Here is a 69,941-nt window from a genome sequence, read left to right as displayed (position 1 = left end):
TTATTTGGGAGTGTGTTGTTAGGCCTCCATGTGTTTGTGAGCCTTTTTGCTCTCTTTGTACAGTTTATTTCTAGTTTTATGCCTTTGTGGTCTGAAAAGTTGGTTGGTAGGATTTCAATCTTTTGGAATTTACTGAGGCTCTTTTTGTGGCCTAGTATGTGGTCTATTCTGGAGAATGTTCCATGTGCACTTGAGAAGAATGTATATCCCGCTGCTTTTGGATGTAGAGTTCTGTAGATGTCTATTAGGTCCATCTGCTCTAGTGTGTTGTTCAGTGCCTCTGTGTCCTTACTTATTTTCTGCCCAGTGGATCTATCCTTTGGGGTGAGTGGTGTGTTGAAGTCTCCTAGAATGAATGCATTGCAGTCTATATCCCCCTTTAGTTCTGTTAGTATTTGTTTCACATATATTGGTGCTCCTGTGTTGGGTGCATATATATTTAGAATGGTTATATCCTCTTGTTGGACTGAGCCCTTTATCATTATGTAGTGTCCTTCTTTATCTCTTGTTACTTTCTTTGTTTTGAAGTCTATTTTGTCTGATATTAGTACTGCAACCCCTACTTTCTTCTCGCTGTTGTTTGCCTGAAATATGTTTTTCCGTCTCTTGACTTTTCGTCTGTACATGTCTTTGGGTTTGAGGTAAGTTTCTTTTTTTTTTTTCTTTTTTTTCTTTTTTTTATTGAAGGGTAGTTGACACACAGTATTACATTACATTAGTTTCAGGTGTACAACACTGTGATTCAACATTTATATACATGATAATTCTAGGTACCAGCTATCACCATACCAAGTTGTTACAATATCTTGACTATATTCCTTATGCTATACATTACATTCCAGTTACTTATTTATTTTACAATTGGAAGTGTGTTTATATATATATATATATATTTTTTTTTTTTTTTGTGAGGGCATCTCTCATATTTATTGATCAAATAGTTGTTAACAACAATAAAATTCTGTATAGAGGGGTCAATACTCAATGCAGAATCATTAATCCACCCCAAGCCTAATTTTCGTCAGTCTCCAATCTTCTGTTGCATAATGAACAAGTTCTTACATGGAGAACAAATTCTTACATAATGAATAAGTTACATGGTGAACAATACAAGGGCAGTCATCACAGAAGCTTTTGGTTTTGTTCATGCATTATGAACTATAAACAGTCAGTTCAAATATGAATATTCATTTGATTTTTAAACTTGATTTATATGTGGATACCACATTTCTCTCTTTATTATTATTATTTTTAATAAAATGCTGAAGTGGTAGGTAGATACGAGATAAAGGTAGAAAACAGAGTTTAGTGTTGTAAGAGAGCAAATGTAGATGATCAGGTGTGTGCCTGTAGACTATGTGTTAATCCAAGCTAGACAAGGGCAATAAACATCCATGTATGCAGAAGATTTCTCTCAGAACAGGTGGGGGGGAGGTTCTAAGCCTCACCTCTGTTGATCCCCAGTTTCTCACCTGATGACCCCCCTGTGACTGTGCCTGTCTTAGGTTGTTCCTCCCTGGAGGAATCTTACCCGTCTCTGGCTAACCAGTCATCTTCCGGGGCCATACAGGGAAATGTAGAGTTGGTAAGTGAGAGAGAAGCCTTATTGTTTGAAATGGTTAGCTTTCTATTTCTTTGCATGGTTATGCCCTGTAGCTTCTATGCCCAGCATCTGTCTTGAGGTGTTTTTACCACTTGGAAGAATTATGATACTCGGTAAGTTCGACATGTGGCACGAGTTCTATTTAAAGGTTGTAATTAGGTAGGAAGAAGAAAAGCTATAGAAGTAGCAGGTGGAAGAAAACATGGGAAGATTGATTATTTCTTTGACATATCTTCTTGTAGAGTAACTTCAGCATGGATAGGTTTTAAACTACTAATTAAATTGTGCACACACATTAACATAATAGGAGTATAGTTACATAACCAAAGCATACCTGTAATTACCAGCCATCTCCAGTGAAACCAAGAAAACCAGTTAGGCACCTTAGGCATTTGTGAAAACTTATCTATGATATGGTGGATATTGTCCAACTGAACTTGAACAGTCTGAGAGAATTCAGATAAATTAGAACAACCCATTCCTGGGGACTGTTCACATCCCATATGTTCTTTTAACAGTAGATAGTCTGTAGTTGTAAGATTTTGGAGCGCTACAATCTGCACTTCTCCTAATTCTTGGTTGAGTTCCAACAGTATAGATCCAGTCAAATTTGTTGTTTTACTGTATGCACAGGCCAGCTTAGATATCTCCTTCCTCATTCCCATGGCAAGTCCAGGAGCTGGTGGGATGAGTGCATCTACAGCTGTAGCAGTGCGTGGATCTTTTTGGGGTTTTTTGATGATCATCTTCTGGCCTGAGTCTTCCAGAGAGTGCAGATGTTGGAAGTTCTTCTTCATATCGTATCTTAGTTCATTTTCAGGGTAGCCAAATTAGGCTTTGATCCTCTGTATAAACACAAACAGACCCTTTGCCTACACTTTTATATGCCCTTTATATCATTGTGTAGAACTCATTGGAGGTCACCACAGAGGAACTGCTTTTTTTTTTATCATTAATCTACACTTACATGACGAATACTTTGTTTACTAGGCTCTCCCCTATACCAGGTCCCCCCTATACACTCCTTTACAGTCACTGTCCATCAGCGTAGCAAAATGTTGTAGAATCACTACTTGTCTTCTCTGTGTTGTACAGCCCTCCCCTTTCTCCCACCCTGCTATGGATGCTAATCTTAATACCCCTCTTTTTCTCCCCCCCCTTATCCCTCCCTACCCTCCCATTCTCCCCAGTCCCTTTCCCTTTGGTACCTGTGGGTCCATTCTTGAGTTCTGTGATTCTGCTGCTGTTTTGTTCCTTCAGTTTTTCCTTTGTTCTTATATTCCACAGATGAGTGAAATCATTTGGTTTTTCTCTTTTTCTGCTTGGCCTGTTTCACTGAGAATAATACCCTCCAGCTCCATCCATGTTGCTGCAAATGATTGGATTTGCCCTTTTCTTATGGCTGAGTAGTATTCCATTGTGTATATGTACCACATCTTCTTTATCCATTCATCTATAGATGGACATTTAGGTTGCTTCCAATTCTTGGCTATTGTAAATAGTGCTGCGATAAACATAGGGGTACATTGGTTTTTCTCAAACTTGACTGCTGCATTCTTAGGGTAAATTCCTAGGAGTGCAATTCCTGGGTCAAATGGTATGTCTGTTTTGAGCATTTTGAGGAATCTCCATACTGCTTTCCATAGTGGTTGAACTAATTTACATTCCCACCAGCAGTGTAGGAGGGTTCCCCTTTCTCCACAGCCTCGCCAACATTTGTTGTTGTTTGTCTTTTGGATGGCAGCCATCCTTACTGGTGTGAGGTGATACCTCATTGTAGTTTTTTTTTTTTTTAAATAATTATTTTTTATTGAAGGGTAGTTGACGCACAGTATTACATTACATTAGTTTCAAGTGTACAACACAGTGGTAGAACATTTATATACATAATTCTAGGTTCCAGCTATCACCCTACCAAGCTGTTACAATATCTTGACTATATTCCTTATGCTATACATTACATCCCGGTTACTTATTTATTTTACCATTGGAAGTCTGTCCTTTTTTTTTTTTTTTTTTGTGAGGGCATCTCTCATATTTATTGATCAAATGGTTGTTAACGACAATAAAATTCTGTATAGGGGAGTCAGTGCTCAATGCACAATCATTAATCCACCCCAAGCCTAATTTTCGTCAGTCTCCAATCTTCTGAGGCATAACAAACAAGTTCTTACATGTAGAACAAATTCTTACATAATGAATAAGTTACATAGTGAACAGTACAAGGGCAGTCATCACAGAAACTTTCGGTTTTGCTCATGCATTATGAACTCTAAACAGTCAGTTCAAATATGAATACTCATTTGGTTTTTATACTTGATTTATATGTGGATACCACATTTCTCTCTTTATTATTATTATTTTTAATAAAATGCTGAAGTGGTAGGTAGATACAAGATAAAGGTAGAAAACATAGTTTAGTGTTGTAAGAGAGCAAATGTAGATGATCAGGTGTGTGCCTGTAGACTATGTGTTAATCCAAGCTAGACCAGGGCAATAAAACATCCACATATGCAGAAGATTTCTCTCAGAACAGGGGGGGTGAGGTTCTAAGCCTCACCTCTGTTGATCCCCAATTTCTCACCTGATGACCCCCCTGCGACTGTGCCTGTCTTAGGTTGTTCCTCCCTTGAGGAATCTTACCCGTCTCTGGCTAACCAGTCATCTTCCGGGGCCATACAGGGAAATGTGAAGTTGGTAAGTGAGAGGCAAGCCTTATTGTTTGAAAAGGTTAGCTTTTTACTTCTTTGCATATTTATGCCCTGTGGCTTCTATGCCCAGCATTTGTCTTGAGGTATCTTTACCACTTGGAGGAGTTATGATACTCTGTAAATTTGATATGAGGCACGAATTCTATTTAAGGGTTGTAATTAGGAAGGAAGAAGAAAAGCTATAGAAGTAGCAGGTGGAAGAAAACATGGGAAGATTGATTATTTCTTTGATAAATCTTCTTGTAGAGTAACTTCAGCATATATAGGTTTTAAGCTACTACTTAAATTGCGCACACACATTAACATAATAGGAGTATAGTTACATAACCAAAGCATATCTGTAATTACCAGCCATCTCCAGTGAAACCAAGAAAACCATTAAGGCACCTTAGGCATTTGTGAAAACTTATCTATGATATGGTGGATATTGTCCAACTGAACTTGAACAGTCTGAGAGAAATCAGACAAATTAAAACAACCCATTCCTGGGGACTGTTCACATGCCATATGTTCTTTTAACAGTAAATAGTCTGTAGTTGTAAGAGTTTGGAGCGCTACAATTTGCACTTCTCCAAATTCTTGGTTGAGTTCCAACAGTATAGATCCAGTCAAATTTGTTGTTTTACTGTATGCACAGGCCAGCATAGATACCTCCTTCCTCATTCCCATGGCAAGTCCAGGAGCTGGTGGGATGAGTGCATCTACAGCTGTAGCAGTGCGTGGATCTTTGTTGGGGTTTTTTGATGATCATCTTCTGGCATGAGTCTTCCAGAGAGTGCAGATGTTGGAAGTTCTTTTTCATATCGTATCTTAGTTCATTTTCGGGGTAGCCCAATTAGGCTTTGATCCTCTGTATAAACACAAACAGACCCTTTGCCTACACTTTTATATGCCCTTTATACCCTTGTGTAGAACTCGTTGGAGGTTACCACACAGGAACTGCCCTTTTTTTTTTTTTTGCTTTGTTTTTGGTATCACTAATCTACACTTACATGACGAATATTATGTTTACTAGGCTCTCACCTATACCAGGTCCCCCCTATAAACCCCTTTACAGTCACTGTCCATCAGCATAGCAAAATGTTGTAGAATCACTACTTGCCTTCTCTGTCTTGTACAGCCCTCCCTTTTCTCCTACCCCCCCATGCATGTTAATCTTAATACCCCCCTACTTCTCCCCCCCTTATCCCTCCCTACCCACCCATCCTCCCCAGTCCCTTTCCCTTTGGTACCTGTTAGTCCATTGTTGAGTTCTGTGATTCTGGTGCTGTTTTGTTCCTTCAGTTTTTCCTTTGTTCTTATATTCCACAGATAAGTGAAATCATTTGGTATTTCTCTTTCTCCGCTTGGCTTGTTTCACTGAGCATAATACCCTCCAGCTCCATCCATGTTGCTGCAAATGATTGGATTTGCCCTTTTCTTATGGCTGAGTAGTATTCCATTGTGTATATGTACCACATCTTCTTTATCCAGTCATCTATTGATGGACATTTAGGTTGCTTCCAATTCTTGGCTATTGTAAATAGTGCTGCAATAAACATAGGGGTGCATCTGTCTTTCTCAAACTTGATTGCTGCGTTCTTAGGGTAAATTCCTAGGAGTGGAATTCCTGGGTCAAATGGTAAGTCTGTTTTGAGCATTTTGATATACCTCCATACTGCTTTCCACAATGGTTGAACTAACCTACATTCCCACCAGCAGTGTAGGAGGGTTCCCCTTTCTCCACAGCCTCACCAACATTTGTTGTTGTTTGTCTTTTGGATGGCAGCCATCCTTACTGGTGTGAGGTGATACCTCATTGTAGTTTTAATTTGCATTTCTCTGATAATTAGCGATGTGGAGCATCTTTTCATGTGTCTGTTGGCCATCTGTATTTCTTTTTTGGAGAACTGTCTGTTCAGTTCCTCTGCCCATTTTTTAATTGGCTTATTTGTTTTTTGTTTGTTGAGGCGTGTGAGCTCCTTATATATTCTGGACGTCAAGCCTTTATCGGATGTGTCATTTTCAAATATATTCTCCCATACTGTAGGGATCCTTCTTGTTCTATTGATGGTGTCTTTTGCTGTACAGAAGCTTTTCAGCTTAATATAGTCCCACTTACTCATTTTTGCTGTTGTTTTCCTTGCCCGGGGAGATATGTTCAAGAAGAGGTCACTCATGTTTATGTCTAAGAGGTTTTTGCCTATGTTTTCTTCCAAGAGTTTAAAGGTTTCATGGCTTACATTCAGGTCTTTGATCCATTTTGAGTTTACTTTTGTATATGGGGTTAGACAATGGTCCAGTTTCATTCTCCTACATGTAGCTGTCCAGTTTTGCCAGCACCACCTGTTGAAGAAACTGTCATTTCGCCATTGTATGTCCATGGCTCCTTTATCAAATATTAATTGACCATATATGTCTGGGTTAATGTCTGGATTCTCTAGTCTGTTCCATTGGTCTGTGGCTCTGCTCTTGTGCCAGTACCAAATTGTCTTGATTACTATGGCTTTATAGTAGAGCTTGAAGTTGGGGAGTGAGATGCCCCCTACTTTATTCTTCTTTCTAAGGATTGCTTTGGCTATTCGGGGTCTTTGGTGTTTCCATATGAATTTTTGAATTATTTGTTCCAGTTCATTGAAGAATGTTGCTGGTAGTTTCATAGGGATTGCATCAAATCTGTATATTGCTTTGGGCAGGATGGCCATTTTGACGATATTAATTCTTCCTAGCCACGAGCATGGGATGAGTTTCCATCTGTTAGTGTCCCCTTTAATTTCTCTTAAGAGTGACTTGTAGTTTTCAGAGTATAAGTCTTTCACTTCTTTGGTTAGGTTTATTCCTAGGTATTTTATTTTTTTTGATGCAATTGTGAATGGAGTTGTTTTCCTGATTTCTCTTTCTGTTGGTTCATTGTTAGTATACAGGAAAGCCACAGATTTCTGTGTGTTGATTTTGTATCCTGCAACTTTGCTGTATTCCGATATCAGTTCTAGTAGTTTTGGGGTGGAGTCTTTAGGGTTTTTTATGTACAGTATCATGTCATCTGCAAATAGTGACAGTTTAACTTCTTCTTTACCAATCTGGATTCCTTGTATTTCTTTGTTTTGTCTGATTGCCGTGGCTAGGACCTCCAGTACTATGTTAAATAACAGTGGGGAGAGTGGGCATCCCTGTCTAGTTCCCGATCTCAGAGGAAATGCTTTCAGCTTCTCGCTGTTCAATATAATGTTGGCTGTGGGTTTATCATAGATGGCCTTTATTATGTTGAGGTACTTGCCCTCTATTCCCATTTTGCTGAGAGTTTTTATCATGAATGGATTTTGGACTTTGTCAAATGCTTTTTCAGCATCTATGGAGATGATCATGTGGCTTTTGTCTTTCTTTTTGTTGATGTGGTGGATGATGTTGATGGACTTTCGAATGTTGTGTCATCCTTGCATCCCTGGGATGAATCCCACTTGGTCATGGTGTATGATCCTTTTGATGTATTTTTGAATTCGGTTTGCTAATATTTTGTTGAGTATTTTTGCATCTACGTTCATCAGGGATATTGGTGTGTAGTTTTCTTTTTTGGTGGGGTCTTTGCCTGGTTTTGGTATTAGGGTGATGTTAGCTTCATAGAATGAGTGTGGGAGTATCCCCTCCTCCTCTATTTTTTGGAAAACTTTAAGGAGAATGGGTATTATGTCTTCCCTGTATGTCTGATAAAATTCCGAGGTAAATCCATCTGGCCCGGGGGTTTTGTTCTTTGGTAGTTTTTTGATTACTGATTCAATTTTGTTGCTGGTAATTGGTCTGTTTAGATTTTCTGTTTCTTTCTGGGTCAGTCTTGGAAGGTTGTATTTTTCTAGGAAGTTGTCCATTTCTCCTAGGTTTCCCAGCTTGTTAGCATATGGGTTTTCATAGTATTCTCTAATAATTCTTTGTATTTCTGTGGGGTCCGTCGTGATTTTTCCTTTCTCATTTCTGATACTGTTGATTTGTGTTGACTCTCTTTTCCTCTTAAGTCTGGCTAGAGGCTTATCTATTTTGTTTATTTTCTTGAAGAACCAGCTCTTGGTTTCATTGATTTTTGCTATTGTTTTATTCTTCTCAATTTTATTTATTTCTTCTCTGATCTTTATTATGTCCCTCCTTCTGCTGACCTTAGGCCTCATTTGTTCTTCTTTTTCCAATTTCGATAATTGTGACGTTAGACCATTCATTTGGGATTGTTCTTCCTTTTTTAAATACGCTTGGATTGCTATATACTTTCCTCTTAAGACTGCTTTTGCTGCGTCCCACAGAAGTTGGGGCTTAGTGTTGTTGTTGTCATTTGTTTCCATAAATTGCTGGATCTCCATTTTGATTTGGTCATTGATCCATTGATTATTTGGGAGTGTGTTGTTAGGCCTCCATGTGTTTGTGAGCCTTTTTGCTCTCTTTGTACAGTTTATTTCTAGTTTTATGCCTTTGTGTTCTGAAAAGTTGTTTGGTAGGATTTCAATCTTTTGGAATTTACTGAGGCTCTTTTTGTGGCCTAGTATGTGGTCTATTCTGGAGAATGTTCCATGTGCACTTGAGAAGAACGTATATGCTGTTGCTTTTGGATGTAGAGTTCTATAGATGTCTATTAGGTCCATCTTTTCTACTGTGTTGTTCAGTGCTTCCGTGTTCTTACTTATTTTCTGCCCGGTGGATCTATCCTTTGGGGTGAGTGGTGTGTTGAAGTCTCCTAGAATGAATGCATTGCAGTCTATTTCCCCCTTTAGTTCTGTTAGTATTTGTTTCACATATGCTGGTGCTCCTGTGTTGGGTGCGTATATATTTAGAATGGTTATATCCTCTTGTTGGACTGAGCCCTTTATCATTATGTAGTGTCCTTCTTTATCTCATGTTACTTTCTTTATTTTGAAGTCTATTTTGTCTGATATTAGTACTGTAACCCCTGCTTTCTTCTCGCTGTTGTTTGCATGAAATATGTTTCTCCATCCCTTGACTTTTAGTCTGTACATGTCTTTGGGTTTGAGGTGAGTTTCTTGTAATTTGTCTGATATTAGTACTGCAACCCCTGCTTTCTTCTCGCTGTTGTTTGCATGAAATATGTTTCTCCATCCCTTGACTTTTAGTCTGTACATGTCTTTGGGTTTGAGGTGAGTTTCTTGTAAGCAGCATATAGATGGGTCTTGCTTTTTTTCCATTCTATTACTCTGTGTCTTTTGATTGATGCATTCAGCCCATTTACATTTAGGGTGACTATTGAAAGATATGTACTTATTGCCATTGCAGGCTTTAAATTCATGGTTACCAAAGGTTCAAGGTCAGCCTCTTTCGTATCTTACTGCCTGACTTAGCTCGCTTATTGAGCTGTTATATACACTGTCTGGAGATTCTTTTCTTCTCTCCCTTCTTATTCCTCCTCCTCGATTCTTCATATGTTGGGTGTTTTGTGCTGTGCTCTTTCTTGGAGTGCTCCCATCTAGAGCAGTCCCTGTAAGATGTCCTGTAGAGGTGGTTTGTGGGAAGCAAATTACCTCAGCTTTTGTTTGTCTGGGAATTGTTTAATCCCACCATCATATTTGAAAGACAGTCGTGCTGTATACATTATCCTTGGTTCAAGGCCCTTCTGTTTCATTGCATTTAATATATCATGCCATTCTCTTCTGGCCTGTAGGGTTTCTGTTGAGAAATCTGACGTTAGCCTGATGGGTTTCCCTTTATAGGTGACCTTTTTCTCTCTAGCTGCCTTTAACACTCTTTCCTTGTCCTTGATCTTTGCCATTTTAATTATTATGTGTCTTGGTGTTGCCCTTCTTGGATCCTTTCTGTTGGGGGTTCTGTGTATTTCCGTGGTCTGTTCGATTACTTCCTCCCCCAGTGTGGGGAAGTTTTCAGCAATTATTTCTTCTAAGATACTTTCCATCTCTTTTCCTCTCTCTTCTTCTTCTGGGACCCCTATAATATGGATATTGTTCCTTTTGTATTGGTCACACAGTTCTCTTAATATTGTTTCATTCCTGGAGATCCTTTTGTCTCTCTCTATGTCAGCTTCCATGCGTTCCTGTTCTCTGGTTTCAATTCCATCAATGGCCTCTTGCATCCTATCCATTCTGCTTATAAACCCTTCCAGAGTTTGTTTCATTTCTGCGATCTCCTTTCTGGCATCTGTGATCTCCGTCCGGACTTCATCCCATTTCTCTTGCGTATTTCTCTGCATCTCTGTCAGCATGTTTATGATTCTTATTTTGAATTCTTTGTCAGGAAGACTGGTTAGGTCTGTCTCCTTCTCTGGTGTTGTCTCTGTGATCTTTGTCTGCCTGTAGCTTTGCCTTTTCATGGTGATAGGAATAGTCTGTAGAACTGGGACGAGTGACGGCTGGAAGGACTTCCCTTCTTGCTGGTTTGTGGCCCTCCTCTCCTGGGAGAACAGCGGCCTCTAGTGGCTTGTGCTGCGCAGCTGCGCGCAGACAGGGTTTCTGCTTCCTGCCCGGCTGCTATGGAGTTAATCTCCGCTGTTGCTGTGGGCGTGGCCTGGCTCGGGCAGCTGCTCCAAAGGGGTGGAGTCGCGTTGGAGCAGGAGCGGCTGGGAGGCTATTTATCTCCGTAAGGGGCCTCCGTGCTCCCTGCAGCCCAGGGGTTAGGGTGCCCAGAGATCCCGGATTCCCTACCTCTGGATTAAGTGGCCCGCCCTGCCCCTTTAAGACTTCCAAAAAACACCCGCCAAAACAAAATGACCACAAAAAAAAAAAAAAAAATTTTTTTAATTAAAAAAAAAAAAAAATGGTCGCTCGTTTTTCTTTATTCTCCAGCGCCAGCCTCAGGCCTCTGCTCTCCGGTCTTGCTGCCCTGTTTCCCTAGTATTTGAGTCCCTATCCCTTTAAGACTTCCAAAAAGCGCTCGCCAGAACAAAAGAGAGAAAAAAAAATAGCCGCTTGCTTTTCTTATGTCCTCTGTCGCCCAGCCTCCAGTGCCTGCTCACTGTTCTTGCTGCCCTGTTTTCCTAGTATCGAGGGCCCTGCACTCTGGCCCGGATGGCGGGGGCTGGGTGCTCGGCAGTCCTGGGCTCCGTCTCCCTCCCGCTCTGCCTGCTCTTCTCCCGCGGGGAGCTGGGGGGGATGGGCGCTCGGCTCCCGCGGGGCCGGGGCTTGTATCTTACCCCTTTCGCGAGGCGCTGGGTTCTCTCAGGTGCGGATGTGGTCTGGATATTGTCCTGTGTCCTCTGGTCTTTATTCTAGGAAGGGTTGTCTTTGTTATATTTTCATAGATATATGTGGTTTTGGGAGGAGATTTCCGCTGCTCTACTCACACCGCCATCTTGGCTCCCCTATATTAATTTTTTTTAATGGTTTTTGGTTCTCTGCTAAAATTCTCAACTTTGTCTTTTACATCCTTGAGCTTGGGAAGCAGGTTAAGCAGGTTATTTTAATGTGTGTGTCTGATCCATCCATTGGCTGGGAATCTTTGTCTTTTGTTCTACTGATTTTTACTTATGTGGTCTTTGTCTTTGGGTGCCTGGTTATTTAAACTTATGTGCCAATTGTTATATTTACAAGGGTATTCTTGGAAATACTTTGAGGCCTAGAGCAACCTTTGTCCCTTTGGCACTGTTTATACTAAATATTTGAAAGCAAGCTCTAGACATAACTACAAAAAATAAATTGCGCAGTACACAGGTATACCTTGTTTTATTGTGCTTTGAGGACATTGCTTTTTTTTTTTTTTTTCACAAATTGAAGGTTTGCAGCAACCCTGTGTTAAGCACGTCTATTGGCACCATTTTTCCAAGGGCATTTGCTCACTTTGTGTCTGCATCACGTTTTGGTAATTCAACATTTCACATTTCTCATTATTGCTTTCTTGGTTTTGGTGTTCTGTGATAATGGTTATGACTCACTGAAAGCTCAGAGGATGCTCTGCATTTTTTAACAATAAAGTGTTTTAAAATTAAAATGTGTATGTTGTTCTTAGATATAATGCTGTTGCACATATAACGGACTACAGTATAGTGTAAACATAACTTTTATATACACCAGGACACCAAGAAGCTCATTTGCCTCACTTTGCTGTGAGAGTCACTCTATTGCAGTGGTCTGGAAATGGCCCTGCAGTATCCCCAAGGTTTTCTGTCTTAAAGATTGACAGGCTTTTTGCAAAAACAGCAAGCACTTTAGGGGCCAGGGCTGGGGGTGTGCAGGTCACAGTTAAAACAGGTGGTCAGGGAGGGGCTCAGGGAGGTCACATTTGGCTGGCATCTGGAGCGGGTGGAGTGATCATGCAGACACCTGGGGAAAGGGGGCAGCTGGTGCCAAGGCCTGGATGGGCACATGTGGGCAGGGAAAGAGCAAGGAGGCCAGAGCCATCAGGAGTGAGAAGAGATGCCATCTGAGTGGTGACAGAAGCTTGCAGTGCATCAGGAGAATGGGTGTCAGTGTGTATTCCCTAAGATTTGTCACAATAATAAATGGTTTAAAGCAGCAGAAGTTTATTCTTGGAGAGCTCTGGAGGTGGGGTTCTGAAATCACAGCCGTGGCAGGACCATGCTGCAGGGTGGCTCCCTTCGGGAACCCTGGGAGGGGCTGTCCCAGGCCGCCTCCGGCTTCTGGTGGGGGCCAGATGCTTGGCGATGCCGGTTCATGGACGCATCACTCCAGCCTCAGCCTCCTCCACTACACGGCCCGCTCTGTGTGTCTGTGTTCACATTTCTCTCTTTCTACAAAGACTCTAATTGTACTGGATTACACCTCCAAAGACTTTACTTCCAAAAAGGTCACATGCAAGGGTGCCTGGAATTAGGATTTCAACATATCTTTGCGCGACACAATTCCACCTGAACAGTGTCCTCGCAGGGAGTCCTGCAACCGTGAAGAAGCTGCCGGCGCTCCAGAGCCCATTCGCTGGCCTGTGGGCTCTGCGGGGGCCGAGGGCAGCTCACTGGAGTGTGGTGCTGAGCTCGTGCCCGGCGGTGGCAGGTCCCTGGGTGGCCTGTGTGCGGTGCAGCCCTCCTCGCTGCTCGAGGTGGCTGTGCGCATCCGTTCCTGTCGCTGCCGCTCTAAAAGCTTCCCTGCATTGAGGCCGATGCTGGGGTTCTAGTTCATGGAGTTGAAGAAGGAACTTCACAAACGCTCAAGGTAGGCAAGCAGGAAAAAAAGGCTTTTTATTTAGAGAAAGCCATAGTACAGAACTCCCAGTGCATGCTGGGAGGGGCAAGAGTGCCTGTGTCTGCGCTGGGTCTAGGGGTATGTGTCTCAGACTTAGCTGAGTTGTCTAATTTCTATTGGTTCCCGCTGGAATGCTGTTCCTTGTTTTGACCGATCTTACTGAAAGTTTTCTGTATTTCCTAATTTGGCATGCTGCCGCCACCCTTACTGCTAGCAAAAAAATAAAAAAACAAAAAAACCCAAGGGTGTTCTCCACAGGCATCCTGCTCTTGTATATTCCCGAGACCCTCAGGAAGCGTCCTGCTTTTGTTCTTTCCCAGGGCCCCTTATCCTGTCCTAACTAGACAGGGGCTGCCTCTGTCTCTTCCCTGCCTCAAGGCCACGTGCAGCGCCCCTCCTGGAGCAGGCAGGAGCCTTCCCTGGGGGGCTTCTGGCTGAGGAGCATTTATTCCTGGGAAAGAGGACCGGGACCGGTGCAGGTCCAGCTTTGTGCAGTTACTAGGCAGATGTTTGCATAGTGTTTACCTGGCAGCCAGGTGGACCTTCCTGTTCAGCTCGGCTGGTTCCTAAGACAGGCTGGGGTCGGTGGAGCTCCTGGCCCACCAGCCCACCTGCCTCCAGCACCTCGGCTATTCCCACGCTGGCTGCCTCCGCGCCGATGGCAGGTTTAATGCCGGAGGCCCCATGGCCTGTTCCCTTGTCTTCACCGCATGCTGTTCATGCATGATTTCTGCCAAGGACAAGTGCTGGCGTGGGCGGCGCAGGCCTGACTGGCGTCCAGTCCCTGAGCTCAGCAGGTGAGGCCTCCTGCTGCCCAGTAAACAGCAGGCGGAGTCATGAGTGCTGCCTGGGGGCTCCTCACCCCTCCCTGCTTTCCTGTTGGCATCTCTTCCCCATCCCTCCACAGCCTGGGATTCTCTGTAATTAAAAATCCATCATTGCTCAGCATGGGTTTTGGGGTGCATTTGGAAGGCCTCTTCTCTGCGGCTGGAGTTGGTTGGCACTTCCGTCCTGGGCCTGTGAGCAGGACAACGCCCTCAGGCCTGTGAGCTAGCTGCTCCTTCATTCCTTCTTTCTATGCCTGGAGCCGCTTTACTTCACGGGTGATCCGTACTCCCTCTCCAGTGCAGGGGCAATTGTCACTTGCCATCACAAGGCAGCGTTCCTCAGACACCACGGGCAGGTGTCTTTCTTGGCCTTTAGGCTAATACTAATCCATTATAAACATGGTTGATATTTAAAAACAAATTTCCAGAATAAATTCACTGAAGTGCAGTTTGACCAAGATGCTGCCAGGAGCTTGTTGGCTATGCTGTTCCCAATGCACGAAGAGCAAAATCGATTTTATATTGTAGGTCACTACAAATAAAATGCAAAAATGCTATCATCTTTCCTGGATGGATGCACGTCTCTAGGAAACAATAGAATACTCCATTTCATTCCCTCCAGTGGATACATTTCTCAGGAAAACACGAAGCGGTTGGACGCTCAGACACATACATGCTTGTGTTCCCTCTTTGCTCTGCTCCGTGACATACGGGACATGAGGAGCCGCATGGAACCCAGCCTGGGGCCCTGTCTCCGGGGGCTTCAGGAGGAGCAGAAACACGGCTTCCCCCTTTGCTCCAAACGCCATGCAGGCCCTTCCTTTGGCCGGGGGTCCGTGAAGTCCCAGAGTTTCTGCAGGCCGCGGCTTTGGCCACGTTTGCAGGGAGCCCTGGGTTACCAGACTGAGCTCCTGGGCTTCTCAGGGTCCCCTCGCCGCCGGGGGACAAGGGCCCCTGTTTCGGCGCCCGGCTTGCGGGTGGGCTGCTCCTCGCCCCCGGGGTGGGCGCTCAGTCTCATTCATCCGAGCCTCGCGGCGGCGGGAGGCGCCTCTCCGTTTGCCGGCTCCCTCCGCTGGGTGCCCCCCATCCAGTCCGCCGGCGCACTCTTCAGGGTGGTCTCCCGCAGCTCAGGCCCGGGTCTGCAATTTCTGGGACCTCCCCAGAAGCCGCTGTCCACAGGCGTCGGGACACCTGGCCCCGTGGGGGCCGAGGGAACCCGCCTTCCCCGCCCCGCCCCGCCCTGTCTCCCCGAGTCTGCCTGGGGGTCTTCAGAGGCTCCGCCCGAGGGCTCCTCACGCCCCCCAAGGCGGCTCCGGACGGAGGCTCCTCCTGCTCCCCAACCCGGAGCTCCGGCCCCTGGATTCCCCGCAGCCCCCACGCGTAAGCGCGTCGGGCGGGTGCGGGGCCGAGGAGGGGTGCGGCAGGGTTCCCGAGAGAGCGGCACGAGCGACGCAGAGGCCCTGGGCGACGGGCGACGGGTCCCTGCGCGCGGGCAGTCGCGGACGCCCCGGGCCCGGGACACGGCCCGCCTCGGCGCTGCTCCCGGGGGCGCCTGCGCAGTGAGACGCCGGCCCGAGTGGCTCCGGGGTGCTGCGACCTTGCCGCGTCCTGACTCTGTGGCCCTGGGCAGGTCACCCGGCCTCTCTGAGCCTGACATTCGACAGGTGGCCAGCGGGGGCGCCGGGCGTGTGCTGGGTGGAGGGCACCTGCTCGCCAAGGAGGACCCCCAGGTGCTCGCAGAGGCTGGTTCCCAGAGGGCCGGGGGTGCCTCGTCACTGGGGTTGTAAGGCTCAGGGGCCCCGGGGAGCGGGTCCTACCTGGTTGGCACCTGGGCTTTCTTGGTTGGTCCTGAGTTGGAAGTTGGGGACAGAGGACAAAATTCCAGATGCTATGAATCACTGAGCAAGGCCTGGGGTGCTGGTCGCATGCCCCAGCCGCAGCGCTGCCCCGAGGGGCTGGATGGCTCCGTGCTCCGGCCGCTCAGCTTCTCTGGTGTCTTCTGTGGCCACTGGCCACTTCCCGTATTCGGAGCCTAGGACAGGGCCACCAGGAGAGAGCAGCGGCCAGGCCTTGGGGGACGGCCTGAGCGTGTGCATCTCTGTTACAGGCCCCTGTCCAGCTGGCTGAGGCCAGCGGGTGCACAGCTTGGTGTCAGCCTGGGAGCGTTCAGCTCCCCCTGTGTTTACCGGGCTCCTAATTGTGGCCCATTTGCTCAGCACAGGGCCTAGAAGGAGGTCAGGATGGGTCTGCTGGGCCCAGGGTTAGAGGAGTAGGGCCTCCTACGGGGGACCCTCACCCGAGATGGGCCTTCAGGGCCAGCTGACCACCCTGGGCTCATGACCAGTTGTCCTGTGACCTGTGGATGACTCACTGCAGAGCCCTCCTGTTGCACAACCTGTGGGGGCATGCAGACCCTGCCCACAGAACAGCTGCAGGGGCCCCTGTGCCCAGGTGTAACTGCAGTGTTCCTCCCAGGGTCCCTGGCCTGCAGCCCCTGAATTCGCAGCTGGCCCAGCGAGTGTCTGCATCTTGCCCAGGCCCTGGCCTGAGCTGGTCCTCCCTGGGGCTGGAACTTTCCAGGACTGGACCAGGCCATGGGGCTCTCAGATGCCAAGCGGTGGCACCATTTAGCCAGGGCAGGCCCCTGGGGTGAGTGTGGGATGGGCCTGGGGGGATGCTGTCTGGCCTCAAGGGAGCTCTCAGCCCTGCGTTTCCTCAGAAAATCAGCTCAGGAGCTGGAGACCGTGTCCTCATAGCTGCTTGATGTCACCCTAGAGCAGGGCAGAGATCTGGGAGGCCAGGGATATGACACTTGAGCTGCTCCAGGGGGCCCGCTGAGGGTGGCTAACAACTCGCAGGTCCTGGCTCTCACCCAGTCCTGAGACCAGCAGTACCCTCCCCACCCCAAGTAACCCGAGGGTCACAGGGCAGGGGCACGACTGCAGTTACACCTGGGCACAGAGTAGGGATTGGTGCAGCCCTGCTGAAGCCACCAAGTTTGTGTGTGGTCTGGACACAGTGTGCCTGGTTGTGCACCAGGCCCCTGAGGCCTCTCAGGGTCCCTGGCCTGGTGGAGGGCAGGCCTCCCACGGCTGCAGTGCAGCCTGACAGAGAGCCTGGCATGTCGAGGAGCTCCCAGGGCAGCAGCCTTTGTGGGTGGGATCCCTGCTCAGGGGCCCCACCCCAGAGGCTGCTCCTGGGCCTGCCCTGCCCCTCCACCCCAGCCTGACATTCACACCTTCTGAGCTCTTGTAACAAGGTGGGGCTCCTGGGGGCCCAGGGGACTCCTAGACCATTTATGTCTTACAGAGTCCTGGCCAGGCGGGCAGGACATGGGGTGATGGGGTGATGGGGTGAGGGGCAGGGCTGGTGGGCCCGACTCTGATCGGGCTCCCTCCCAACAGTGCAGGCACTGCTAAGGCCAACAGACCCCATGGGGCTCCTGGGGTCGGGGTGGCTTATTCAGTGGTGGTGCTGTGGGCTTCTTGCAGTCGAGATGTCGGGCAGAGGGGCCCTTAATGTAACCTCTGGGCACCAGTGCTCCTTGCAGACAGTGCTGGCCACTCCTGGAATGAGGCTGTGCCCAGGGTCACAGCTGCAGTGTGCTGCCTGAGGCTCTGCTGGGTAGACGCCAGCACAGTGCCTGGACTGACCACGGCCTCCTTGGCCCGAACCACTGGAGCGAAGGGTGTTCAACCTGCGGGTTTTGCCCTCTGCAGCAGATTAGTCAGCTCTGCACCCATGTGGCCACTACACTCCAACCTGGAGGGTTACATGGGGCATATCAAGGCGTTGGCAGGAGTGGCACACACGCTCTACAAAGGGCGTGCACACACACACGCACACGTACTCCAACTCTAGGGCACCCCCACAACCAACACACAGCACTCACGCATGCTTGTCTACACACACCCAGAATCCCTATAGTCTCAGGCACACCTACAGAATGCACACGTGCACACATGTGAGCGTGCTCATGCATGTCCTCATGCTCACACGTGACTCACACATGGGGGAAGCAGCAGCTGTTAGACCCATCGTGTGCTGCTGGGACTTGATCCATGTGCTGTGCTCCTACACGGTCATGCTCGGGCTTTTATACTCCAAAAACGTTGCATGCAGATGGAACACAGCCCGCCACTGCTCCCAGGTGGACGCAGAGGCTGAATCAATGCTGAGATGCGAGGTTTAATATTTAATATGAGTTTCTTTGGTTTGAGTGATGAAGTGCAGGCCCTGCCAGGGCAGAAAGGATGGTGGGTGCCCCCCATGGGGCTGGAGGCCAGAGAGGAGTAGCCCCACCTACCCTGGAGCCCCAGGGCACGGAGCAGATGCCATTAACCAGCCTCACAAAGGGGGGAAAGTGTAAAATACTGTATTTGTCAGATGGTCTGCATCTACAGCGTGTACACAGCACAGTGAGGGCCTCTGGCTTGTCTCCATGATGGAGGCCAGTGAGCAGGCTGGACTGTGGGGCTGGCTGCCCGTCGGGTGACCTGTGAGGACACGTGGGTTTGTGGTAGGCCCAGGACACTGAGGTCGCACCACCACCATCAGGCTTATGCGAGTCCGGAAAGTGCTGCTGCTCGTGCTCAGATACTGAGTGTCAGCCCTGGGGACCCCGACACCCCTCTCTTCCCGGGTGGGTGCCAGGAAGGCCAGGCCCCTGCACCCAGGGCAGAGCACCCACCAATCCGTGCGGATGGCTGTGCAGCCCAGGAAGCCTGGTGTTCGGGCTGTGTGCAGTAAGGTGTGTGGGTGCCTGTGTGCAGATGTGACACACGTGTGCATGCATGTAGCATGTGCACACACGTGCGTGGTGTGGTGTGCATGTTTCTGCACATGTGCCACAGACCTGGGAGGCGGGGTGGGCCGTGCAGTCTCACACATGCATTCCTCCAGGAGCCTAGACCTCTGCCCCAGGGGTCTGGGCCTTCCTGTGGACATGCCACTTGCTTTCATGGAAGGCACGCCATCCTGACTCAGGGCTTTGTGCCCAAATGTCCACGGGCTTGCCAGTCCCCTCTTTTGTTGTCCCCAAACCCCCATGTCAGGGGATCCAGTCCTGACAGTGGCTGGCTTTGGACATTAAGTCTCCATTGAAAGACATTTGGGCCTTTCCAGAGGCTGGGCCCTTGGAGACCCTGTCAGCCCCTAGTCACGGCTGCTCCCCCCTCCCTCATGCTCCTAGATGGTGGCTGCATCCTTAGCACCCTTAGCTCTCAGGCCTGGGGGGCCGGGGCTGCAGGTGGAGACCCTGTCGTGGGTCCCCGTGTCTCAGACACAGAGATGGTGGAGGGGACGCCCAGATCAGAGCGCCCTGGACTGGCCAGCAGACTGCCACCTAAGGAACAAAACTTAACAAAATGTACACTTGAAACACTAGGACCTTGGGTGGTGTGTGCTGTGGCCAGGCGGGTGTCCCCGGGTAGAAGCCCTGCTCTGTTTCTGGGTGGCCCTGGGGCGGGGGAGTAAGGGGGCCGGGCGCCATGGTGACTGTGATGTGGACGGCTTGCCGACCTTGTCTGACCTTAGGATTCGCCAACACATGTGGCCTAACGCATCGCCTTGCTTGGGGCCTTCACGTGGGGCCAGGGGGTGTGAGCCGCCTCCGAGTCTCGGTGCTCCGTGACCAGCTGGCCTCGTGCGGCAGACGCTCTCTGCTCTGAGGCGAGCCCTGGGGCGGTGGCCAGCGGTCGCCAGCTATACAGTGGTCTCGTTCTTCCAGGGCCCTGTTCGGATGCTGTAGGGCACAGCCTCACATGCGCTGCCCTTAGGCAGCCCGTTTTGGCCAGGGCCACTGAAGGGCAGGGACTGTGTCCTCCCGAGCATCTCGAAGTGGGCAGGGCCCAGGGCCACCTCCCTGCTGGGTGGTGGGGGACAGCCATAGAGCGTGGGGCTGGCCTCACCGCCCTCAGGCTGGCTGACCAAGGGGAAGGGGTCACTCTGGGCACAGCAGGCCAGCGTGTGCAATCCCACTGGGCCCTCAAGCGAGCTGGGGGGACTGTCTGTGCGTGAGCTGCGGGGGCTGCCGTCCAGGCTGGACGGGATATGGTAGGCATACTCCTGCTCGGCCGTGGCTGCCCGGTGCCGGCTGAAGTAGTGAGGCTTGGCTCTGCCCTGGAGAGCCCCGTGGAGGTGTGGGTCATGCGCGAAGGCGTCCTCCTCATGTACATGGATGTGGGCTGCACCCTCCATCAGCTGCTCACAGTGCATCTTGGCGCAGCACGGTGTGGCCGGTGGCAGGCAGCTGACGTGGCTCTGGGCGGCCTGGAGGTTGGTCATCTTGCAGTGGCTGGCGGGCAGGTGGCCGAAGCCCCACAGCTTGCTGGGACATGGTGAGTCCCGCAGGCAGGCCGCATGTCCCAGCGCGTCCCCATTGGCGTTGAGTGCGGGGTGGGCACTGAGCTCCGTGGCCCGGGTGTGCCCGCGGGAGGGGCAGCACGACCACCAGCACTGCCACACATCGTCCCTCTTGGCACAGTGGTGAATGAGCACGAAGAGGCCCAGCGTCACGCAGAAGGCGCCGTACAGGCAGCTGAAGACCATGTCCAGGAAGGGGCCCTGCGATACGGCCAGGGCCCCGAAGGCCCAGGTGGCCGTGAACAGGAGCAGCGTGAAGGTGGCGGCCTGCAGCTGGGCCTTGAGCGAGTGCTCGTTCTGTAGCAGCGAGGCACCCAGGGGGCTGCTGGTGGGCAGCTTGCCGGGCCTGGCTTGGGGGCTGGGGCCCGCCTCGAGCTCCGCCAGCCGCTGCTCCTCCGCCCGCTCGCTGAGCTCGTACCTGCGCTCGGGGTGGTGCTGCAGCTGGATGTAGGCGCCAAGGAAGTGCAGGCAGGTGACCAGGGTGACGAAGGCCGCCGGCCCGTAGAACGCGCCCAGGCTGGGCTCCCAGGCCATCCAGCAGCTGCGGGACAACGGGCGTCAGAGGGGTCTCTGGGGGCAGGTGCTCGGCCAGGCCCAGCTCCACGCCCTCCTGGGCTCACGGGACGGGGCTGTTTTCCATGGTGGGTGCATGCAGCTGTGTGGTGAGGACAGCCCTGGGGCGGCAGAGGGGCGTAGGGCAGAGCCAGCCGCCCTGCAGCCTCGGGGTGCTGGACAGCGTGCATGGGCGTCTGGGGTGGGCGCCCAGGCGGGACCAGGCCTGTGCTCAGGCCACGTGCCGGCCTTTGCTGCTGCCTCCCCTCCTCAGCAGGACCGTGGCCAGGGACCCAGCTCCAGAGCCTGACTCCCAGGTCTCTGTGGGGCTTGGCCTTTCTTTTGGGGGTGACTGAGGGAGGAGAGAGGACTGTGGGAGGCTGGGGCGGGGCTTGGCTCGAGGGTCCTGAGGGTCTGCTGCAGGCTGGCTGTGACCTGTCCCTCTGCACGGCTGGCGTCTGCACTTGAGCCGGCCTCGGCAGGCCCACCCTACCCTTGTTTGTCCTCTGGACCCTGCCTGACTCAGGAAAACCAGCCGTGGTGCCCATGGAGAGGCCAGGAGGGAGACCAAGTCTGAGAGAGGAGGCCAGCCTAGGGGACCAGGCCTCACTGCTCTCACTGTCGGCTTGGGGATGCCTGGGGACAGTCACTGAGTGGCTCCTGGACCCCTGCCCCCAACGGGTCTCAGCTGCTCCAGTCTATCCTCTAAGAGTGGCTGTGATGGGCAGAGGGTGGCACCACTAGCAAGGGTCTGGGCATGGGGAAGCCCTGGGGGTGGCCAGGAGCCCCCTTGGCACCCGGTACTCACTATGCTGAGTCCTCATCCTCCGCCCCATAATTCCCGATGTCCGTGGCAGCTGTGACCCCGCAGATGATGAAAGGAACGCCTCCACAGATGAGGTAGGACCTGTCGGGAGCAGAAGCTGCTCGCTGCCCTTTGAGACCCACCTGGGTCCCAAGGACGGCACCACCTTTATAGCGTTCTGGGAACCAAGGAGCACCCCCTGCAGCTGCCCTGCTGGTCCTCTCCACCCCGGGTCCCGCTCTGCGGGGCCCACACGAGGGGCAGGCGGGGGTTCATGCAGCAAGAGTGACCCAAGCAGCACGATGCCCTGGGTGGACGTGGATGGCTGAGGACAGGGCGGCGGGGCCACTTGCACAGGGGACAGGATGCCAGCTGGGACACTGGCCCAGGCCCCCTCAGGGTGGAGGGGCTCGTCCTGCCGGGCACTGGCAGCTCTCCGCTGAGCTTCCCTCTGGGTCACGCCTTTCAGGTGGGCCGTGTTTAGAAGCTGGGGGCTGCCTGGCTGCTGGGGGCAGGAGCAGATGTTGACCCCTCCCTGCCTGGGCAGCACTGACTTCTCATGCATGCAGCCTCAGCCACCAGCTCCACTGGGAGTGTCCTTGTGCCGGCCCACTGACGCGGAGACCAGGAGCTGTCAAGAGCATGTGCCACATCCAGCCGGCTGGGGAAGGGCACTGGGGGGGGGCGGGGAGGGCTGGGCGGTGGGCTCTAGGGGGGTGGGTGCCTGGCAGCCTCTCGGGGGGTTGGGAGGGGGTTGCTGTCCTCCAGTATGTTGTGGTCAACACTACGGCTCCACGTCCCCAGGGGGAGTGAGCAGGGCCCAGGTGTGCAGGATGACCCTGCTGTGGTCACTCCCAGTGACCCTTGGGGCTCTGTGCCTCCCTTCATTGTCGGGGAGAGAACATACTCGTCAAAAGAAAGGACAAAGATGTTTTCTGACAAAAATAAAGAGAATTTGCTATCAGCCCACTGGGCTTGGAGAGTGGCTGGGGGTGTCCTTGAGGCTGAGGGGCTGTTGTACGGGGCGGGGCTCAGAGGGACAAGCAAGTCTGGACGCCTGAACACTGGGGTGCATACTCAAGGTTTTGCTGTCCCTCAATTTCTTTAAAATACATGTGACTGTTTAAAGCAAGAATTTCAACACTGCTGGAGGCGCTTGTAGTGTGTAAGGGCTGTGGACACGGGTCTTCAGCCTAAGAATGGTGGTGGGCAGGTGGGCCATTTGAGCTTTCTATATGTATTTTACACGAAATAGTACAATTTCCACACTAGAACAACTGTCAAGAGGCTGTGGCTTTAATCCCTATGGCAACCATGAAAAATTAATAGGCAAAAGCTAATAGATAAATTGAAATGAAATTTAAAAATTTTTAAATAATCAAAAGAAGGAAATAAAAGAATAAAGAAGGAACAGAAGAAAAAAAGAAGTGAGAACAGGTAGTGGAAACCTGAGTCCAACCACCATGAAGCCCACCGAACATGCCCACAAGGGCACAGATGGTCAGCGCAGCGAACGGCCGAGCATGGCCAGCAGCATGCTGTCCACTGGGCTGGACGTTCATGGACAGAGAAGGCTGTGTTGGGACTGACAGACGGACGCAAGAGGAAGAGGGAGAGGGGCGTCTCGCGAGGACGCCAGGGTTGGCTCACAGGGAGGCGTCGGCCCTGATGTGTGACGCCAAAGGCCCAAAACACGGGAAGCAAAAGTGAACAAAGTTAAAGGGAGAAACAGACACCTCCAAAGTCACAGCTGGCATTTTAACTCCCCTTTCTCGGCAACTGATAGAACCACCAGGCAAAAGTCAGCGAAGGGCCAGAACACTGGACGAGGACGTCCCTTTGCCTGGGTGACCCTTCCAGGACATCACACCCCGCAGTTGCCCATCTGGGGCACGTGGTTCATTCGTCCTGAGGGAGGACGGGGCTCCGTAAAACAAGTCTCCAACATTTGGCAAGGATTGAAATCATACATGGTATATTCTCCTACTGCATGAAATTAGACTGGAAATTAGTAACAGAAAGATAATTATGAAACCCACAAATATCTGGAAATGAAACAACACACTTCTAAATAATTCATGTATCCAAGAAGAAATCACAAGGGAATTTAGAAAATGCTTTAAACAGGATGAGAAAGAAGATGCAATAACTCAATATTTCTGGGATGCAGCTAAAGCAGCTAAATACAGCTATGAGCACTTTTATGAGAAAAAGGGGAGGTTGGCAGCCTGGTGACCTAAGATGCCACCTCAACAAGGCAGGAAAGTACAGACCAAAGTGAAGAGTAACCAGAAAGGAAAAGATAAAGAAAGGAAACAAGGGATAGTGACTTCCTGAAAATATCAACAAAGTTAACGGCTGGCTAGAAAATCATGGAAAAGACAACACACATCCCTAGCGTCCAGGGGTGCGTCGCCATCGCCGCCCCTGGGCAGGAGAGGTGAGCGTGTTACGAACAACTATACATATGTTTCATGTACATACATGAAATAAATGAGAACTGAACATGTATGCTGAAGACTAGAAGAAGTGGATACATTCCTTGGAGAAAAAACACAAATTACCAAAATTGAAATCAGAAAGACTTAGGAAGTCTGAATGCCCTGTATCTAGAAAAAGGATTGATTTCCATATCCACAGACATTTAAGAAGCTCCAGGCTCCTCGGTATCACCAGTGGGCATGAACACCATCTACGGAGGTGACACCGTCTTGCACGGGGGTTTCCAGGAAACGAGGGACGGGATAGCTCCTGACCAGTCGTGAGGCATAAGCTGAGACCAAAACCACAGGGACATCAGAAAAGTAAGGTGCCCACCTTCATGAACACAGACACCAACATCTCTAGCAGCATATTGGCAAATGTAACCTAGGACTTTATGAAAAGGAAAAACATCAGTGCCAAGTGAGATTTTCTCAGAAATACAAAGTGTGCCATTCATAAAAAGCAGGCCATGTGCTTTGTCCCCAAAACACATCGAGAAATCACGACCCTTTAACAGATGCAGAAAAGCAATGGAACCTGACACACACTCGCCATAAAAAGCCACAGCAAGCCGGGAATGCACATCGTGTCCTCCACCTGCTAAGAGGCCCTGCACCCAGGAGCACACCTGATGTGGGCTCTGAGTGTTCCCCAGGGTCAGGAACGAGGCCAGGGTGTCACCTTCCCAGCCCTGCCGATTGTCCTGGAGACCCCGGCGCTGTATCCGGCAAAGGAGGGTGTCCTGAGAGGGGCCGAGCAGCCGGCCGCACAGCCGCACAGCCCGAGGACTAAAGGGCGAGTGAGGGAGGGGGCACAGCTCTTCCAGGTAAACCGGTCACTTCGTACGGGAGCAGGAAACCGCAGTGCGGCAGATTCCTTTACAAGCTGGCAATTCTGAAACGTACGTGGAACCGTGAGGACACGACTACCAGAGCCGTCTGAAGAGGAGGACGCGTGGGTCTGAGCTTGGAACCTACGTGATGCCCCGGGATCAGGACAGGGTGTCCCAGGCTGGCTCTGCTCCAGCCCTGCCCACGTGCTTGTGCCCCCGTGGAGAGGACAGCTGAGGGCTGCCCCGCAGACCCCAACCTCCCTGGGTGTGGCTGGGGCCCCTCACCTGACCAGAAAGTGCCAGGGCTCCTTTTTGGCAGGCCGGAGACACCAAAACCAGTCTGCCAGGCAGCACTCCCAGCCTAACGACACCACGGCGACCCACGGCCATGCACCTCCTGCCTGGACCCCTACCTGGCCAGCCCGCCGGTCTGTCCTGCGGCTCCATGCTGCAGGCTCGGCTCTGGGAGAAGCCTTCTGCTCACCTGTGGAGTGGCTATCATTCCTGCACACCTGAGGTCACCCTGCTGTGCACGAAGGCAGGACCTTGCCACCGTGGACCTGCCCCGAGCACGCCGCACACCCACGGCCATCTGAGTGGGGCGTCAAGTCTCCTTCCATAGGATGCTCACCATCTGTAGGTGCACCGGGCAGGCGGGGTGGGTCCTGGATATGCCGGGCAGCTCAGTGGCCTTGTCCAAGGCTCCGAGGATGGCATGTGTCCCATGCAGCCAGCCCAGAACAGGAGTGAAGGGAAATAGGCCAGCTTACACGACACTGTCTGGTGGTGTGGCTCAGTGGCCTGAGAGAGGGCCCAGCCGAGGGCTGGATGCCAAGGGGTCGTTCCCGCTGACAAGTGTTTCCCGTCTTGGCCTTTTTCTAATTGTGAAGTAGGGAGAGGAACGGGCCTCGTATGCTCCCAGCACAGGATGGGAAGCAGGGCCAAGGGCCATGCCAGGCAAAGCTGCAGGGAGACATCGCTGGTTGCTTTCAATGGCTGGAGGGAAATTTCACAGAGGAGTGGGCTTGGGGAGTGGCCTGGAGTGGCCCTGGTCCAGCTGCGTCCACATCCAGCAGACACATGATGTTGTCATGGCACCTCCCACAGCGGCTCCATTCCCACAAAGCCCCTCTGAACCTGCGGAAAGCCAGTTTCTACCTGAGAAAGATCCTCAGGTTCTGATCAGGGGGACCCCTTGGCCGTCTGAAGAGGCATGTCAGCAGGTGGCCCGGGAGCACTGTGATAAGAATGGGCTGGGGGCTTGCTCTGCTCAAGCCTGCTACCTGCAACCAGCCCCGTGGCCAAGGTGAGCCCACAGGAAGCCCCCACACTGGTCCCTCTAGCGTCCTGTGGTGGGTGGAGAAAGGGGTGAACTGCTAATCGTGACACCTGGGGACAGCTTGCCCAGGAGACCCTGTGGGTCTCACCTGGGTGATTCAGCATCCTACCCCATCCTTCCCTGCTGGCTGGGGACAGTCCCGGGGGGCTGGTGAGACCTCCAGCACACCCTGCAGGGTGAAGCGGTCATGGCCTCTCCACTGCTTCTGGCCAGGACCCCCAGAGCCAGCGGGACCCTCTTCCTCTGCAGGGGCGAACTTGGCCTTCCCTGAGCTGCTCCGGCTCCAGGCCACCTGCCAGCCCTGGGGACCTCGGCCGAGCTCGGCTCCCTGGCGCGGTGCAGGCTCGGTCAGCAGGGGGCGCTGGAGGCCGCAGCAGGTGCCCAGGCCCGGGCAGCTGTTCTTGCTGCGGAGGCTGGTCAGCAGTGCGGGTGTGTAGGAGGCCCATAGACCCCCACCTGGTCAGTGGCCGCCTTCTCTGGCCCCGACAGGGCCCGTCTGCACCGGCTTCAGCATGCTTGGCTGGACACCCTCTCGGCCAGCCACCTGCCCCTGCAGCCACCCTGGCCCAGGCGGTCTGCAGCCCAGCCTTGGCCTCTGGTCCTCCGGGTTTCCTCCTGGGTCTGGTCCTGCTCAGGTGCCTACATGACTGTTTAGACCACAGCGAGGCCTGTCTGCTCAGGGCACCAGTTCCCATGGACCAGCCCTTGGCCACTGCTGGACCCTCTTAGGACCACACATCCTCTGGCTCGCATCTCAGTGCCTCCCCGCGGGTCTGTGGGATGCTGGGTGGGTACTCACCTGGCTACTTGGGGTCAGACTGGCCTCTTCTTTTGGCTGAAGTTTCTAGAAAAAATGTGTGAACCCGAATCCCAGCGAAACCCTGTTGCTGCCCCTGTGACTCGGTGAACCAGGCCGTGAGCGTCCAGGATGCACACAGGGCATGACACGCAGGTGCCCGGCAGGGAGTGAGCTGGGGACGTGCTGGGTGTCCGGGCCCTTGGGCACCATGGACAGTGAGGTCCTCTGAGCGCAGCCTGCTCCCCTGGGGCTCAGAGAGGGGGCCTGGCACATGGTGGCCTCTCATCCCAGGCACATGTGCACACCCACAGCCCCAGAGTGCCCTGCCCAGGGGCCGTGCTGAGCCATTAACACAGGTTGGGTGTCAGCCATGGCTCAACCTCCGGAGAAACCCAGTGCTGAGAGAAGCAAGTCTTTGCCCCGGGGATGCGGCCTCCATGAAGCTCTAGGGTCCTGCCCTTTAATGAAGAGGTGAGTCTGGGAGTTTGGACAGATGGAGGTACCTGTGGCCTCCAATCCGAGGTGGAGACCTGAGGGTGGTTGGGAAGCCTGGTCAGGGCTGGTGAGGCCAGTGGGGTGCGGCACGGGGCACAGCCGAGCCCTGCTGAGGTCCTGTGGACTTACTCCCGCTCAGCTTGGGGGCTCCCTCTCCACCAAGAAGGGGCAGCTGTCGGTGGGTCAGCCACAGGCCACTGGCCCTCCAGACAGGCAGGAGGAGCAGAGGGGGAGTGAAGGGCGCGGCTGGAGCCGGCTTCCCGGGGTGGGACCTTTGCGGGCCGCTTGGGGCCCGTGCTGGCATGTGCTGAGGCGCCCCTGCATTCCCACCCTTCTTGACATCTGCTCCTTGAGAAGTCTTAGAAAGAGGGATAAACCCCAGGATGGCGCCCCCTGCTCCGTGCCAGTCTCCAACGCCGCGGGTCCCCAGCCATAGGCCAGGATTTGGTGTCTGATTATTTGGTGGCCCCAAGCCCATGGGGTCCTCATTCCTGGTATCCCAGATCTGTCCAGCCAGGTTAATGAGTGGGTCACTTGACAGAAATCCCTCTCATGGGCTGAGCTAGTAATTAGCCAGCCTTCGAGGTCCTGGAAGCCTGACCTTGATACCCAGGTGCCTGACCCCCACTGCACTGGGGCACCACGCCTCTTCTTGGGGATACAGCATTGCCAGGACACAGTGGGCAGCTTAGCCAAGTCTGGGGGGCCACAGGAAAGAATGGAGACTGAGCAGTGGGCTGATTTCTTTCTCTGCTGGCATCAGAAAGGACCAGCAGGTGAATGTGCCCCTGGGGCCAGGACCCTAGAGCAGGTGTGCCGGGCCATGGCAGGGTCCCAGTTGCCCTATTGGGGTCCTGGGCTCCATGATGGTGTCCCAGCTACTGTGGTGGGGTCCCAGCCGCCGTGGTGGGGTCCTGGCCTCCATGATGGGGTCCTGGGCTCAGGGGTGGGGTCCTGGCCTCTGTGGTGGGGTTGTCCTCCTGGGTGGTCTGTCCACTGGCCAGATGTCCTCGAGATGGCCCATCCCCAAGGATGGCCTGGGGAGCTGCCACCACGTGGGACAGACAGCAGCCCACCTCTGTCCTCATGGAGCCACAGTCCCTGCAGGCAGGATGCACCGACATGAACGGTCAGCACCAGGGACCCTTGGTATTCCAGTCATTGTGTCTAGGTCCTCCCTGTGTCCTTGGAGGGAGAAGATGGGTGGGGTGGGTGGGGACGGAGTTCAGACAAGGAGCCACTGATGCGTGGGATGGGGTGGCCTCGGAGAGCTTGGGCAGGTCCCAGGGGCCTCAGTGGCCACAGTGGCAGATGGTGGACGTCTCAGAAGCTGGGAGGGCTGCTGGGCCAGGCTCTCCTGAGGACGGCAAGGGGACAGTTTTCCTGCAGAGGGCCTGGTGGGTGGCTGGGACTGTGCTGGTGCAGCGAACGGCTCTGCTGGCCCTGCTGTGTGGATGCTGCCCTGTGGCCAGCCCTTCATCTCGGCTTTGGAGCTGTTCCTCCACCTGGTCTTGCTTCGGGGACACCTTCCCTGCACATCCCCTCTTAATTTTCCTCAGTTGCTCTTAATGATGCTTCCTCTGGGTCTTGTGACACGTCTTCGTGGGGGAAGCTGCCTGCCGAGTACATCCTTCAGCCAGCTGGGCCTGGCCAGCAGTGGCCATCCTTCCTGGACTGTCCCCAGGGGCCCAGGCATCCAGGCTGAGTGCAGATTCAGGGTCCAGCTTCCACAGGCTCAAAGCCCTGGGCCATTTATGTGTGTCCCACACAGGTGATAAGAAGGGTACTCCTGACATCTGCCCACTCAGATCCTCAGACCCCGCCTGGGCCACCCCACAACCGGAGGCATGTCCTCTCTTGAGGAATGCCCCGCAGGACTGCCTGGCCTGGTGCTGCCCCACCAGCCACCCCACTCACAGAGCAGAGCACCGGGACCCTTTGTCGCAGGCAAGCGGCTGGCAGGAGCGGCTGTGTGGGCTGCGGCCAGTGTGGGGACCTGTCCCAGGCACCGCCCTTGGGAGGCGGGGTCCCAGAGATGTCTGCTCCTGGTCCAGTCAGCATTGTGTCATCAGGACTTCTGCAGCGAGAAATCAGTCGACTGCTTCAGCTAAGCCAAAGGTGCCATTTACATCCACTTGCCTAAGTGTGGTCTTGTGAAGCCACCAGTGTCCTCGGAAATGCGTGGCACGCTCCTCCAAAGCTTGGCCGACCAAGATGGGTGGAGGTGGGTGAAAGCCACTGGGGGTTTGGTGGCTGGAGAAGGGCCAGCTGACAAAGACCTCGGGTCACGTGGAGAGAGAGAGAGACTCCTGTGCTGAGCACCGACCACGACCACGGTCTCTTGCTGGAAGTGTGCCTGGGCACTGAGAGCACAGTGGGCACACTGTGTCACTGTGTGATCTCTGAGATGCCGCCTGCTATGCTGCTGGGACAGGTGCCAGCATGTGGGGCTGTGCAGTCACTTTGCCTTAAAATTGTCCTCTCTGGAGCCGTCTGTGAACCAGGACGTCTGCCCCAGGTGTGGCCTCTTGGGGTCACCGGGGGACCCAGGTGTCACCTTGGTGCATGCAGCTTGGGTCACTGATGGCCCTGGAGCTGTCTGCTCCTGCTCAGGGCACCCACACACCTGGGTGCCACGCCGGCTTCCTGTGGCCGTGCTGAGCAGCCTCAGTGCCACCTAGCCCAGACTGGCCATGAGGGCCTGCCCAGCTCTGCCCATTTCAGAATGTGCACTGCTGCTGAGAAGGGGTTCCTGCAGAGGAGATCTGGGGGAGCAGTCCTGCCCCTGGGCAGGGCCCTGAGAGCTGGTGCCAACTGCGTGCTGCAGGGCTCAGAGCATCTGACGTGAGCACCACGGTGCCCGCACAGCTGCAATTTTTCAAATAGAAAAACCACAGGTAACAATCCTGTGGCAGCTTTGTGGAGACAGGGTTGGCTCAGACCTTGAACAACAGGAAACTACTTAGGCGCACTTTATCAGAAGGAGCAGAACAGATTGCAAAATCAGGAGTAATTACATGTAGCTAAATTGGGAATTAGCCCCTGAGCATCAATATAATCACAGCAAGAAAGTGTTTAATTCGGAAGCAGCTTCCCTTTGGCCAAGAGCGGTGGCCTGAATAATCATGCCCCTCATTTCATATGGTTAAGCCCTGACCCCCGTGGTGGTGGTGGTGGTGGTGGTGGTGGTGGTGGTGGTGGTGGTGGTGTTAGGGGTCCCTTGGGAGATGGTTCGGTGGTGAGGATGGAGCCTGGTGAACGGGGTCAGTGCCCGTGCAACAGAGCTTCCTGGCTGTGTTTCCAGGCAAGGACACGGCAAGAGGTCTGCGTCCCGGGAGAGGGCCTCACCCTGTGTCTGGCACCTGGGCTCAGGCCTTTATCCTCCAGGCCTGTGAGAGATAAATGCCTGAGTTTACAAGCGTCCTGGGCTGAGGTTTTGTTAGAGGTGCCCTAGGATTCTCAGGGAGGGACTGGAAGATATGGAAGGGACCCCCAAGAGTCCCCACCGAAGGGAGATGGCCATGGGGTTGGGAGGGCATGGCCCGGCTTCTCAGTGCGTTCCCGAGTGCCAGCTACTGGTTGCTGGCACCACCATGGGGCAGCGCACTGGGACCAGTGACCGTTGAATTACACGGCCATGTCTGCTGCAGGGACTAGCTGGCAGGCAGAATGGGGACCCGGAGGGAGAAGAGGATTCAACAGAGCTGAAGAGAATTCTGGGAAATACACAGGCTGTGAAGTTCTGGCCTAAAGTCTTTGGTGTGGTAACAATCCTGTGGCAGCTTTGTGGAGAAAGGATTGGCTCAGAGACAGAAATATCAGCCTGGCCCTCTGTATCTCAGCAGTTCTCCCCGCATCTCTGTCTCTCCATCTAGTTGGAAATGAGCAGAGGGCCGGAGAGCTGGCCTTGGAAAACGCCAGCGCCTGAGCAGGAGGGCTGCCCAGGGCCCGGTCTGCTCTCTGCAAGGGCAGGTGGGGCTGGCCCTGGGCTGGCAGCAGGCACCCGGCTCGGGGTGCGTTCCTACCCTGCTGCCTGGTCAGGTTGCTTTTGTGCTGGGCTGGCCTCCCTCTGGGGCCTGGAGGGGCAGTAGCGAGAATGTGGAGCTGCCAGTCCCCAGTGGAGACCCGGGCCAGGTTGGGGGCCCACGTCCTGGGCAGAAACCCCACTGCTACGGGGGGATGCAGTGGGCTCTGTGTGGTCCTCCTGGGAGAGCGATCCATTTTTGGGGCTCATGTCTGGGCCTTCAGCACCTTCTGACCCCCCTAATTGTGAACCCATCCAAGCCAGATGAGCCCCTGGGAGCAAAGCCAGCCCCGGGACTTGAGCTTCTGCTTGTCTGGTTTGTGTTCCATGAACTTCCCCAGTGCCAATGACCCTCGGCCCCAGCCCAGCCCTGTGAAGGGGTCAATCCTCCCACTGGGCTGAGCACCCCCAGGGGGCTGGCCGTGGTCCCCTCTCTGTGAGCGTAAGAAAGGTCCTCCTCCAAACCTTGCTCTGTTTCCCCCTGCAGCCATATGGCCTTAAAGCCCAACAGCTGCATTCCCAGAACCTGGTTTCGACATTCAACGAGCAGGACCTGTTCTGCTCCCAAACCCCCACCTGCAGGGCTGAGGGGCCGCGCCTCTGCGGTCTGAAGCCCACCCCTGCAACCAGGTGGTGGCGTCCAGCAGGGGCCGAGGCTGGAGGGAGGGGGCCCGATTCACTCTGAGCCACGGCCACATCCGTGTGGTGGCTAGTGGCTCTGCTTCGGGACCTCTGGGCTGGGTCTGGGGCCTCAGGAAAGACACTCCCCAAAGGTGGGGCCCCCACAGGACCATCACCTGCCCCCACTCCATCCTCCCTGTGGGCCACATGCAGGACACTCCCTGGAGCCTCCCGCCCCTGCCCCCTGCCCACCGAGTTTTCTAAGCACAGAAGGAACGGAGCAGAGCCCTCCCCACTGACACCGCACTTCCCGCTTCTGTTGGCCAGTTTCCTTCATTCTTGCCACTAAACTTCAGCACAATTCTAGAGGATTTTCTCCCTAAAACCTAACGAACTGTAGGCACTAAACAGTGCACTCTGAATTAACCAGCGGGTTAAAGAAAAAATCCCAAGGACAACTAGAAATTATTTTCAGATGAATTTAAAAAAACCCTACAACATACCAGACTTACAGGCTGCAGCCAAACCAGGGCTCAGGAAAATTTACAGCTGTCAGTGTCCACGGCACAAGAAGAAGGCTCTCAAACCCATGATCTAACTTTACACCATAAGGCACTAGAAAAAGGTAGAGGCAGGTAAACTTAAAGGAAGGAAGGAAGGAAATCATAAAGACGAGAGGAGTAAATGAGAGAGAGAATAGGAAAGCAATAGAGAAGATCGGTGGGACCAAAGCCGGCTCTTTCAGGGATCAACAAAACCCACCAGCCTTCAGCGGCACAGACAGGGCAGGTCAACCTTGGCTGGACATTGGAGCCGGGGCCACTAGGCAAGAGAAAGAAACAAAACCCGTCCAACCTGGGCAGGAAGCATCAAGCTCTCCATATGTACGGATGCCAGGACCACTTCTGTGTCGTCCCTAGGAGTCTGAGAGGAAGCTCCCAGAGCTAAAAAACCAAGTCACCAGGGTTTCAGGACCTAAGACCAACACAAGAAGTCGGCTGTATCTCTATTCACAGGCAGGGAACGATCCGAAAAGAAAATGAAGACGGTCTCCCACTTACAACAGCATCAGAAAAAATCAAATAGTTAGGAAAGAATGTAACCCAGGAAGCACAAGGCACGTGCCCTGAGAACTGTGAGACATTTCCGGAAGAAATTAAAGGCCCAGATCAGTGGAGAGGGATCTTGTATTTACAGACTGGATGCGGTCGATGATGCTAAGAATTCTTGAAATGCCCTGTGAATTCAGTGCAGCCTCTATCAAAACTCCAATGGCTGTTTGTGCAGAAATGGTAAAACTGATCCTAATGTTCACACGGAACTGCAAGGGGCCCTGAGTAGCCAAAACGATCTTGGAAAAGGAGACTGTCCTCTTTGCTCCTTGGACTGGCCCTCACCAGAGGGCAGCACGGCCAATGCCAAGAGTTGGGGGGTCTCGGTGCTGGCAGCCCCTCTGCCAGTAGGAGTCCCCCACAGCTGGCCTGGCCACACGTGGCCCCAGAGCTCACACAGAAAGGGGAGCCATGCCTGAAACTTCCTTCTCCTCCTCAGTCCTGCAGAATTTCATATTCTTGCAGTTTCCTTGAAATCCCTGAAATGGGCTTGGTTTCCCCAAAGTTGAGCAGCAGAGGGTTTGAGAGAGTGGCCAGGCCCCAGGATGGGTGGGCCACAGGGGCAGTGAGGGCTGATGGGGTCCCACAGGCGGACTCCTCCGTGAACAGACCCCTTGGTGGCTCTGAAGCCAGTGGGTGTCCCCTCTGTGGCTGATGGGCAGCCAGGGTCAGTGTAAGAAATCAGACAATCGGCTGCCCCCTTCTCAAAATGCCGGCTGCTCTGAGTTCACACAGACACTTCTCACTCCCTTTCTTGTTGTCTTTCTTTGGAAAACTGCAGAGCAGAGCCAGGGGGTGACATGCTCCTTCCGGCAGAGCCAGGACCGCTGCCCGCCACACCTGGGCCCGCCGGGGGTCCAGCCCCACACCGGGTGCTGCCCAGTCAGCTTGCGCATGATGGGCTGCCTGGACCGATAGCACGAGCCTTGGGGCTCTTCCCCCGGGGAATACTCAGGGTGTTGGTAGCGCACAGGCTACTTCCAGCCTTGGCAGTAGGGTCAGCGATGCAATCAACGGGCGCCCTTCCCAGGGCAGACTGTCCCTAGTGAGGGTGCCTCTGCCTTGGGGTCATGCGGACGAGGAGGGCAGAGGCTGCTGACCCCGCATGTGGACGGCAGATTGCAGATCCCGGGAGGGAAGGCCCCAGCCCCCATCACGCTCCCCCAGCCTTTGGGGTCCCCTTGATCAGCTTCTGGTCCATGCGGAAGGCAGGCCTGGTGCACCCAGCCCCAGGCGAGAGCTGGTGAGGGCAGTGCAGGAGGCAGGCCCCGCGGAGCCCAAAGCTTTGAAAGAGGCACGCACGCCCACCTGATGTGCTGGTCACCAAGGGAGCTACTGGGGGTCACAGGGCCACGTGCCCTCCAATGTTAAGGCCTTTGTGCCAACAGGAGGGGATGCAGAGGGGAGGGAGGAGACCATGGTTTCAGGCAACACAAATTTCCAGGGCAGCCTCTGGTTTGACACCGCTGGCCCAGGGCATGGCCACTAAGCCCAGGCCCACGGCCCCGTGGGCCCAGCAGCTCCTGGACTCCCAGCGGGTTTTGTGCATCTTGAAGTCAGAACACTCCAAGACCTCAGCCTCGTTCTTTGAGCACCAGGAGACGCTCCAGTCAGTTACGCTCCAGACCAGAAGACACTCTGTGAGTGACTTTTAAGCCCCAGGACCCGGGGCCATCCCGGCAAGAGACAGGAGATAACGAAATCCTGCCTGTCTGGCCCATGTTCGTGCAGAGGCGCCACGGACCTGGTCACTATGTGGCAATGTGTCTGTTTGGATCTGAAAATCAGTGTCACAAACCTCTGGTGGAGGTCAGCTTATTTATTAAACAACACAGGGCAGGGTTTTATCTGCCTCAAAATGAGTTCTGACCATTTTCAGGCACACAGAGGTATTGCCAGATAGCCCTTCAAATGTGGAGCCAGTCAGAGCTCAGTCCAAGGGGCTGGGCGTCCACCGCCTCCCGGCACAGGCCTCCATCTCTGTGACGGCAGCTGCCCCTCTCGGGGACCACCTACCCACCCCCAGCCCTCCAAGGCTGAGGAAGCCACCTCCTGCAGGCTGGGGCAGTGGCCCCTCCCCGAAGCCGCCTACACCTGGCCTGAAGCCCCCCTGCAGCTAGAGGCGGAGGCTCCTCTCTGACACAGCGCAGGTGCCTTAGCTCCCCAGAAGCCGGGACCTGGCTCTACCACGGCCCATGGCAAGGAGCTGGCAGCATGGGGCACACCCACCACCTTCCCCAGCCCCTGCCCCGATACCCCAATGCTCCCTTCCCAGCACCCTGCCTCCACCCCCTGCTCCTGGCCATCCACGTAGATAGGATGGCCCTGGGCTCCTAGTTCCCCTGTGGCCAGTCTGTGGAGACCCAGGGAAAAGGTTTGGGCTGGGGGCTCTTGGAGCCTGGTGGGCACTCGGTACCTGAGCAGGGGCTGCCTTGGGAACGGCTGTGGGCCTGCGCCCGGGCGCGGAGGGGCCTCCATGGTTGCCTGGGTGTAGATGTTCCTGGCGGTCACGCCGATCCACAGCATGGTAGTCAGTGAGGAATAATGCAGCACGATGCCCACCTAGGGGGACAGGCTGGTCAGCATGCTCCTGTGGACACTGTAGCTCCCCCCAAGGCCAGTGAGTCCCCGCCCCATCTGCAGCCTCCATCGACAGCTCAGTGGTGACAGGGAGTGGGCCAAGCAGGAGGCGCCTGGGGGTCCTGGGGCAGGTGCACCCTTCCCGGGCCTCAGAGCTTGAGCAGACACGGGCTGTGAAGCTCTGCTGTCCTGCAGAGAGAGGGGGCAAGGGTCCCATGGGCCTGTGTGCACAACATCCTGGGGGCAGTCAGCCTGGGCCAGCTACACACATGTCCCTGGGCAGCATGTGCAGCGTCTCTGCATGTGGGACCCGTGTGCCATGTGCCTGTGGTCAGTGTGGTCCTGGCACGGGACCCTGAGTGCACTTCCCCTGGGCTTAGCCCCACACAGCTGCCCACCAGGAGGAGGGAGATGGAGGTCTGTAGCTGGCCTCTCTGGGATTCGGGGATTCGGGGAGGTCTCATGGCAATGTGTCTCCAAGTAGGAGTTGCTCATCACTATGGCAACAGTGTCCGCGTTGGCCCCATGGCTGGCGCTGGCTGCACTGGCTAATTACGGGCTCCACACTCGTCCGTCTCCATCTGACCCAATAAAACGAGGTCGTCTTTGAAGTAATGACCTGACATTTCCCAGTGACAAGTAAAATATGGCTACTACTGGAAAGGACATAAATGTTTAAGGAATACGGAGATTTCCCAAAAAAAGTCAATGTTGCACCATGATGACGATGTATCACATTCAGAGTTCAGTTTTTACTTATGAGAACAGCCTATAATAACTGATGGAAATTCCAAGGGGCATGGTGGGAAAATCCCCGAGCTCTGTTCACGGTTCTGACGGGCTCCCCGCATGTGGGGGAGTCCGGCCCTTTCCTGGGGCTGTTCGGGGCCTCATGATGCGGGCTGTGTGCACCAGGTGAGCCGAGCTCGGTCCCAAGCAGGGAGCCCTCCCTCACACGAGGCAGGAAGGTGCTGGGAGCCAAGGGCCAAGAGCTCTGGGCACCCGAGGCGAACAGGGCCTGGCTCTCTTCTCAGGGGACAGCCGTGTGTCTGTCAGCAGTGTAAATAGAAATAATTCACTGGGAGACAGGCCCCCGGAGGAGCCCGACCCTTGGCTGCGGGAGCTGACCTCGGGCTGTGAAGGCGTCGGGAGCAGGGACGGGGCAGCGAGCAGGGCTGGCTTGCGCCTTCTCCAGCTGTTGTTTTGAGCCGTGCCAGGCTAAGCACATTCGGGGTTATTGGGAGGCATACACAACCAGACTCTGTCTCCAAACACCAACCTCAGGCTGGACAGTGGAGAGGTCATGGGACCCATCCTAGGACGGGGGCAGCTCATGCTTCTGGACCCAGGGCCAGTGCTGACGCACATTCATTATGTGAGGCCAGCACAGCCTCTGTGTCCGTGATGTCACTTAGCACTTTAACGAGGCTCACAGTCATCTTTTTGTTGCCATAACAACCAGCCAGAGAGTTGGACCATCTCTCATACATCAATCATTTCACTGCAAGGCTGAACGACACTTGGAGGGAAGGTTGGCTGGAGTCTGTGTTCACACACCAGGGATGTGGTGTCCCTTGTCAGGGTGGGGGCCAGCCTGGCTGCCAGTCCAAGGAAACCACGTTTCCTATAATGAATTGGCTCATGTAGCGAGGGAGACTGAGATGCCCCGAATCCGCTGTCAGCGAGCTGGAGGCCCAGGACTGCCTAAGTTCCAGTCTGAGCCTGAGTCCAAAGGCAGGGCACTGATGTCTCGGCCTGAGGACAGCCAGGCTGGGAGGATTCTTTCCTGTAGTGCCTTTGCTCCACTCAGGCTGCCAGGGGTCGCAAGCAGCCCACCCGCACTGGGAGGGCCGTCTGTTTCGCTCAGCCCACCCTCGCAAGTGCTGATCCCACAGACACCCCCAGAATGAGGCTGACCCAACATCTGGGCGCCCACGGCCAGTCCAGCTGGCGCATGGAGCTGACTGCCCAGTCCAGTTTTTAACCCGTGTCTACGGGGCTGTCTCCTCCAGCGAGTGCCAAGCTGAAGCCAGCCGGCGGGCTGTGACCCTCAGTAACTGTAACCGACACTTCTATTTGTGTCTGTGCAGCACCTGGCGGAGTGACTGTAATGTCGGGCACCCCTGGGCGGATGCCCCGAGGGCTCGCCGGGGTCTGTGCAGCCCGTTCCCTCCCTGGCTCCAGCTCTGCTGTCGGCTCATTCCCCCTGATGCACTGGGGCTGTTTCCAGCCTTTGTTTGCTGTCTGTCCCCCGGGTCCACACAGCCCAGGGGTGTGTGGCTGTGTTCCCAGTGGCCCCGCAGCACGGTGTCTGCAAATGGAGGGGTGAATCACTGTGCCCCTGCTGCCTTGTGGACGGGCAACTGGGGGATCAGGATGGCCTCTTCCAGAGCTCAAGGACTGGCTTCCTCTGGTGGGGGTCCTGAGAGTCCCCTCTGAAGAGAGTCCATCATTTCTCACAGGAACACGATTCCTACAGACCTTGCCCTCCTGGACCCTTCCAGGCCTGCACCCACCCCCACCCCTGCTTCCCGGGCGTCCATCCCACTAACCCGCCAGGCATCGGATGCCACAGTTACTGGCCTCCAGGGGGTGGGTGCAGGGGACAGCTCCCAGGTTTTTGGGAGGCATGGGCTCCCCAGAACCGCTGGGCCCGTGGTTCCCCGAGGCAGTGCCTGGGCCTGGGGGGCTGCTGGCGACTGGCCCCTCACCCACCGGTCGGGCACTCACGTGGCAAAGTGCGGGCACACAGATAGAATCTACCTCACTGCACTCAGACGGCCCCTTCCTCAGCGCCGCATTTACAGTGCAAACTGGATTTCCCCGTGTGCTCGCTCTGGTTGTCACTAAAAGCCTTAAGGAAGCTTGCGGCACCTGGGCGCGCCTGCTCCTCCGGACGCCCCCGCTGCTGTGGGCCTCTCCCCCGCCCCCCGTCCGCAGAACCCCGCACTCGGCGCACACCCGCGGAAACCCGCCCTTCCGAGCTCCGCCGCCCCTCCATGCGCCCCTGCCGCCGCGGACCTCTGCTCAGGGTGTGCTGACTTTTTTGCTGGAGTCCGAGAACAGGTGGCAGAATCGGCTTCCGGATGGGACATACGGCCCAGTTGTGGGTGTCTCCCTCCCTCCCTCCCTGGGGAGGGCCGCCCCGCAGCTGGGCTCTGGAGCAGCCGAGCGGTCTCAGGCCATGGCACCTTGCCTGCAGGTCGGAGGGCACGAGCAGCAGGGTCTCACGGCTGACGCTTCCTCAAGGCCCCCAGCGGGAACAGCTTCTCCCCCCGGCTATCTGCCAGCTGCTGTCCTGTGCAGGGGACAGGCCATCTCAGTGGACAGACTGGCCCGAGGGCGGCTCTGGTGCGCACAGGTGTGGGTAGGCAGGCCCCAGCAGCTCCCATGGCCATCATAAACATTCGCTGACTTCACAGCCCCGAGGGCTGCAAGAGGAGCCGTCTGACACCCCTCACCGATGGGCACCGGGCCGAGGTCACTTCCACGAGGCTGGGCCAGATGCACGGCCACCAAGTACAGACCAGAGACGCTGCAATCCACGGGGAAGCTGCACCTGGACTGTCTGGGTGCCAGAGCTCACTGCCACCTGGAGGTCACTGTTCATCTGGAGGCCATTGTCCACCCAGCAGTGACTGTCCACTCAGGGGTCACTGTCCATCTGTAGATGACTGACCACCCAGGGGTCACTGTCCGTCTGTAGGTGACTGTCTACCTGGTGGGGTCACCCTCCACCTGGAGGTGATTGTCCACCCTGGGGTCACTGTCCATCCTAGAGATGATTATCCACCTGGAGGTGACTGTCCACCCAAAGGTCAATACCACCTGGAGGTCACTGTCTGACCAGGGGTCACACTGGAGGTGACTGTCCCCTTGGGCTGAGCAGGGCCCACGGGCAGGCATGGCAGTGGGAGGGGAGGGGAATGGGGTGTCTGGACAGCGGGAATGGCCTCAGGGGATGGAATGCCCTCCCCTGAGCTCTGTCAGGAGCGCAAGGGCAGTTGCTATTTTCTCCCATTTAGAGAGTCAGTGGTGGTGAGGGGGCCACTGGGTGGGAAGAAGACCCCTCCGGGACCTGTCCTCAATGCGCGGAGGCTTCCGCTCTCCCTTTGCTGGCAGGGAGCTCTGTGCTGCGTCCCCCGTGTGTCGTCTGAGGCCTGGACTCCTGGCGACCCGCCAGACACAGAGCTTTTCCCTCATGAGGAGCAGTGCATCAGCATCTGTGGCCTCCCACCTGGCAGGGGTGGGGGAGCAGGTGGCCCCAACTCTGGGGGAGCAGAGCCCAACCGACGCCTGGGGTGAGCGCCGCGGGCTGGGCAGTGACATCACCCTGGCACGTCACTGCAAGCCGGTCCCATCGCACAGTAAATTATCTTAGATCGAATGCCGAGAAAATAATCAGACGGGCCCGGGGGACTGTGATCCAGGCTCACTGGAGGCGGAACTACTACTCCTCTGAGGAGAAACCTCAGCAAACACGCGAACAGCACTTCCGAAGAGGACGATTACCACAGATTCACCTTCGGTGGGAGGGTGGTGAGCACACGTGCAGCAAGCTGGGGGCAGAGGGCACTTACCGCCTGGCACAGGATTGGGTACTTGGTGCGGTTGATGCCGCCTGCAAACACCGTGAAGGTCAGAGCCGCGTGGAAGCAGAAATTCAGGAGCGTGTGCCGCCCTTTCCGGCTGATCCGGATGGCGCTGCGGGGAATGGAGGCATTTCAGGCCAAGTGCGGACACGAGCAAATGCAGAGCTCTGCCCGTGCCCGCCCTCGCCCCACCTACACCCTGTCTAGGCCCCGCCCACATCCTGACCCACCACACTACACCTATCCAGGCCATGCCATTCCCCGACCCACGCCCCTACCTTGGCCAGACCCCAGCCCACACCCTGTCCAGGCCACGCCCACGCTCCCCGCCCACACCTGTACCCTGTCCAGGCCCCGCCCACAGCCAGCTACACTCTGTCCAAGCCACACCCATTCCCCCACTCCCTCCTGCCTGCACCCTGTCCATGCCCCCTGCCCACACCCTTCCATGCCCAGCCCATGCTTAGCCACATCCTGTCCAGGCCACGCCCACACTTCCCGCCCACACACGTAGCCTGTCCAGGCCCCGCCCACGCCCAGCCACATCCTGTCCAGGCCCCGCCCATGCCCCCCCCTCCCGCCATCCACACCCTTTCCACGCCCCATGCATGTGGGAGCCGCACTGACGAGAAGCGCTGGGACAGTTGGGGCTGGGAGTAACACACGGGAAGGCTAACAGGAGAAAGGGGACCTGCCGAATCCACCTTGACTGGTGGTGGCTGGATGGTTGGGTTTTAACCACCCCAGAATTTGGAATTGGAGAAGCCCATGAGAGGTCCCAACCTTGGTCGTGGGGCGCAGGACAGGACCGATGCCCGAGACACTGACCTCTCCCGTCCTGGAGGGAGACAGTGCTCCTGCCCTGGGCAGACACTGGCACCTCAAGAAGGGGCTCTGGTGGGGCTGACTCCAGTGTGGCCCTGTGGCCGTGCCTGTCCCAGGATGCCGCCTGCACTGTGACCATGCCGTGACTGGGCCCTGCCCCGGCCATGGCCACGGCCGACGTGGCCAGCCCAGGCCTAGAGTATGACCGTGGCCACAGCTTCTCCGCGGCCTTGGATGCACCGAGGCCTCTTGCTGCCACTGTGGTTCTGGCCACGGTCTTGGCTTTGCTCATGACTAAGATTCAGGGCTGGACTCTAATGTGGCCAGGACCTCTCCCCACATTTCCCAAAGCATCTTCAAGAGGTGCAGACACACCCAGGTCGCCCAGCACTTCCTGCTCAGCAGAAGGCTTCCAGGGCCGCTGTTGGGACGCAGAGCACCGTGCAGAGCTGCCGAGGGCTCTGCCTGCCCCCTGGCTTCCTGGTCGCGGGCTCTTGGGCCGTCTGAACTCAGGCTTTGCTGGTGGGCAGAACCTGTTTCACCTGATTTGAAGAACGTGGGCTGATGTGCAAGGACCCAGACAGAGGCCCGGAATGGAAGGGCGTGACTGTCCCTGTGCACTTGGCCACCCTTGGCTACCACCAGGGCCACCAGGTGCCGGGCCAGCTCGAGCTGTCTGCTGTCTGCGATGTTCTTCCCAGGGCTTCCGGCCACATGAGGGTAGGGGTCTCACACTAGGGTTTGCCTTTGAAGGAAAAGGCGCTGAAGCCTTGGGACAAAGGGGGCCTTACCTCTGGTGCACGAGGTAGGTGACGGTGGAGGCGAGGAGGCAGAGCAGCGTGACCGCGGTGCAGGCGTACACCACGGGGTGCAGGAACTCCCCTGGGGCCTGGGGCAGGGGCAGCACGGTCTTCAGATCCTGGGGAGAGCACCGCAGGCCCTGTGAGCAGCGTGGCCTGGAGTGAGGAGCCCCTCCACCGCCTGGCCTTTCCCCTGCTCCACGTTTTCTGAATCGAGTGGTTTGCTGGGTCTCAGCAGAAGGTGATGCCCTGCCAGGAAGAGCCTGCTCGGGTGTGCACTCCCGCCGGTGGGGCCGCTGCATGGGCACCCACTCAGGCTTGGCTCCAGCACCCCAGGTCTGCTCAGCTGCTGGCGTCTCTGTGGGCTCTGGCAGGTGGCGCCCAAAGGGCTCATTCCTGCTGTGCCACTGAGGCCTCCAGCCGCTCCAATCTAGTGCTGCTGGTGCCCACAGGTGCCCACGCCACTTGAGTGGGATCTGGATGGAGCCAGACAGAGGCGGCCACACACACCAAGCTCCCCAGATCCCACTCCTTCCCGAGAGCCTGCGTGTAAACGTCTCCCTGGAGAATTTGCCTCACATTTCAGCAAGTCCATGTGGAGCTGACTTGCCTCCGTGGAGAGGGTGTGGGGCGGCCAGAGCCTGCTGACGCCTGCTGACTCGCGGAGGGCCCGACCCTGCACTGTGGTCAGGTGTTGGCCGAAGGCCAGAGTCGGGGGGCAACAAGCTTTCCCTGTGAGGATAAAACCCAGGGTGGGGTGGGGTGGGAGGCCATGGGTTGACCTGTGTGGAATGGAGACCCCACCCCACAGGTAGGGGCTCACTGTGCTGGGCACTGTGGTGCAGAGGCAGGAACACCCATGTGCAGCCCCAGGACTCCCCTGCTTGGGCCTTCTTCCCAAGATGTGGGTGCAAGCATGGCAAAGCACACCATCGCAGGGGGTTGCGTGAGCCCGGCCAGGCACAATGCCCCAAGCTCTGGAGGAGGGGGCTGTGGGTGCTGGCCCTCCTGTGCTGGCTCCCAGGCTCAGGAGGCGTGAGGCCTCAACCCCTTCTCACCTCTGCCCTCTGCCCTCTGACTGGCGCCCAGCACTGCCCAAGGAGCTTCGGGTGCTGTGATTCGGGTCACCTGTCGTGAGTGGTGTCCCTGCCACAGCGGGGCCCTTGTGCTCGTGTGGTTATCCTGGAGGTGGCCTCTATGGCTGGGCCTAAGGTCACAGGTCGGGGATCCCGTGGGACTGTGTCCTTCTAAGAGAGGGCGCTGGGAGTACGCGCCTGGAGGGAGGCCTCGGGAGAAGTCCAGCTGCCTGTGCCCCGGTCTCCGGCCTCCAGTCTCAGGCTGGAGGAAGGCCCTTTCTCACGCTGCCCCCTGTGGAGCTGCAGCCCTGCAGGTGGACCCTGTGGGGCTCCTCTCACCCCCGCCCAGGCCCAAGGGGAGGCCTTGTCTTGGCCCCGGCCCGTGCGCTGACCTGTGCTCTGAACTGCGCTGCACTTCTGTGGCCCCGGGGGGCTTGCCCATCTGATTCTGGAAGGGCTTGTCTGGCATCTGTGTGAGACCCACCGAGCTGCCCTGACTGTGACGACAGTGGTCGGGGTCTCTGCCCCAGGCCGGCCGCACTACCCTAGGCCGTGGGTGCTTCACCATGCACCTGCCACAGGCAAGGAGCCTCCTCCCGGGTATCCTGGGTAGTCTAGCCCCTCCTCGAGGCTGGTGCCCAGGCTGTCTTGTGGGAAGTGGACAGAGGTGTCCTGTGAAGGGCCCTAGCCTTTTCTGGGTGGGGAAGCAGGGAGCTGGCATGTCCGAGAGCTCAAGCTGTCTCCCCTCCTGGCGGGCAGTTCCTTGTCTGCATGGCTAAGATAGGGTCTGGCCAGCCACGGGATATCGGACGTGCTCTGAAGGACTTCGGGAAGAGTCAAGGCCACCCAGGTGCCCAGCCATGGCCTCTGACCCTGACTGCCCTCTGCAGTGACGGGGGGACTCACAGCCGTGACAATAGCAGGTGGAACCTGGTCGCCAGGGAACAGGCACTGAGTGACCCGGCTGCCCAGCGATGCCTCCTGGTCTGACCACAATGGTCCTGACCAGCCATCCACACCAGAGATATCACCCCCTGGCCCAGAATCAGATGTGACCAGCTGTCATGCTGCATCCTGCAGGTGGACACTGCCCTTCAGGCCTGACTGTCGTCACAGGCAGGTGCTTATGGCGCAGGGTGCTGACGACTCTCAGCCAGAAGGCACGGGTCCGCAGCAGGGCTTGCGCTGCGCACACGGCCCAAGTTCTCATGAATCATGAGCCAAGAGCCTCCGGTGTCAAGGAGACAGGGTCTGGGGGTCCCGCCCCTCAAGCCCACCAGGAAGGCCCCCACTCTCAGCTGAGGGAGGGCCTGGGGTCTGGATCCCCTGGCCCTTCATCCTGCAGGAGCTTCTGTCTGTGGAGGACAGGCTTCTGTGATGGGAGACAGAGCCACCCAAAGACGCAGGAAGCACTGTCTGTGAGGGTGAGCCAGCAGGCCCGGCCTCAGAGGCAAGTCTGTTCCTGGGGATGGGTGGAGTGCTTGCCAGGAGGGGCAAGAGAGTTTTCTTGGTCAGAACCTGACACCAGATTATCTTCCGCTTGCCCTTCCCTCCAAGAGCCGTCTCTGCTGCCGGGAGAGAGCGCCCTGGGGTCAGGAAGGCCTCCGTGGCCGGTGTCCAGGTCCTTGTACATGTGATTCTCTACAGAGTCCATTGCTTTCCTCTCCTGTGATGTCAGCAGGTGGGGGGCGAAGAACCTCACCACCGTCCACATAGGCCCACCCAGGCCACAGGGACTGGTTTCCTGTCCATGTCTGAGAGCACCCAGCCACCCAGTGCACTCACGACTCCATCAGGGCAGGGTCCCCAGTGGCTCGCCGCTGCAGCTGAAGGGCCTGGGGGAGAGTCCCCCACAGTCAGAAGCCCCTTCATGGCCTTTCTTGGGGGTCACTGTGGTGGGCCCAGGCCCTGCTCCCCCTATGGACCTTGGTCAGACCCCTCACTCCTGGCTGGGGGGCAGGAATGGCAGGCGGGAGTGGGCGATAGTAGAGCAAACACAGGTGCCTGGGACTCGTCCCCACCATGCCCATGCCCTGAGGCCGCTCGCGGTTGCCTTGTCTTTCCCCAGCCCCTGTTCAAGTGCCAGCTTTTGTTTGCACCACAGAGCCCCTCAAGATAGGCCGAATCCGAAATCAGAATGGGTTTTCCTGCCAACCACAAATGTCTCAAAGCTCCAGGGTGAGGTGCGGAGGCGTCTCCTGGCAGGGTGCCCTGGCCAGTGACTCCACGGGCAAGAGGTCACCTGCCTTCAGTGGCACTTCCTTCTGGTCCGAGGGCCCGGTTCTGGGGCTGCCCACAGGGGAAAGAGGTGGGGGGCGGGGCCTGAGCCGGTGAGGCAGGCTGCACCAGCAGTGTGCGTGCAGTGAGAGGCAGGGCTTTGACGGCATTGCCTCCTGGTTCTTTTCTCTAAATTGGAGAATCAACTGTGCCTTTCTACATTTCAGAGGTGACATTTAACCCTCAAAGTAGATAAAGCAAAACAGAGGTCCATTTTGTACCCTAAAGTGTACACGTGTTCAAGTTCCTCTTGGGAGACTCTACTTTGCAAGCATTCCATGGACAGAATGCTGGCGATGGTGAGTGGACGTGCCTCTGGACACACTCCTTGGAGCCATGGCACCAGCAGCGCCATTTGGACCAGCGACAGTGACAGAGCGTGGACCTTGCATCACAGAGGCTAGGAATTGGTCCCGAGAACCCACGGGGCAAGGGGGTACACAGGGGCCCTGGCTCGGTCCACTGAGGGTGGCGTGCGAGCTGCAGCAGAGCCTGCAGTGCGGCCCCCACTGTGGGCCTGAGCCCGCGCTCCTGGGCCTGTGGGACAGCCACCAGGAGAGCTCCTTCCCGCGGGCTGGCCTGTCTCTCCGCGGAACCTGAAGCTTGGTCCACGTGCCTGGTCCCAGGAGGCAGCTTGTTTGCAGTTCCCATTGTCCTGGGGCATAACTTCCTTTACATTTATTGTTATTTTAGTTGGATGTGTCCCTTTTGGTATGTTCTGCAAATCAAATGAATCAGGAGGTTAAGAAAGACCGGAGGAAAGGTGAATTAAGTCACATGTCACACGTGTGACCAAATGTCCCCCTCTGCCGACGGTGTGGCATGAAGCTGAGGCCCTGCTGGGCCGGGCCCTGCAGACAGACTGTGCGCCGGCATCCCCTTCTGCACAGCGAGGCTTCCTCCGGCTGATCTGGTCCTTCCTGCCGGTTCTCCACCAACCAAAACTGATCTCATTAGGGCCTGTCCCTCGATGCCTCTTATGGTGATTCCATCTTGCTGATCTGTCCACCTTTCCCGAAAGTTCCCGGGGAGGCAAAGGTAGGCAACGCACCCACTCGAGTCACAGCTTACCCTGACTTGGTGTCTTTTTGGGCCAGTCCAATTATGAAGAGAATTGGAGAAACCACACAGGACTTTCTCTCCAGATGGGGGTTCCTTGTTTAAACCATTGATGTTCAGGGAGTGGCGACAGGTGCCCCATCTGAGGGGACGGTAGGCTCTGTGAGGCTTTGGAAATTTAAATGTGGGGCTGAACGCAAAGCAGCAGGCTGACAGAACTCGCTGAAGTTCCACTGTGTGTAGGCGCCGTGGTCCTGGGCTCAGGGCTCAGAGAGCGGGTGCATTTGGGGCGGGCTCCCTGCTGGCTGACTGAGGGCTCAGGGCCGAGGGCAGCCACGTTCAGCCCAGGTCAGGCTCTGATGGAGCCTCAGGGAGGTTGGCCACCTGCGGGGTCCCTCTTTCTTGGCTTCCCTGACCCCGGCCCTGCACAGCAGAGAGCCTGGCACCTCCAGGCTCCCTGGGCTGGGCCTTGTACCTAACCTGGTCCCCTTGGGGCTTGAATCCATCCCTTTTCTGAATGTGGGGCTTATGCATGGAAAAGCGTATCCCAAGTGAGCTGTGTCTTGGCCTCTCCCCCTGTCTCCCCTGCAAGACGTGGCATGGAGTGACACCGAGGTCGCTGGAGTTCAGAGCAAGTGGGGGACACAACTGGCTCCCCGTGATGGCCCCAGCCCTGCTGCCATAGCACCTCTTGGCCCAGCCACCGGAGTAGGGTGCCCACCCCCTAGCTCAACACCAGGAGGGAGTGTGTGGGACTGGTGGGGGCGGGGGGCACAAGGAGGCCACAGGACATCCCTGCCATGCTCGCTGAGGCCTGGCTTGCCAAGGTGCGGCTGCAGAAGCAGCCATGTGGGGGGGCTGCCTTCCTACAGTGACAGCACTGGGCCACCGTCAGACCCCCAGACCCACCCGTGACGGGAAGCAGGGAGAGGGCAAAAGCGTGCACACTTTTCTTCAAGTCCAGAGGCTGGCGCCAGTCCCCGTGAGCTGTGCTGCCCTCTGAGCTGTGTGGGGACACGGGTGACAGCAGGGTGAAGGTGGCCTTTTACCCACTTGAACGTGAATGCTGATAGCACCACGGTGGCTCCGTCTGGTTCAAGTCTGCTGCCACGTACTTGCAGCTGCAGTGACTATCTACGTGCTGCAGCGTGGTGCCCGGCTTTAGTCCTGTAGACAGGACTGCTAGGGGAGCACGTGGCTGGGCGTGCGATCGCAATCCCATCCCAGCGCTGAAGGCAGATGGGGCACACATACAGAAAGGAGGCATAGGGGCACCAGCATCCTTGTGGAGATGCTAGTCTGGGCGCCGGGTCAGCCTCAGGGTTTTCCACAGCCGTGCCTCCCGACCAGGCTAGCTTCACACCTCGGAACTGGAACACTGCCCACCCGACCACAGGTGTCAGGGACGTGGCTGCCACCTGGGCAGGCAGCTGCCAGACAGGTGGCCAGGGTGCGACCTCTGGTCCTCCCCACTCCCCTGGGGCCACTGGGCAAGCCTGCCTGGGAGTCTACACCACAGACTCAAGATGCATTAGACTGGGTGCTCACATCTGCAGACAAACTCTCTTCATGTCAGTATTATTTGTCAAGAATAAACACTCAGCACACTGTTGAAATTCCAAACTGTCCAGCCAGTGTGGACTGGGCGCCTGAAACTCCCTGGGGTGCTGGGTTCTGAAGGGCGGATGTGGGAGGGGCACTGTGAGCTGGGGAAGCCCCGCAGTTTGCACAGAAGGGCAACAAGTCAGAGACGGTGAGGCAAGAGCAGAATGACAGCATGGGGGCAGCAGGGGCACCTGCTGCCGGGCCCACCCACATCTGCAAGGACAGGTGCCATTTTGCAAATGACAGGAACTGGGAAACATGCTGTCCTAGAGGCCGTGGCCATGCGGGGTGTGACGCCTCTGGGGCAACAAGTGGTGGGTGGAGCTGGGGTCCTGGCCAGGCCACTGCCCACCCTGAGCTGTGGTCTGTGTCCTGAATACTAGCCTCTCAGAGTCTGAAAGGTATGTGCACACTGGCACCCAGCCCCCGAGGCGGGAGCCACACCAAGACCTGGAGATGGGGCTAAATTTTGTGAAAACACCCCTCTTGTGTGGGCATTTCAAATGGAACAAGAAGGAAATGAACTGGTGACTCAGACAGAGCCCCCGGAGCAGACACTCAGGTCTGCATGTGATTCATCGCTCCTGTCTGCCACGGCTGCTGTGGCCGCACTGTCCCCCAGCCATCGGCATTCTCTGCACGCGCAGTGGCCGCTGTCCCTTACAGACACACAAAGCGTTATTTACTCGGCCATCTGCCTTCCCAGAATCCAGGCCCGTAGCGGCCACGGCAGAGCACACCGGCTTTGGCCGAGCCCCATGGTGGCCCCGCTTCTGCTCACAGCAGCCGTACCCTCTTCCTTCCATGTTTGCCCACCCACGTCCCCAGTCTTTCAGCCAACTTTCAGGTGGGAAGGGGGCCAGCACGGCTGCGGTGGGCTGGCGTCCAACCACAGTGGGAGGGACCCCAGCCAGGCTGAGCTCCGGGGGAGGGGTCAGGACCATGTCTCCTGCACTGGTTAAATGATTCAACATTGCGGCTCAACAGCAACTAATTAGTATGATCTGTGGGGAGCAGCCAGCAGCCAGCAGCGGAGCTATCAGGGCAGGCAGCCCGGGAGACCGGCACCCGTCCCGCCCACCACCCCCACCTGGCACTGCAGGACTGGCCTGCTGACTGCCACGCGACACTGCTTCCCTCGGAGGGGGGCTCCACGAACGGGGGCGTGCACTCACCATGAGCACCGGGCATGAGTTACTGAAGCCCCAGCACAGGATGGAGATGGCGTCACCAACAGGCTGATTATGTCCCCTTGTCCCCGCCAGCCTCCATGGCTGTCTGGAAGGTCAAGGTCCCAAACAGTGGCCTTGGGGTTGAGCCCCACTCGAGGTGCCTCAGGGTGCCCGTGTTGGGGCAGGTGAGGGCTGGGGGCTGCACCCACCTGTGAAGACAGGGCATGGTCAGGGCAGGGGTCTGCACTCGCACACCCACTGGGCTTCAGCCCCAAGAGCTGAACTCCTTGGGCCCGGCTCTGTCCACCCAGCCAGCCTGTTGGAGTGTCTACTGGCTTGGCCATGTGGGCACGCAGAGGCTCTGAGGGTACCCCGGGCTCGTGCAGAACGTGCCGGCAGCTAGACGCTGCCCTCGGGGGCACTGCCATCTCCATATTTAAGACCAATGTACTCTTGCCATCCTAGCCACTAAACTCCACTCAGCCGCGTCCAGCTGCCCAAAGCCTGACTGGCCATCATTTTCAATCAAGAAGACCAAGTACACCTCGAATTGATCCCCCAGCAGCCAGCCAGACTGCCCGGATGGGGCCAGACCCAGGGGCTGGCGATCCCCCCAGTTGTTTTTGGCTGTGGCTACATGCTGGCAGTGCAGCCCAGTCATTCAGAATCTGCATTCGGAGCAGCAGGCATTGCCCCACCCCCGGCTGGCTGGCCCTGCTGCTGTGCAGTGGTGGGCAGGTGGGCACTGCTGCCTGGGCTCTGTGAACGCACCTCCCGGCGTGTCCTGCCACTCCCCCGCCCAGCCCACCTGCCACTCAGACCCCAGAGAAACCAGCCCGGCTTCTCACCTATTTTGGCAAAAGCAGCCGTAGCGGCCTCGGTCCTCCGCTGCCCGCCGGCGGCACACTGTGGTGAGTTCTTGGAGCCAGGGAGCAGGGGTCCATTCGCAGGGACAGGGTGCTGGGGCTTGCAAGTGGAGTTATCAACAGATTGCAGGACTGCAGCCGGTGGCCAGGCTATACCGGCAGGGAGGGGTCAGAATTAGGAGGGCAGCCGTTTGGTGCGACGCTCAGCAGGCGGCTTCCAGAACTCTGGTGAGGAATGCCAGCCACCTCTCTGCCTGCTTCCGCCGCGGCAGCCAGGGACCAGGGACCGCCGGGAAGCAGGAGCTGTAACCATGGGGATGGGGAGGCGCTGGCGGCAGCGCGGTGGCCCTGCTCCCTGCTGCAGGGTGCGAATGGTCCCTCCCAGCCACTGCCGGCCCCCATCACGCTGCAGAGCCGATTTAAAGAGACAACGGGCGGGTTTTGCCTTTGCTTCCAACAAAATCATACTGCTCACATGAGAGGGTCTCCCTGAAAGGCGGCAGGACTGGATGATTTTATTTTGTTTTTAAAGACAATCCCTGTCCATGGGCTCCAATAATGGGAAATGGAAACATGAACAGTGAAACTTATTTTGGAGGCGTTTGCATAATCCTTGTGTTAAAATATTCTCAAATCCAAATATGCCCGCACATGCGTGAGTCCACAAAGAGTCCGAACCAGAATGAGTCAGCGGGGTGCTCCTGCCAGTGTAGACTGGCCGTGGCCACGCAGGAGACCTGGTCAGCCCCCTGCCCCTATCTAGGGTCCAGCCCAGCCAGCTCAGGCCCTGGCACCTAGCCTCTGAGGAGTGCCAGCACTGCTGGCCCCTCCCCTCCTCTCCCCTCTCCCCTCCCTGGGTGCATGGGGGACCCTGGGGTCCAGGTGGGGCACAAGGAGGGTCCTGGGTGACTCAGGGAGCTCGCTGGAGGGCACTTCAGGTACACAAGCCTGCCTGGCTGGTCAAGTCCTGACCCTGCCCTTCATGGCCTGGAGCTGGCACCCCGAATCCCAGCATTAACCTGGGTGCAGGAGGGGTGTCGCTCAGGAATTTCTGAGCTGTGCTCCTGCTGTTCCGGGAGCCACATTTTCGGGCCTCTGGCTGGGTGAGCAGTCAGGGAGCCTGGCGAGGCCTGCCCACTCTCAGCTGTTCCCCCAGCCCTTCCTTTGCTCGGCTCCTGGGTGCCCAGTCTTGGAGCTGCTCAAGGAGGGGCTTCTACGCCAGACCTGGTTTCTGGGGCGGATGTGAGGCCGGGGGCACAGCGAGGCTCTCACACGCGGCAGGCGGCTCTCTGCACTCAACACAGAGCAGCACACCTCAGACACGGGGGAACCGAGGCGTGGGGCAATCGGCCACTTGGTCGGCAACCTGGGTAGTGTGCTGGAACAGGGATGGGGGCTGAGTGGGGGCCCCACCCAACCCACCCAGCCCCCTGCTGCTGCTCTGTGGTGCCTGCTGGTCCCATCTGGAGGTGGGGACAGTGGGCCCAGGGTCCTGAGGGCCGGACTGTCATTCAGCCTGACCAGCTGTTGCAACGAGTCTGTGGTGTTTCCCAAACACGGCAACAGCATCAGCTCAGAGAGCCAGGGGACCCCCCCTTGACTCGACGGCACCCTGGTGGTCACGGGGGCCGTGCTTCTGAGGGGATGGGCCCTGCAGGTGCTCCTGGGCCTCGGGCAGCCTTCTGCATGGGGCCTGCTGAGGAAATCGCGGACGCAGCCCCTGCGCCCCTCTTTCTAGTTCAGAGAAGCCTTTGTTTTCTGGAGTCTGGACCTGACCACGGGACAGTTGCACCCAAAGACTCATCTTCTGAAACATTCATCAGACACAGGCCTCCCAGTGGCACTGAGAACCGACTCCCGGACTGTGTAGGGGCAGCTCTGTCTGATCCTCACAGAGGCTCAGTGCGCCACAGTGACACCAGTGTCCCCAGCAGGCTCCCCTCCACTGCACAGAGTCTCCCCTTCTATCTGGGAGCTCAGTTTTCTGGCACATTCGGTGAGCTCAGGACTCCCTCTGACTGGACTACAGACTGGGCAGGCCATGCTCACCTCTGGATGGCGGGCCCTGACCTCTTAGCAGCCTCTGAGCCTCTCTGGGCACAGCTGGGGTGGCTGCCTCATGGGGCGGTGGGGGCCTGTGGGGATGAGCCCCCCCTGCTGCTAGGGGAGAGAGGCCACTGCCTACACCGCAGCTAGAGGGCCGGTGCCATGATCCCCCGGCCCAGGGCATGCGCTTGGGAGACCGGGGCTTCTCTCGACCCCCGTCTGGTTTCGGGAACCTGTGGGATGTTTCAGGGGAACAGGAAGCAGTCCAGGCAGACTGCAGGGGCTCCTTCAGACGGGCCACGTGGTGGCTGGGGGCCCGCACACTGAGCGAGGCCATGGCTCAGCTCAGGACACGGGCGCCTCCCTCCTGTCCCGGGTGAGCACCCAGCCCCGCCACTGCTGTACACACAGCCCAGACAGCACTGCTGCTATCAAACAGCCCCAAGCTGGTGGCCGGTTCCCTGCGGCTTTGCCTCTGAATGTTTTGGGGATCCTCGGAGCCGCCAGCTTTCCAGTCATTTTCTGGGATTCTGGGAACCTGAGATCGCTGACATCAGGAGCTGCATGAGGCTGGGGCTGGGGTTTCGGGCGTGGGCACCAGCCTGGGCCCTGAGATGGGGGCGAAGCCTGGGGCAGAAGCAAGACCGGCTTCCTGGCTGCTGGGAAGCCGGCCGTCCCTCCCCACTGCATCATCTGGGTCCCTGTAGGCCATTTCTAGTGAAGATTTATGCTCACAAATTCACTCTGCCCTGAGGTGAAGCTGAGTTTAAATCAACACACGTGAGACTTCTCCACACCAGTGCTTCATCACAGCTCTCCTGGGAGCCCCAGGGGCACCCAGGCCACCAGGGCCATGGGGGGGCCCCCGAGATATTTTGTGCAGCTTCCCACCGACCATTTGTAGTAAAGAGGCAGCTTGTCACAAACAAGTGTTTACAGGCCCCTCGCAGAGCGAGAGTCCTGGGTGGGTGTCACCTCTGAAAGGTCGGGGCAGGCTGCTGGGCCACCTCTCCCAGGCGCACCCATCCTCGAGGGTTGGGGGGCAGCCTGCCAGCACATGGGGTTCCGCAGGCCAAGGGTCAGGCTGGCACAGCCTGGGGCCGTGACCACACGTGAGAGCCTCACCCGGTGGTGGCTCTGACCGGGCATGAGCGCCACCCTGGCCTGCCTGCTGCCTCCAGAGCCCAGCAGAAGGGCCACTCTGGGCTCAGAGAAGGGCCGCATTTGCCCTGGGAGAGCTGGCGTTGCTGCCCTTGTGGGGTGGCCCATCTGCCCTAGAGGCCCCCACTGAGCCTGCCACCCGGCCCCCAGTCCAGGGGACACCAAGTCATGCGTTCTGGGTGACAGGAAGTCGTGTGATTTGTCAGCTTAGCAGTGATGGATGGCACCAGAACACACATCTGGATTGCACTCCTTTCTGGTTTCCATGGCAACGTCTCCATCCTGGCAGCCAGGCAGTCCCTCCCTTTGTTGAGGGCTGGGCCACCCCGAGACTCTGGGGGGAGGGTCTCTGCTTGTATCCAGAAAGCACAGAGTGAATGGAGGACAGATATTCTCCAAAATCGCCCCAAGGGCTAGCACTGTCCTCAAGGGGGATCTGAGGTCTGCCTGGCACCCAGGACGTGACGCGTCCCACTGGGGGATGCAGGCCGGTCAGGGCTACCCTGCTCATGGAGAGTGTACAGTGCTCTGGGGGAGAGGGACCAGGTGGAAATGGCTGCATAAGGTCTGCTGGGACAGGAGCAAGCCTGGGCCAAAGGGCCATCCATTCTGATGGGGAAGAACAAGCAGGCAGGGCTTTCTGGAGGAGGCAGCCTTTGAGCCACACCTTGAAGGATAGATAGGAGCCCATGGAGCATGGAGAGACTGCCAGGACAGGGCAGGGAGCAGGCGACCTGGTGTGTCTGCTAAGGGGTCCGTCTGGTCCACTCATGTAAATGCTGACATAGCAGAGCGGCTCAGGCCACTTGCTGGACACGCAAAGGTCAGCAGGAAGCGATACCCTCAGGGCCAACAGGAAGTGGCCAGCGACTCAGTCCAAGAGCGACAGTCGAGGCTGCTGCCTGGAGAGCGAGTGAGGCTGGTGGCCAGCTGGATGGAGGGGTGGGTTTGGGTCCCAGGGGTGAGGCATAGGGATGTGGGATGGGGACTGGGACTGGGGGTGGGGGTGTGGGGATGAGGACATGGGGATGGGAACATGGGGAAACGGGGATGTGGGATGGGGACTGGGGATGGGGCATGGAGACAGGGCCTTGGGCTGAGGTTTAGCTCTCACATGCCAGGAGGAAGAGGCTTCTCTGTGCGCCTGACCTCGCTGGGCACTGCCCATCAGGGCGTGGTCTGGAGGGCCAGGAGGTCCCTGTGGTGGGGACCTACGATCCCCATGCTGAGGCTACCTGCATTTCCCAGGGTCGGGGTGGGTGGGACCCCTGACAGCACACCCGTCCTCTGAGGCCTAACAAGCCAGCACCTGGCAGCCCCCCTAAGGTGACGGGTGAAGCCCTGCTGGGCTGCTCCCAGGTCAGCAGGAGCTGAACACCTCAGATGGGGTGGAATGGGGCTGCTCCCCACCTGGGGCCCAGGAGGCAGTCCCTGCAGCCCAGTGCCCTCTGGCAAATGGTCGCTGGACCCCTTCCCTCCTCAGTCCACACCCCTGTGCCCCATGCTGCCCACATCCATCAGGGAAGAATGCCCCAGAGCCCATGGAGGCCTGTGGGTTCAGCCTGGCAGCGGGCCTCCCACCTGCTGACGAGGCGCCTCTGCGTCCAGCTCCTACCAGCCCCGCCCCACACCCCCGACACTGGGCCTGACAGCCCAGTTGAGGGCTCACTGGACGGCACTGCTCACCCACGGTGGCGTCTCAGCAGAGCCCCTCCTCCCCGTCTGCAGACTTTGGTGATCCCTGTGGGGTGAATGACCCCGTGAAAATGCTACGTGCTTCCAGCGCCTCAGAGAAGAGAAAGCTCCCTGTGGCCCGGGCCCGTCTTGTTCCTGGGTGCCCCCCCAGCTGTCCGCAGCAAGGCCTGCTGGCCCCGGGAGTCACCTGTGGCTGACCCTTCTTCATGAGCTGAGCCGGCTCAGAGGCCAGGCCCTGTTCCGGGGTCACGGTCCCCAGGGAACTAATGGGGCTGCCCCCAGCCCTTCCCAGCTGCCACGGTCCAGCTATTGCCTCAGACACTTGGCCAGACTAGGATGCCCCACCCCTCAGTGTAGAACATTCTGGAAACTCCTCCAGCTTCTGGCTAATGCACTGAGGTGCTGGACACTCTCTCACCCCTCTGGACTCTTCCAGACGTACTCAGTGGCCACCTCTCCTTCCACCCGATGGCCATTCCCAGCACTGGAGAACAGACACGGACAGACTGGGCAGGGCCAGGGCCCCCAGGCGTGGAATCCTGGCACACCAGCCACGCGGTGAGAAGCACTGCTGGGATGTGGGGCACTCCGCAGGAGGGCAGTGGGAAAGGGAAGGCCTCACCACGCAGCCCTGTGTTGTCCAGGGAACGCCCATCACACTCCCAAGCAAAAACCAGAAGGAATGCTTTTGTCCACCTGCCCACAGGCGTCTGGCCGCCATGCTCTGACCCGCTGTGCAGAATGCACGTCGTGTGTCCTGGGTCTGTGGGTCTGCACGGGTCTGTTTCTCACGCATGCCCACACCTGGCCAACCCCAGCTGCCTACACGAATCATAGTGATTCACTAACTGCTCAGCCGCCACCTTTTGCATACATACTCAATAATGATCGTTTTTAGAAACAGCACTAAACCTATAATTTCTTTGCATAAACCAGAATAATTTTCATACAGTAGCTGAGGAGCTCCCAAACATGTTTGTTTTTGTTAAACTAATTTGTATATTTATGACACTTAGCCTTTTTTTGGAAGAATTTACTGATAAATGGTCCTTGTTCTTGGGTATGTCTTGCGCGGTGCAGCCTGCCAAGCCCTTTCTCAGCTGCCTCTGTGAAATGAGCACCGTGATGGGCTGCAGGGCGCTGCCTCGGAGCTCCAGCCACTCTTGAAATTGTGTTTTGAGAGTCAGATTTAGTCTCTGATCTAGAAAGAGGGCAGAGAGAATATTATTTTATCTTCTATAATTCATCATTACTTATGAGCTGTTGTTTCTCTTTAGGCGGGTAGAAACATGACTTTGCTTAACGGTTCACCCAAGTTTGAAGTTTCACTGGATAATTTCCTTATGAAGTGTATCAATAAATATCTCATCCACATGTATCAGTATACACAGAGTTGTAATGAACTCCAGGAGGAAATAGATTGTTAGTGTTAAAATGCTGTTCCTTGGAGAGGACCCTCCTTTCTTTGAAAGGTGAAAGCATCCCTGATTCCTGGCCATCTGGTACCTGTACACCCTCTAGTCAGCTATTTCATCTTTCTTCTCTCTTGTCCATCCCTGCCATCCATTCAGTTATGCACCTGTCCATCCACCCCTCCACCCCTCCATCCATCCATCTATCAACCCTTCTGTCATCCATACCCCTGTCCATCTGTCCATCCATCCATTCACCTATCCATCCGTGTGTCATTCCATCCATCCATCCATCCATCCGTTTATCCATCCTTCCACCCATCCACTGTCTATCCATCCATCCATCCATTCATCCATCTGTCCATCTGTCCATCCACCCCTCCACCCATCCATCGGTCCATCCGTCCATCCACCCATCCATCCATCCTCTGTCTATCCATCCACTCACCCATCCATCCCTTCACCCAGCCATCCATTCACCCATCCATCCATCCACCCATCCACCCATCTGTTCATCCATGTACCCATTCATCCATCCATGCATCCACCTGCCCACCCCCTGCCCACCCATCTCTCTTTAAGACCCCTCACTCCCTGTGGATCTAACAAGCACACAGAGAGCTGCAGTTGGGGGTGATGAGGGCCAGGGAAGGGGAGCCGTGAGGCTGACTAGTCGGCTACAGGTTTGGAGGGATACAGGGATGGGAAGGAAAGTGGGGCAGGTATAGGGCAGAGCAAAGGAAGCCAGTGAGAACCTAGACACCTGTGAATGCCCTGATGCACCCAGTTGCCCTGATGGAACCCTGCACATTTGCCAAAATAGAGAATGTGTGGCAGCAGAAGCCAGTCCCACCAAGCTCAAGTCTGTAGTAGTGCTGAGCACAGTGCAATTAAAACAGAGACCAACAGAGAAAGGCAATGAGGAAATTGCCCCATGCTTGGAAATTCAGCAACACACTTTGAAAGAGCCCGTGGGTCAAAGAGGTTAAAAATGAAAACTAGAAATACATTGAATTAAACAACAACAAAATAATGTAAAATTTGGGGAATGAAGCTAGTGCTCAGATGACATGTATATCTTGAAATGCACCTATTAGAAAGAAACAAGGTTGAAAATCCAATAATCTAATCTTCTGTCTAATGAAAATAGAAAAATAGCAAATCAAAACCAAAGGCAATAAAATTCAGGAAATAGTAAATATAAAAGCAGACACAGTGGAAATGCAAGACAGAAAATTAGTAAAGCCAAAAATTATTTCTTGGAAAGATTTGTAAAATGTGCAAGTCTCTAGCAGATGAATCAAGAAAAAGAAAAAACACTAATTACAAATATCAGAAATGAAGGGGGCTTACTGTGGACCATCAATACTTTGGAAGACATGACTTACTCAAAAGAGGTAGAACACATAGTGCCCCATAAGCTTACTGAACTTAAATCTGTAAACAAACCCTTCCCACAAGGAAAGCTCCGAACCCAGAGGGCGTGAGTCTGCTTCCCACGCCTGCGGGGCCGGGCGGTGGTTCCCAGGAGGCTGTGGGCCGCCTCTCACAGGCAGGCGGTCAGCTTTGGGCCTTCAGACCCTGACCTGCCAGCCCAGGGGAGGCTCTCCCACCACGGTTTCTTCTCTGCCACACCCACTGCCCACTGCACCCAGGTCCTGACGTGGTCAATGGGATGGGAGGCGGGACTCCCCTTGTTTCCAAGGCGATCTTCAAAAGAAGGCGGAGGTAGACGTGGCCCTCCAACACTGTCTATAAAGCGCCAGCAATTTAGACAGTCCCAGAGGCCATGGGCGGGCCTGTGGGGGTCAGTGTCTTCTGTGTTGGGGGCTGTGCTTCCCAAGGGGCGTGGAGCCCGCCTCTGCATCGGGAATCCCCAGAGCCTACCCACAGACCCCAGCCCGTGGACCAAGGATGTGGGACTGGCCGCTGTGGCCAGAGGCTTGTGGTGGTGCCTTCCTTTCTGTGTCACATGTGGCCCCCTGCTTGGTCCCAGAGGTGTCCTTGGGGCCGGGCCAGGTCTTCTCAAGGGAAATGTACAAACCTGGGCCAGAGGAGGATTCCTGCCCAGTTCTTGTCTGTGGCCGTGTATGCAGGTGACACAGACCAAACCAGGTCTCTAGGCGCCACGCGGTCCCAAAGGGCCCAGCGGCCTGTGTGTGAAGTGCAGCCAGCACGGGGCATGCGGCCCCCTGGGTGACACCCCCAGGAGAGGCACTGCAGGCTGGCAGCTCCCACTGTCTCACCGGCTCCAGCTCTGCCCCTCCCCACAGACCAGGACCCGGCCTCACGTGGGCAGCTCAGGGTGGTGAGGTGGGCGCACCCACATCATGTGCACATCTGGGCATGCCATACCCAGTGCTAAGAAACAGTGGGGCCAAGCCATGACCAGGAGGAAGTGTCCACACCAGAAAGCCTAGGCCAGAGGTCCAGAGAGACCAGAGACCCACTCAGCCAGAGACGCCACCACGAGGGTCAGAGAAGGTTCCAGAATGCCCCTGAGAAAAGAGGTGCACCGGCAGGCCACTCACCACCGCCAAGGACAGATGTGGCATGTCAGGACCCTTCCCTGTGAGGTCCCCACTGGCCTTGCCCCTCCTCCCGCTGGGAGGTGCTGCCCGCCACAGTCCCCTGCACCGTGTTTGGGAGGAGGGGGGAGCCGGCACCTGAGCTGGAAGGGTCACAGCATGGAAGGCCTGGAGTGGGCAGTGGAAACCCTGATGCGAGGAGCCAGGATGTGGTGGCCCTGAGTAAAGCGCCTTCTCCCTCCTGCGCTGCGGTGGGGGTGGGGGTGTGTGGGCGGCACTGGCTTTTGGTGGAGGCAGCCGGGCTCCGTCCTCCTGGAGGCCCAACCTCACGCTTGCCTGCCTCTGTGGACCACTGCCTGTCCTTCATGGCTGGCTCCTTGTTGGCCCTTGGGGGACGGCCTGACCCCATGGGGGCTCCTGCCACATGCATCTGCCTGCTGGACACAGGGGTCCTCGTAAGGTCCTCCTGGAGTCTGAGGTGTGGCCACTCAGACACAAGCTGTCGGGGGGTCTGTCTGAGGCCGAGTGACCGTGCCCTGGGGACATGAAGCTGCTGCCCCCCTCCACTCCGGGCTGGCTGTGCCCTTGGGCTGCATGGACTGAACTGCCCTGGAGAGATCCCAGCCCCAGGCACCCTCCCGCCACCCTGGGCCTCAGAGCCTCCACGTGACGTGTGAAGGGAAGGAAAATTATTCTGGACAAGGTTTTTGCCAAGGTCATTTTGTCTATTTTATTCTTTCTAAATTAGCTCTCTGCACTGGGAGTCTCAGCAAGGACATTCTGGGAGCTGCCGTCTGGGACCCAACAGGACCCGTGTGCTCATACATCACCCCGGCCCCTCTGCCGTCAGCATGCCGTCTGGCTCCCTCTCCCCAGGTGCAGACGCCGGTGAGCTATGGACCATGGCTCAGGACATGAGCCCGTGTGGACAGCGGGTCCTCAGCACTGCCCTTCTGCCCCAGGCCTTGGGCTCCAGGCTTGTACTGTAAGATCCCAGGCTCTGAGACACAACTTGGGTCGGTGAGACGGTGCCCAGCCAGCTCTGAGCAGGCTCCTGCTGGTCTGGTGGCCTGCGCTGCATGTGGCCAGCCTCTGCTCTCAGGCTCTGAGGTGGCTGGAGTGGGGACAGAGCTTACTGGTCAGCTCGAGCTTGGAGCTTGTGGGACAGGACCAATCTGGCCAAGCTGACCAACAGCCAAAGTCAGACCAGCCACAGCTAGTCCTCACTCCTCGCCTCCCCTCTCTTCTCCCCTCAAAGAGCCCATGGACAGTCATGGCACAGCGGCCTGGGCATGTTCTCACCCTCGTGCCCGACTCCCAGGAGAGCCAGCACACGAGCCCTCTGTGTGGCCGGGAGTGGAGCAGCCATGCCCTGAGAGGTGGGCCATCTCAGCTCCTTCTCCCTCCTGCCACACACCAGTGGACACTGGCACTCGTGGCCCCTGGCCTGGCGAGGGGAGGGCGAGAGCTGTCAGTCAGGCAGGTGGGACCGATGGCATCCTTGCAGCTGGATGATGGGCGCCTGTGAGCTTGGAGGTGCAGGACTCTGCTGTCCCTGTGGGTTCTTGGGTGCCACAGCCCCAGGCAGGAGCAAGAGGCTCAGTCTGCTGGGCATAGGGTGCACATGGCCACCAGCCCTCCATCTGCTCAGCTGCCGTCAGCATGAGACCCACTGCAGGATGCCCTCTGTTTGGCTGGTGCCAGGCTCCATGTGCTGAGCTCCCAGGAGGTGGTGCAGGGCAGTGGGACCTAGCACAGCCTTTCTGATCCCAGCTGTGGCCAGAATCCCAGCCACGGCCCGTATCCCAGAACTCGCCCAGGAATGACTGCCTCGTCCAGGCCCCACCTGGACCCCACCACAAGCCTGATGCTTCTGTGCCCTCCCCTCAGTCCCCAGCACCCCCAGGGTTGGGCAGGCCCAAGGCAGACCCCATGGTGCTAGCCCTGGAACCAATGGGCACAAGCCACTGGCCACCATCCTGCCGTGTGACCTCGTGGCCAAGATGGAGTTGCCCATGCTCTGGTGCTGGCAGGGGGCGGCCAGTCAGGGAGCGTGAGGCCGCCCGGGAGGCCTGGGTCAGTTGGAAGCATGTGTCCCACAGCGCAGAATTCTCCCCAGGTCTGAGTGGGTTCTCGGCAGCTTTGCTGGGAACAGTGACGGAGACAGTGATTTCTGGTCAGCCTGGCGTAATCTTGCTGTAATTCAGCACATACTCTGATGCTCGCAATTTCTTACCAGGACAATGATGGCCTGCCTTTCAGGGAAGATGCAGGGAACTCTGGCTCAGCAGAGAGCAGGCCGTGTCGGAGGCGGCTGCCCACCCGTCTGCCTGCAACCTCCCTAGGAGGTGCCAGCCTGTCCCTCTACTGTGCCTACCAGGCAGGCATGTTCGAACAGAGCGCGGGGCATGTGTCTCCCAGTGAGAAGCCAGGGAGCACACTGGGAACCACGCTCTGTGTACCCCGATAAGCAAGCAAGCTCCAGACAGAGCCCAGCCGCTCTGCACCGCGGCCACAGACATGCAGCCTAAGCTAGGGCATTTCGTCCACAGACACGGAGCACTGGGGGGCGGACCTGTCATTTGAGCCCTCCCCACACCGGGCACACATGCAGCCTCACGTCCATACTGTGACTGCCGGGCTTCCAGCTGGCGGGGGGCAAGTGTGGGCTTTGCACCCAGGCCCAGGGCTGAGACACAGCTTCCTGAAGCCCTCACAGACACTCCCTTCCCCACCACCCCTGAGCCCTGGCCTGGCCTTGGAGGCGGGATGGTGGCTGTGGGACCCTGGCAGCCCCACTTGCAGTTCCAGTGGGGGCTCCCCTGTGCCCCACAAGTGCCTTCAGGGCTTAGAGGGGCTGGCCTGGGCTGGGGGTGGCAGGGCCTCCTCCTGGCTGGTGTCCCTGAAGCCAGGCTCCCCCCAGCCTGAAGCTCGGGCCTCCTTTGGTACCAGCACCCCACAGCCAGGAGTTGGGTGACTGTGGGAGGGGACTTCCTGACAGGGTCCCCCACCTGCCCGCACCAGCTCCCACTGAGGCCCTGAGCCCCCGGGGGCCCGTCACAGCAATGGTGGCCCGTGTCACAGGGCAGACCATCTCACCCAGGCCAGGTGGGACCCATGGCTGTGCCCCTCTGGATGGGGGAGCAGCAGTGAGTTCCAGAAGGGGTGGGCGCTGGTCTGCAGAGCCAGGCAGGGGCCTGGGGAATCAGTCCGCCTGGAAGGGGGTGCAGAAGGGCCCAGAGGCTGGAGAGGAGCTGCTCCCAGCAGAGGGCTGGAAACAACGAGGGGCGCAGCTGCCGTGTGCGGCCCTGCGACTGTGGCCCCTAAGTGGTGGGTGGCCCGGCAGGCGGCACCGAAGGCCTGGGCAGACATGCCAGCCCCTCTTGCAAAGCGCAAGTAGAGGGAATGGGTGCAAACCAGGCACCAGGTTAGGGAGCAGGTCCCGAGCTCTCGCCACGAGATGGCTGTTTCAGTCGTTGTGTCAGTGGGGGACGCGTGTGGCACACCCTTCACAGCATGTTTCAAACCTTCAGGTTGCACACCCTGAGCTTACACGACGGAGGTCAACTATTCTCAATACAACTGGAAAAAATCTGTGCTGGGGCTGGAGACAGCCCAAGTACAGCCTCACCCGTCAAAGCATTTGGGAAGCAACCTGTGACCTGTGAGGACCCTGCCGTGGGTGCCTCGGCCTGTAGTGCTGGCTCAGCGAGGCGTCCCCAGTGCAGAGCTGGCTGGGTGAGGCCGCGGCGGAGGTCCTCCAAGGGCGGGAAGCCCCACCAGCCTCGCCCCAGGCTAAGCGCAAGCAGGGCTGGGAGCGACCGCAGGCCCGCTGCATGGGCACCGTCCTTACAAGACCTCAGCTCCTCAGGGCCTCAGACCGGATTTACATGGAACTCCAGCCGCCAACCTCAGTCTGCAAGTCACACCGCAGGCCTGTGCAGATGGAGGCAGGAAGAGGGTGCTTCCCACTTACACTGTGCAGCCACTTGTGTTGAGCGTCCATGACCGGGTCAGGGGGCCGAGGGCTGCCCAGAGGGCACGTGCCCATGGGAGGCTGACCCCTGCTGGGATCGGACTCATTCTTTGTGCTGGCCGCTGGCTGCAGGCGTCCATTGGGGCGATGCGAACCTTCCTTTCTGTTGTCAGGTCCTTGCGGGTCAAGTCCCCACCCCAGGTTTTGGGGGGTGGGAGTGTCTGGCCTCGGTCCTCACGGGCCGTAGGAATGCACTGCCCAGACCAGCTGCTGAGACCCTGAGGGCTGAAGCCAGGTGGAACCTGGGGGAAAAACATATATCAGGCAAGTACAAATGGGTACTGTGCTCCTGGGGAACACCTGGGGAGACACCTGGGGAGGGACACCTGGGGGGACACCTGCAGAAACACCTGGGAGGACACCTGGGGAGACATCTGGAGTGGACACCAGGAGGGGACACCAGGAGGGGACACCTGGGGGACACCTGGAGTGGACAGCAGGAGGGGACACTTGGGGGACACCTGGAGGGGACACCAGGAGGGGACACCTGGGGGGAGCACCTTGGGGGTAGCACCTTGGGGGGAATGGTCAGACTTGGATGGGCCTTGGAACGGGAAAACCACCTCTGTGCTTGTGCCACGTGGTTGGATCTGCTGAAACTGGCTCCTCGATCCACACAGCCCCACCTGGCTCCCCGAGGCAGGTCTCAGGCAGGCAGCGACCTGGCCCTTCCCACTGGCTGGTTTTCGGGGCAGCACAGCACATGGTCTTGGCTGTGTTGGGGCAGATCCATTAGTCTGGGCACCGAACAATAACAAGTGGAAGATTAAAAATTAATTTCAAGCTTTCTTCTTTGATTTGGATTTAACTTGCTGAAATCAATTTCATTTGAAGACAGATGCTCTCTTCTCATCAAAACAGCAAACCCAAAAAAGAAAAAGGCTAAATTGTCCGTGCGATGTGAGCACGCTCATGAAGAGTCCGTGCAGCTGGCAGGAAGAAGGCAGCGTGCTGGGGGCGTGAGCCGGCAGCACACACGCAGGCCCCTCCAGAGCAGCAGCTTCTTCGCTGATGCACGAGGGAGCTCGTCAGCCTTGTCTTTGCATCAACAGCAAATTTAATTAGTGCACATTTAACTAGCAGATTCAATTAACTGCTCACCACTGTTCCGCAGGCGTCCCTGTGGGCAAGAGGCCTTGGCGAGTGGGAATCTAGTGAAGGAGGTTTCCTTGCACCAGAGTCCAGGACCATGGGCCCAGAGGGCCACACTCTGGGCTGCCAGGTTGCGCAGGCTGAAGGGCTGTGGTGCTGTGCCCAGATGCATCTGGGTCCACACATGCCCATCCAGCACTGTGCAAGCACAGATACGGGGAGGCCACCCTGCCTGCCAGGCACCCTGATATTAGGAAGCCTGCCTAGATGGCTGGACTGGGCCTCTGGCCGGAGACCACTTGAACAGACAGGCTCAGCCACAGCAACCCCGTGGGGGCCCCTGGGACTGGACTGGCTCCCTGGCCCTGTAAGCAGCCTCCTGCTCATTCAGTTTTCTCATAAAATGCCAACTTTTGCCAGCACAAGGAAGGTTCCAGACCTTTTTGCTCTTTAAGAGCCTGACGACATTAACTAGTGGTGGTCACTGGAGCCAGGACGTTGCCCCAGTCTGGCTGAGCCCCTGCCCGACCTCGACCAGTCTGTCCACTCCTCGGCATGGAGGCCACTGCCCCTAGCCCGTTGTGCCAGATGCACAGGAGAGGCAGGGGTCTGGGACGTGGCTGTGATCCCAAGGGACCCAACCCCGCCGGACAGGCTGCCTGCTGCATGCACAAGGCCCAGCTGAGAGACTCACCCACTGCTCTCCTAGTTAGAGAGAAAATCTCTCCTGCCCAAGGACAGGACCCTCGTCTTGGGGCAGGCTGAGGAAGGGGTGGGGACCCTGGAGGACTTGCCTTTGGAACCCTCCTGGTGCAGAGCAAAGCTGCGGCCCGCTGGCTTCAGGCACAGTGTCCTTGGAGTTTGGTTTTACTCCTCAAGGTAACTGCTCAAGTGAACTGCATGGCTGGCAGACCCAGGCAACACGGGTCATGAAGGGAGCTTCAGGGAGTCGGGGGCACAACACGGGAGCACCGTGAGCCGCAGCTGGGGGCCAGCACCCACACAGGTGAAGGTGGGCTCACCGGGTACAGGTCTTTTCAGAAAAACCCCTACCACTTAGAATGGCTGACAGCCTGCCTCCCTGGTTGCTGTCTTTCCCCTTACCTTTCACACGGAGCGCTCCCTTAGCCAACTGCCCCTGTGGTCCTCGGGCCGTGGAGGGCAAGTGTGATGGGCGAGGTTTCTGCTAACAGGGAGAGTGGATCCTGAGCTTGGCCCTGGGAAGACTGTGACCAGGGGACATGGGACTGCAGCCATGTCTGGGAGGACAGAGAAGAGGTGGCCAGGGAACCAGTGGGCAGCAGGGCCAGGAGGCGGTGCCACAGCGGCTGCCCGCATCGCAGTGGCCAGGCATCAGGGCCGGCGTTGGGCCTTACAAGTTCATGGACTCACTTCTGACCACTCAGGGAGAGAGGCCGGAGGATGTCTGAACCCTTACCTGACCCCAAGGCCGCATGCCTGGCCCGTGACAAGGTCACACTCCACCCCGCGGAACACAGGGCAGAGCACGGCAAAGACGCCTGTGGCAAGGCCTTGCCTGGGATGTGGTTGGAGCGGACGCTCAGCTCCCAGATCAGGTTGGTCACAAAAGGGAAGGAAGTTCCAGCCACAGGCCCCTCGGTGAGTTGCTTGTGGAACGGGTGTTTCAGATCAGCATCGAGACAGTGGCATGAAGGTGCCTAGGCTGGTGCTGGGCAGGGGCAGAGCCGCCCACCCCACCCCCCAGTCTCAGTCAGGCGTCCACGCTCTGGCTGGCTGGGGAGATGGCCACGACCCTGTGCCCGAGATCTTGTGGCTCTGTAATGGGTCTCACAAGTAAATTTTAGAACATCTCAGGTCAAAATGTCCTTCTCATCGGAAGAGCCAGAGACCCTGGGGAAGAATTTCTGCAGGGGGAGAAAGTGAACTCTGCGCCCCAGAGGCACAGAACTGCTATGGGGGGGGGGGTGGTAGGCACGTGCTGGGCCCCTGCTTCCTTGGGCATCCACCCTACTCAGGCTGGACCCAGGAGAGAGCCTGACTGCCCGGGGCAGGGGCCCTGCTGCCCTGAGGCCCTGTGGGAGAGGGGCCTGGCAGAGGGGCCAGGCATTCTCCAGCAGCCACATTCCCAGGAACGTCGGTCTGGGCCCCCCAAGCATGTGTAGCTCCCGGACCTCAGAGACCCCTCTGGTTCTCCAGCCATGGCCCCAGTCCCTGCCCACCCCGCCCCTACCACACACCCCATCTTCTCTCTTCACTCCCTCACCAGAGACTCCTGCATCCAAGAGGCACTCAGCGAAGAAGGGATGCTAACCATTTCTCCCCACTGGGCTTGGGCTCAGCCTGTCTGTGCTGGGCACAGACTTGCCTAGCACAGCCAGGCAGCCTGGTGGCCTCTCTAGGACCCCTTCTGGGCTCACAGGGCCATAGCCCTGTGGCCCGACACCACCTGTGGCGACCATGCAAACACACGTGGACCACTGACTGCCCAGGAGCCTGAGCCCTCCTCAAACATGCGCAGGGGCCTGTCCAGGCGGGGGCGTGGCCTGCGTGGGGCAGAGTCCCGGTGTTGGGAGTGTCAAGGTGGGGGCGGTGCCTGGGTGGGGCGGGGTCCCGGTGTGGGCAAGGCCTGGGTGGGGCGGGGCCCCTGCGGGGGCGGGGCCTGGGTGGGGCGGGGTCCCGGCGGGGGCGGGGCCTGGGTGGGGCGGAGTCCCAGCGTGGGGAGTGTCCAGGTGGGGCGGGGCCCCTGAGGGGGTGGGGCCTAAGTGGGGCGGGTTCCGGTGTGGGGAGTGTCCAGGTGGGGCGGGGTCCAGGCGGGGGCGTGGCCTGGGTGGGGCGGGGTCCCGGTGTGGGGAGTGTCCAGGCGGGGCGGGGTCCGGGCGTGGGCAAGGCCTGGGTGGGGCGGGGCCCCTGCGGGGGCGGTGCCTGGGTGGGGCGGAGTCCCAGCTTGGGGAGTGTCCAGGTGGGGCGGGGTCCCGGCGGGGGCGGTGCCTGGGTGGGGCGGGGTCCCGGCGCGGGGTGTTCCAGGCGAGGCGGGGCGGGGTCCCGGGCGGGGTCCCCGGGGTCCCCGCTCCTCTCCGGACCAGCCTCCCAGCTGCTATTTCTCCTCAGTAGGGCCCCCTGGAGAAATGTCACTTTGGCTCCGTGAACCCCGGGGGTGGGGAGGACGCTGCAGAGGGCTCCCCTGAGAGGTGCGTCACTGGGAGCGGGCTGGCAGAGGAAATGAGCCCCGTGCCGTGGGCAGCCCCTGCAGCTGCCCCCGGAGTACAGTGCCGGGCGTCGCGAGGCCCGCGCCACTACCTCGGAGCCCCTCAGGTGTGATGCGGCCTCACCGCCGCGCTCAGTGGAGGGAAGGTCCTCTCGGCCGGCTCTGCGGCGTCGGTGCGTGTGGCCGTGTCCTGACGTCACTGCAGGGAGGGTCCCGCGGCTCCTCCCTGAGCCCCGGATGCACGGCACCCAGAAAGGTCCCCTGTCCCACCACTGCCCTGGGCCTCTTCTGCACGGGTGCCGGCGCAGCCGCCGGCAGCCTGGGGTCACGGAGACCCCTCAGAGCTGAGGGCCCCCCGGAGCCCTGAGGGCCTCCGCACTCACCCCTCCAGAAAGGCTGGCCAGGCATCTGACGTGCCGGTGGGGCCCTGGGCTGCCCTGCCTCCCTGTCCCACGCTCGGGGTGCACGTCGCCCCTGGGACACTGGGCAGCTTCACGGCAAAGGCCTCAGCGTGCTGCTCTGGGAGACCCGTGAGCAGCCCGGGCTGGCGTCACCGTTCATGGGGGCCACTGGACACATGGGCCTGGGCTCCCCTCGCAGGGGGGAAGCAAGGCCAGGGCCGGGGTGGGAGGGGTCAGACCCTCGCTGACCCCAGGCCCACTGTGGCCACCCTTGTGGACAAGCTGTGGGGAGCATGGTGCAGAGGCCAGCGGTGGGCCAAGGCTTTGTGCCTCCAGGCCTTCTGGGTCCCCCGCGTGAGGCTTGTTTCCCAGGACATCTGATTTCCAGATCGAAGGGCCCAGGCTTGGAGGCCCCAGTCTTCAGAACCCACTGCTAGTCCTCCCAGGCCCCCGTCGTCCCAGACACCCCTAGCCATCTCAGGACCCCATTGCTCTGGACCCCAGCCATGTGCATCGGTAGAAACCTGCCTGGTGCCCAGGCCCAGACCTGCCCCCATCCCACATGTTCCATCCAGAGGGCATCCCAGGACCACGGGGGGAGCTGGACTGGGGCAGGGCTGGGCGGCACTGCTGTGAAGGTGGCCCAGTCCAGGAGGCTGTGCCTCACGTGTGCCCCTCCTGGATGACCCCACCAAGCATGAGGGGGAGCGGGGCCACAGGCGAGGGTCTGGCTGGGCTCCTTGCCCTCCTTCCTGACTCTCGCCTCACCTGGGGTCAGGGCCCTCCAGAGGTGCCTGCCAGCACCTGGCAAGGTGGGCATCTGGTTCCCCCATCCCAGAGGTTCGCCCACAATCCCACGTCCTCAGGGACAGCTGCCCAGTGTCAGCCACGCCTCTGTGAGTATGTCTGCAGGCCACCCAGGCCCGGGAGGGACAACCACAAAGTGCAGCTGTGCCTGGCTGAGCTGCCCAGAGCCCTTCTCAGCAGGTGCCTGGGCTATGCTGGGCCGGATCTGGAGGCTGGTGTCAGCCTGGGGACATGAAGGAAGCAGGGGCTCTGGGGGCAAGACAGCCTCGATGGGTGGGTGACCTGAAAGGGGTCATGAGGCCACCCGCCACCCTGGGGCTGCCCCTGGCCTCTCCTCATGGCAGGACATCCAAAGCCATGGCGGTGCTGCCCGCCCCTCACTCTCCAAATCTCCACTGGGGGCCCTGCATTTCCCCATCTGTCTACCCAGTTCAGACCTGGAGGGGCTGCTGGACTGGCCGTGTGTTTCCCCAGGCCCCTGGGGAGGGCAGAGGATGCAGGCCAGCAGCCTGATTAATCACAGTATGCAAATGGATCATTTAAAAAAATCAATCACACCAAGACGGTTTGATTCATTATTCAAGGCTTGCGTTGTGTGCAAAGAATTCCTAATGAGCTCCAAACTGGGGACTAGGAGGCCGTTGTAGGTAAGGAAGTCCCACTGTTCTGGTGGGTGGTGCTGTGCCCTTCCAGCCTGGCTCCCATCCCCCATCCTCCCCACACGTGGCCTCTGCACTCTCAGTGGTCTTCACTCAGCTCAACACGGTCTTTGTTGGGCTCCAAAGGCTGGGCCACTCAGACAGGGACCCAGGTCCTGGTCAGGAAGCTAGTCGGCTGGCTGGGAGTTGTCTGGCCAGGAAGTACATGCTCTCCACAAAGCAAACGGGTTCCAGGTCCAAGCTGGTGGCCAGGAGCCACATGCTGCCCCATGCGTGTGAGCTGAGCCCACTGCCCAGCCCCTGGCTGGGGGAGTGTTGCCCCTTCCGATCCCGGAGCCTGGCTGCATCCTGCTGCAACATGTCCTGCTTGCAGGCTCAGGGC

At 57.2% G+C, this 69,941-nt stretch overlaps 1 protein-coding gene across 1 annotated transcript; it reads right to left on the bottom strand.

Annotated features, from left to right (window-relative positions):
• Positions 1-18,444: 18,444 nt before the first annotated feature.
• On the bottom strand, positions 18,445-50,883 carry ADGRA1 (adhesion G protein-coupled receptor A1). Its single transcript, XM_036923311.2, has 7 exons — positions 50,518-50,883; positions 49,673-49,878; positions 42,472-42,599; positions 40,844-40,967; positions 36,100-36,245; positions 21,981-22,079; positions 18,445-21,161 (listed from the first exon to the last, which is right to left on the bottom strand). The coding sequence occupies exons 2-7, from the start codon at positions 49,673-49,675 to the stop codon at positions 19,961-19,963; spliced, it is 1,701 nt and encodes a 566-aa protein (XP_036779206.2). The 5' UTR covers positions 49,676-49,878; positions 50,518-50,883; the 3' UTR covers positions 18,445-19,960.
• Positions 50,884-69,941: the final 19,058 nt, after the last annotated feature.

Source organism: Manis pentadactyla, chromosome 8 (assembly GCF_030020395.1).
Source record: "Manis pentadactyla isolate mManPen7 chromosome 8, mManPen7.hap1, whole genome shotgun sequence".
NCBI lineage: Eukaryota > Metazoa > Chordata > Mammalia > Pholidota > Manidae > Manis > Manis pentadactyla.
This window is presented reverse-complemented; position numbering and strand designations above follow the sequence as displayed.

Coding starts and splice junctions, on each gene's coding strand:
- ADGRA1 (XM_036923311.2), bottom strand. Junction 22,080..36,099: donor CCAAGGCAGCCCCTGCTCAG/GTACCGAGTGCC, acceptor TGCTCCCGACAG/GTCCTACCTCATCTGTGGAG. Junction 21,162..21,980: donor GAGGATGAGGACTCAGCATA/GTGAGTACCGGG, acceptor GTTGTCCCGCAG/CTGCTGGATGGCCTGGGAGC.